General features: G+C 51.4%; 1 protein-coding gene across 1 annotated transcript; it reads left to right on the forward strand.

The window, feature by feature from the left end:
• The first annotated feature begins 556 nt into the window (after positions 1-556).
• On the forward strand, positions 557-46,337 carry SLC7A5 (solute carrier family 7 member 5). Its single transcript, XM_066242404.1, has 10 exons — positions 557-1,182; positions 18,765-18,890; positions 32,207-32,312; positions 32,880-32,924; positions 33,575-33,698; positions 35,064-35,167; positions 36,026-36,122; positions 38,189-38,338; positions 41,754-41,931; positions 43,114-46,337. The coding sequence occupies exons 1-10, from the start codon at positions 633-635 to the stop codon at positions 43,167-43,169; spliced, it is 1,536 nt and encodes a 511-aa protein (XP_066098501.1). The 5' UTR covers positions 557-632; the 3' UTR covers positions 43,170-46,337.
• The last annotated feature ends 11,621 nt before the right edge of the window (positions 46,338-57,958 follow it).

A 57,958-nucleotide genomic window follows, 5' to 3' on the forward strand; every position in this document is an offset into this window, starting at 1 on the left:
CATCTGGGACGCAAGCCACCGGGCCTGGGTGCCATCCAGGCCGGCAACCCTCCTCTGAGTCCCAAAGTCACCCCAAATATCACCCTTTCTGCGTGTGGCCCCAGGCCAGCCCTGCTACTCCGCCTGCTCCCAGGCTAGGGCAAAAGTGGGACGCCCCAGCCACCGAGTTACGTTCGGGCCCACACCAATAGCGGAATCCCCGCGTGCACATTCGGAGCTGCGGAAAGAATAGGGTTGGCACGATGCGGGTCCTCAAGAGGAGGGGGCAGGACCGAGCGCTCCACCCTCTTACACTAAGTGGGGCGGTGACTGTTCACCAGGCTGGGCGGGAAATTGATCAACCTATTGCACCTGCGCGGAACTGAAAGGCGGGGCCTGGTTGCGGGCTGGGCGGTGCCACCGGAGTGGTGCGGTGCCAGCAGCTCGGGGCGGTGCGAGCAGGCGAGCTGAGCCCCGCCGATTTGAAGCAGGTAAAAAGAGGCGGTGCCGGTTTTGGAGACTGGGCGGAGTGGGCGGGGCCTGGACGCGGGGCGGGGTCAGGCGTAGAAAAACAGGCGGAGCGGTGGGAGCCGGTCCTCTGTAGTCGGCAGCACGAACCTCGTGTCTTCCCGGACCGGCGTGGAGACAGCAGCATGGCGGGCGCCGGCGCGAGGCAGCGCGCTTCAGCTGCCCCTGCGGCGGCCGAGGAGGAAGAGCTGGAGGCACGAGAACGGATGCTGGCGGCTAAGCGCGCAGATGGTGCGGACAGCGCAGAGGGCGCAGGGGGCGAGGGTGTGACCCTGCAGCGCAACATCACGCTGCTCAACGGCGTGGCCATCATCGTAGGCACCATCATCGGCTCGGGCATCTTCGTGACACCCACCGGTGTGCTGAAGGAGGCAGGATCGCCCGGGCTGTCGCTGGTGGTGTGGGCCGTGTGTGGTGTGTTCTCTATCGTGGGCGCTCTCTGTTACGCCGAACTGGGCACCACCATTTCCAAATCTGGCGGTGACTATGCTTACATGCTCGAGGTCTACGGCTCGCTGCCCGCCTTCCTCAAGCTCTGGATCGAGCTGCTCATCATCCGGCCCTCCTCTCAGTACATCGTGGCGCTCGTCTTCGCCACCTACCTGCTCAAGCCGCTCTTCCCTACCTGCCCGGTGCCCGGGGAGGCCGCCAAGCTTGTAGCCTGCCTCTGCGTGTGTGAGTACCGGCGTGGGACCCGGCCTGGGTGGGTGGAGTATCCCTGGGCCATCCCTGAGGTTCTAGGCTAAGGTCGCTAGTCCCACACCCCACGTGTGTCTCATTCATTCCTTTACACACCACCTTGGAAATTCCGCAGTGACAGACAGCAATCGCAGTCTCTTGTGGGAGTTCCGTTAATCCAACTGTCCATTCAGTTCCTCTGGAGCTGAGCAATATCATTTCTCTGGCAAGGCACCTACGGCGTAGTAAAAGGACGAATTTCCTGTTTGAGCTCCCTAGTGCTGTTTATGGAGACAAATTGTAGTTAAAAGACATTCATTCATTTTCCTCTGTAAACCAGTTTATCAGCAGAGGCTGACTCATACAAAAAACGTAGTAATGAAATTCTCTGTAGGCAGTAGTGTCGAATTTCCTGAAGATTGCCTTAAGTGGTTAAAAAAAAAAAATGTTTAACTGTAGATTAAATTTGTGTGGATTAGGGTGGATTGGGGCCCCAAATTGTGACAACCATGGCCATAGTCCTAACGTTGGTGATCTCATTCCCAGTGTGTTGGTGGATGTATATTATGTAAAATTTCCTGGGGACCAGAGACCAAAGACTGACAGCATTACATTTAAAGTGTTTTAAGGAGGCACATCTTGGGCAGTGGCAAGATGACATGGCTCTATCTGCACCACATGGAAGACACTGCAGAATTATATAGGACAGGGCAGGGTGGGTAGAGGTACAGGGGTGTTTCCCGCCCCAGATAAGAGAAACACCTTCCATACTTGCCTAGAGTAGGACAAGGGGGCCTATTTCAGGAACCAGCACATCTGGAGCATAGGGAAGGGGTCAGACAATCTCAGAGGGTATTTATGGGAAGTAATCTTTGTTCTGGCCCAGATATTGTTGGATCTAGCATGAAGATCTGACGGGACAGTCTCTCCTCACTGCAGTGTTGGTATGTTTGTTGTAAAGAACCATACCTCACTTCCGCGGGTTTACGTAGTGACACCAAGTCCAAATGAATTTTTGAGGAGTTTTATTAAAAGGAGGAGGTTTATTAATATGCTGGCCGCATATGACTAACACAGGGCACACCTGACCCAAGTCGTGCAACCCCAAATGTATCTCTGAGGCTGGTTATATACCCTTTGACCACATACAGGTTGGGGGGGCATGACATCATGATACAGTTATAAACAAGCTTATAACATTTGTCTAGGGGATTTACAAAAAACGTTAAAACTTTCAAGGTAAATCTTTTAGTGTCTATCGCTCCTCCTTTGCCTAGAGCAGGGGTAGTCAACCTGGTCCCTACTGCCCCCTAGTGGGCGTCCAAGCTTTCATGGTGGGCGGTAGCGGAGCAACCAAAGTATAAATAAAGAGATAGGTTTAACTATAGTAAGTTGTTTTAGAAAGATTTATTCTGCCAAACTTAGGGAAAATCCGACATAAAGTATTTGGTAAGTAATTATTATTATATGCTTTAACTTGCTGTAACTCTGCTTTATAACTTTTATAAAGTTACTTCCCTACTTTATAAATCACCATTACTGTGGAACCAGTGGGCGGTTAGAAAATTCTACTACTAACAGAGATACAAAAGTGGGTGGTAGGTGTAAAAAGGTTGACTACCCCTGGCCTAGAGGTACCTGTTAATCTCAGGATTTTAGGAAGGGAGGGAGAGCTAAAAATCAGTGTAGGGTGGTATGTAAATTTTGTCTCTTATTGAAAGGGAAAGGAAATTCTTCAGATAACCTTAATCCTTTCAGAGAACTAGAACTAAATGACCCAGTTGTCCTTGTAAGTTAGGAGATTTCTATATCCTTTTAGCTCCATTTTCCAAAGAAAGGACGGGACAGAAAGCCTGACTTTTCCTCTTTAAAATGGCGTTGCCAATACTAAGTTTTACAGTTCTTTGGCACCTTACCACTTGTTGATGGACATGGTCCTGGTATGTTGGTAGGCAGGTCTTGGTATGTACTTCACGTAAGAGTGAACTGAAAAAATTGCTTTGCAAAACAGTTTTCCTGTGTGATTTCAGAAAAAAACCATTTGTATCAAATATCATGTTTGTTTGTTTTTTCCTTTTTCTATTAGTAGTTTTTCTGCCTACCTCTTGGCCAACCCCTAGGGAGGCTTGTAAGGTGGAACTGTCCTGCTTTCAGAAGTGCCACCTAATTTGAGGATTTGCCTGAACCTCAATGAAACATATGAGTAGAGATAGCGGGATACATTCAGGTTTTGGGTCCTAGCAGTTAACTTGAGTGCCTTCTGCCTGGTCATACCTGTTGGTCTTGCTGGACTTGTGGGGTGCATGGACTGAGTTTCCTGCATGAGTCTCACTGTGCAGTGGGGCCGGTATTTTAGAGCTCAGCACAGCTCTTTTGGGCTGCTGAGAACTCACGCTTTCCTGAGACCCTGAACATCAATGAGCTCTGGGTGAAGGGACAATACTTGCTTGCCTTGCCTTTGGATGATGGGTTCTCAGTGATATGGATCTCAGCTTTAAAAACTTTGGTCCAAATCTAGGAATAGTCATAGCAATAGTCAATATACATGAGGAAAAAAAGCCTCTGGCTTCTGGTGGGATTCGAGGGGAGGTTTTTATGGGATGAGGCATTGGGCTAGCTATGACTTTGTTGGGTTGTTTTGTTATTAGGAATTGTCCAATTTGCATCATTTTTAGAGACAATATAATGTTTGGGCCCAGTATGTATTGAAATAGATAATATCTTTAAAGGGCCACCTCTCCATTCTTTCAAAATGGATCCCTTACTTGTTTAAACTTTTATATTTACATAGGTAAATCCTCAAATAGATTTTAGAGGCCACAAAGGATACGCTCTGGCCGGTGCTCTGAATCACTTCTGTTCTGGCATTGTGAGCCTAGTGGGGCGGGTCATGCCAATAGCACCCCTCTCAGCAGGGTAAGGGTGACCTTTTCCATGTGTTGATCGGCTTTCATAGCTCTTTCTTTGAACCACCAGTGTGAATGTGTGATACACATACACGTATGTGTGGCTTTTTCTGACGGAAAGAGGATTTTCAGTAATACAGAGTGTGCTATCTGCAAGAGTAAGTGCTAATAGAGCCTTACTTGGTCTAGAGAGGGACATGGGCTTGTCCAAGGCTCACAGAACTCAGCTACTGGACTGACATGGCTGTTCTCATCTAGTACAGTAAAGGGTTATGGCTGTCCAAGGAGGGGGCTTCTGAGAAGGCAGTGAAAGTTCCCACAGAAAAGCCACAGGAAGTTCCTGAGTATTCTTTAATTATTGCACAACAGTTGGATGCTAGAATTTTTCCTTCAGAAGAAGAAGGGTGCTCTGCACCACTTTCTTCCTGGAGCCCATCCATGCAGGCGTGGGCCCCATGGTGTGCTGATGCTTCAGGAACGGGCCCTGGGGCCACTCTTTCCAGAGTGTCGTGGATTCTGGAGCACAGTTCCCATTTTGCTGGTTGGCCTTTTCAGTACCCTGGGCACATCCGACAAGTTTCTTTCTGCTTATTAAAAATTGTACTGTGAGCCTGACCGGGCGGTGGCACAGTGGATAGAGTGTCAAACTGGTATGCGGAAGGACCGAGGTTCGTGACCCCAAGGTCACCAGCTTGAGCGCGGGTTCATCTGGTTTGAGCAAAAAGCTCACCAGCTTGGACCCAAGGTCGCTGGCTCGAGCAAGGGGTTACTCGGTCTGCTGAAGGCCTGCGGTCAAGGCACATATGAGAAAGCAGTCAATGAACAACTAAGGTGTTGCAACAAAAAATTGATGATTGATGCTTCTCATCTCTCTTCGTTCCTGTCTGTCTGTCCCTATCTATCCCTCTCTCTGTCTCTGTAAAAAAAAAAAAGTGCTGTGAAATGGGTTGCCTTTGGTGCTCAGAATGATTCTGCGGACATTAATGGGAGGCGGGGGGAGATCCATTTTCTTGTAGGTCTGACATAGAAATGATAAGATGGGTCCTTTCATAGAATGGCTCTGGTATTTTCACCTTCTTAATGAGTCAAAAAGGTGAGAAGCTAGCCTAGTAATTTTCTTGTGGCCATGTTGAATTTGGTATAAGAATAGGCTTACATGGGTTATTTGTTGCTTAATGAAAACTTGTTAGCAGTTGCTGAAATCAGGTGAGTCTGGGTTCTGTGTTTGTGACAGTCACACAGAGTGGCATTGACTTCTTCTTAGCCGGGTTTGCCTTGGAGAGTTTATCCTCCCTTCGTAGGCCACTTTTCCTGTAAAATGTCTAGAGAGGTGCCAGATGGGAGCACAGACGAGGGCAGTGTCTTGTATGTGAGAGCAGCTGTGGGTAAGAAAAACAACTGTAGCCTCCTTCGTTCTTTATCTCAAGGTAGAAGCTCCGAGAAGAAGGAATCTGAATGGGTCTATTTCTTCTGCTAAGTTGTAGAAAAGACTTGGAGCCTGAGTCGTGGTCACTCCTACGCAGGACACGTTGGTGTCAGGGAAGTGGCTGCAGCAGACCGCTGGTTTCCTGCCTTTGTCTTTCCCTCTCCTAGTTGGTTGGAGGGTAGGACCATGCCTGCGGGGACAGCCCCTGCACTCGACTTGCTAGTTCAGGGGTCCCCAAACTGCGGCCCCCTGAGGCTATTTATCCGGCCCCCACTGCACTTCCGGAAGGGGCACCTCTTTCACTGGTGGTCAGTGAGAGGAGCATAGTTCCCATTGAAATACTGGTCAGTTTGTTGATTTAAATTTACTTGTTCTTTATTTTAAATATTGTATTCCCGTTTTGTTTTTTTACTTTAAAATAAGATATGTGCAGTGTGCATAGGGATTTGTTCATAGTTTTTTTTTATAGTCCGGCCCTCCAACGGTCTGAGGGACATGAACTGGCCCCCTGTGTAAAAAGTTTGGGGACCCCTGTGCTAGTTACTTGCAGCACTCAGGTTGGTCTGCGGGTTGCTGAGAATGAGACTCTGAGTCACTGGATCCCCTTCCTGCGTGGGGGGCCCTTCATGAGATCTAAAGAGCACGTTCTTCCTTCTTGTGGAGACAGATGAGGTGGCCAGTGTTCCCCTACACTGAGTTAGGCCCCTACTGTGACCCTTACTTGGACAGATATGCATGGGGTGGGGCTGGGGGTTCCTTAGCTGCTGTTCCTCTGGGGACCCATACCTGACCTATTTCCTACCTGGTGTCAAGTACCAAGCCTATGTTATGCACATGGACAGACCTGTGTTCTGTTTCAAAAAATTCACTGGGACCTCCAAAGCTCAATTTATACATACATGATGTGGGAATTTTTCACAGCCCTGCCTGGGTGTTTGTGAGGACTATCCCATGATGTATTTAATAAGAGTACATGGGGACCCAGTCACATAATGGCTGTGACTTATTCTCCACGTTGCCTTCTCAAGGATGTTCACCTTTAACATCTTGAACTGCCCTAGAACTTGTTCTTTTCTGGTTTAGAGAAAAGAAGAAAGGGAGAGAGTGGAGGGAAGGAGGGGGAAAGCCAGAGGTGCATGCCAGCATTTTTCACTGGGATCTGAGCTGATGAGATGCTCACTGCACACGCATCCCCCTGGCCTCAGTGGTTGGTGGTAGTGGTGGTGGCAGGGGGAGGTGATCTGTCGGCTTCTCCCAAGGTAGGGGTGAAGGACATAGATGAGGTGTGGGTTTGGTGTCAGGGGTGAGCCATGGCCAGCTGACTTGCAAGGAAGTTGGTCGTTTGGGATAAAGACCAGAGGCGGGAAGGGAGACCATAACAGTACTTTCCCACCCCCCACCCCCAGTCTTCCAGCCACCTGCTTGTTTCTGTCAGTGCCAGATGGAGACCCTGATTCTGTTGGTATGGGACCTCACGCAACGTGTCCACCACTGTGTCTCCAGGACTCCACCTGGGCCTGTCACAGTGAGGCCTGGTTCAGGGTGTCTGGTCACCTGCCATCCACCAGGGCTGAGCCACTTGATGCATGAGACAAAGGCTTCTGGGTATTTCCAAGGAGCTGGCGACCCCAGAATCTCAAGCTGTGAGCTCAGTGCAGATCACAGCCAGTAATTAGCACTGAAATCTGACTTGCCTGCCTGACATGAAAGTGGTCTGGCCGCTAGAGTGGATCAGGCCAAGTCAGGGACCAGGGCTGAGTCCTGTGTGGTCCCTCACAGAAGCATTTGACCCCAGAGATGTGGGAAATGCCGGCGAGCATTTCTAACCCTTTTTCCCTGGGTCACAGTCCCCTCTGATAATCCCATGGAATGTGTGGGCTCTGCCCAGAAATGTGCATCGGGCATGTTTACTCCAAGCTGTGGTCATAGGGTGTTCAGGCTTGAAGCCACCCCTACTCCCAAGAGAGGCCCCGATCAAGGCAGAAACAGATCCGACTAGCTAGTGCTCTTGGATTCCCCTGTTCCCATATGCTCTGCACCTCAGTCTGTGAAATGTGCTGTCATTCCCATTTTATAGCCAAGGAAACTCAGGCAGGGGTGGGCTGGGAATGCAGGCTGTACAACTGACCTGCCTGTTGAACTGCCTGTTGCCATCAGCCATGTGGAGACACATGACCAAGTGTATGGCAGGGTCTTCTGGAATGGTGTTGGATTCCATGTCCAGTGTTTCAGTTGGCAGGCTCAAGAACACATTGTTCTGAAGTTTGTCCATGTCCCGGATTCCTGGGAAGCGCTTTTCCCTCTGTCTGTGGGGCAGAATACACACATTTTATTATACTCATTTTATCTTTTTATCAAAAATCACTTCACAAGTGAGTTTCAAGGTCAGGGTGGGCCGGTAGTGCGTTCCAGCTGCCCAGAGGCCCTGGACCCTGTCCTGTGGTCACACTGGCCTCTAGTTCCCCTTGCCTCCTTCCATGACTCACAGCAGGTTCTGGGGACTAGGGAGGGCTATGTGATTCTACACACCCAGTCGGTGTCGCCTTCCCAAGCCCAGGTCTGGACTGTGGCCAAGGGGGTTACCCAGAGTGCACCTGTTCCCACCCCTGGGCTTTACCCCATCCTGTCTCCACCAACACGGCTGCTGCCCAGTCCGGCAGCTTTTTGGCTCTGTTGGTTGGGGTCCGTTCTACATCATGGCAGGAGGACCCCACATAGTTCTTTCCTTGATCCCGGCAGGACGCGAGTTCTTGCTCTAGACAGTGGGCTATTCCAGGCAGGGCATTTCATGGGGTCAGCCCACCCCTCCCCCACTGAGTTCTGCCCACTGTGAAGAATTAGCGCTGACTTCTCATTCAGGCTTTGGGAGCATGATACGTGCAACCTGATCCAGGCTCTGAGTCACTCTGTCCTTGGTTGCTGGCTGACATCAGTCGCTGCTGAGACATGATCATCTGTAAGTTGCTCAAAGAGTAGCCAATACAGAACCAAGGCCAGCCCCTGCAGACATGAGCCCACTGTGACCCTGTGGCCAGCCCAGAACTTTGTCCCTGTCTGTGTGAGTTGCTCAAGACCAGCAGAGGATTCATCCCTCAGCACTCACATGGGCTGTGAGGCTGTGTCCTCACCTGGTTCCCTGCTTGGGGATTCTGTCAGCGGGGTCTACTGGAAAGCCAGGGCCGCTGCAGAAGGCCTGAGTGGGACCCTGGCTCTGTCCCTCAAGTTCTTTGAGTCCTTGGGCTGTAGGACACAGGCCAGGTGCTTGGCTTCTCTGGACCTATGTTTCAGACCCCAGAACAGGGCAGGGATGGGTGGGTGAGTTGTGCCTGCAGAGGAGAGGGTGTGTGATTTGATGTCCATCCCAGCAAAGGCCAGGTGTCAGAGGGATTGTGCAGGAATTAAACACGACAGGGCAAGTGTGCCTGGCGAGGGGCACAGTGGACGCCTGTGCAGACCAGGAGCTGTGGCTCCTCCAGGTGCAGAGAGGAGACTGTAGGTACTCAGTGCAGCAGCAAGAGAAGGTGGGGCCTAGCTAGAGCCACTTCTAGTGGGTCTGGATGCCCTACGCCTTTGCACCTGTATGTTATGGGTCTGAGGGCGTTCTTTGAGACCCCCTCAGCACTGAGGGTAAGGGCTGGAGGTGGGTGTGGGGTGAAGGCGACTAGGAGCAATGGTTTGTAGAGAATGTTTTCCCCCAGGCTGGCCTGTTCCAGGGTTCTGGGGGAGGAAAGCAGCTGAACCAGATTGGTTAACAGCACTTTGTCCCTATGAATCTGTAAGGACGGGCAGTTCAGCTCATCACTACCAAGGCACAGAGGGAAAGTGAGGGTCTCTCTGGACTGGTCACATGTAAACAGGGGCATCGTGAGTGTCCTACAGGGAGGACATGAGGGAGGGGCTCTCACCATCACTGTCTTCCAGGACGGCAGGGCTCAGTGACGTCCAGCACTGTCGGGTCCATGTGAAGACTGGGCTTTTGGGCTGGGGACTGTGGAGCAGAACGGGGACTGGGCTCTGTCCTGGATTAGCCTTACCCAGTAGGAGGGAGACACGAGTGAACACATGTTCTATAGCTTGTTCAGGCCTTGTGCCTAAAGGGGGTGTGCAGGCAGGGTAGCTGGTGTGGGGGTGGGGGGTCTGGCCAGCGGCACAGGGGGCTTGGGGCAGGCACTCGTGGGCACTGCTCTCTGCAAGTCCCACATGAGAAACCCTCAGCCCAGAGAGCAGCAGACACCTGGCCAAGGCAGCCTGGTTCAGAGATGTCAGTCTTCCACCTCCCTTTCCCTTCTCCCCTTCCCTCTGAGAGGGTGCCAGCAGTCTCGCATCTCAGGCACGCTCAGGTTGGATGGGGTCCTCCAGGGTTTGTCCCCATCAGTGGGTCCCATCACTGGCCGGATCTTGGAATCACCTGGTTAGGACTGTTGCCCAGGTCTCCTCTGAGACTCAGCAAAGGGAAGCACAGTGCAGGTCAGGGAGCTGTGGTGGAGCTTCTCATAAACAGCCAGGGTTGAAGACCCTGGTTGAGTGGCCACAACATTCAAGTGGGACTTAGACCTGGGCATACTCACCCTTCTCTCCTGGTGACTGCTGTATGACTTTCAGCATGTTGGACAGACTCTCTGAGCTCTCTTGACCCCAACTGTCAATGAGGGTTGAATACTACATGTGTCTTCTCATCCCTCAGCTACAGCAACTGCAGAAGGTTTTCTCACCTTTTTCTTTTTTTATTAGCATAACTGCTGGAGGAACAGAGGTTTTGGGGAGGGGGTAGGAATATCTGGCCATAGACATACGCATGTGTCTGCATTTAGCCAGTGATGGTGACTTCTAACCGTGCACACACAGCTTCATCTGTTCTCAGCAGATCTTCACACTCAGCAGTAACCAATCAGATTAATACTAATCCTTACCAGGGTGCCAGACGGCATGTTTGCATAACTCACTCACAAAGCAGTATTCCTATTTACTATATGAGGAAATAGGCTCATACATGCTAAGTAACGTGCCCAAGGTCACGCAGCATGTCAGAACTCTCTCATTTTTCAGAGCTCGAGGCAAGTCTCCCTCCTGTCAGTCCTGGCTGTTCCTGGGTTTAGGGGACCCTTTGAGAACTTCCCTGTTCTCCAGACTCTTGCTTCCAAAGAGCCCGTAAAGAGAGAAGTTGCTATTTGTGGGGTTTCCTGCTTACTCCAGGTCTCAGGGTGTCGGCAAATTTCTGAATTGACAAATGTGTCTCTTTCTGGCATGTTTTGAAATAAATGTGTCAGCCTTGTTCCAGATGGTCGCTGACACCTCCACCCTGGGCTGGGGTGAACTCTGTGTGGTCAGGCTTAATAACCCAGCCCTGGTTAAAAATGGAAAAAAATATGGAAACATGTTCTTCGGTGAGTCACAGAGAATTTGAAAATGTGATGCTGGCCTATTAGTAATATCTTTTTACAGTAATCAGTGAATGGAGACAGGAGAGAGCTGGATATTAACTTCTCCTGTGGGTGGCAGCCTCTTGAATTGTAATACTTCCCTTTGCTCCTAGAGAGACTAGGGACCCCCAGAACAACTCACTGGTTCTGGGAATTGCTTATTTTTCCCTCAATTGCCAGCAGTAGGGATGAAGTCTGGAGCCACGGTCAACCTGAGCTGTTGTTCAGCATTCTAGTGCATCCTGGTGGTGAGGTCGGCCTTCTCACCGGTTTGGGTTGCTGGGCCAGGCACACTCACTTTCTTGGGGCCCATTAAAGGTGATTTATGCATTGGGAAGTCACCCCCTGGTTCTCCAAATTGGGTCCCCAGAGCAGCAGCCTCAGCATCCTTGAGTTAGAGAGGCAGATTCTTAGACCTTCAGGGTATTGACACACCCTGAAGTGTGAGACCCCTTCTGTCATTAGAAGGGAGGACGCCTTAAGGCAAGAAATGAAGACAGGCTGGGAGGGAGTGGGATGAGGTTAGCATGAAGCCCAGAGGACATCTAGACTTCAGTGGTCCCAGGAAGAAGGTGCTGATTAACAAGGCACATGTCCATTGAACACCCGCCAAACCCTGGTCCCCATGTGTGCCAGGTAGATTTGGATGAGTAAGGCAAAGGCGGGACAAGAACCCACAGAGTGGCTGGACGCCCCTTCAGTGGTCAGCTGTGTTGGTGGCAGCTTTCCCCGCCACATGGGTCATACTATCCCATGCATGGTCACTGACTGTCATCCTAGGAACCAACCCACCAACAGCCAGGGCTCAGGGTCCAGATGCCCAGTGAGTGCCGAGATGTCTGGCAGGTGGGGTTCCGGCTCCAAGTCAGCAGGCTGGCTGTCTTCCTGAGCTCATGTCTCGGACCATCCTCACTTAGCAGTGGTCAGTGGGCACTACTTTGGCCTGGTGCCAGCTACTTTTCTGGGTGAGCCCAGGAGACCAGGCTGGCCAAGTTTCCTGGGACCAGCTCAGCCTGCTGGCACTTGCTTTTCATCTCAGGACCTGTGGCAGAGTTCTGGGTCAAACGACGTTCATTTGCCTGACATCTCAGCCCCTTCTGGCCAGTTACCAATAGCCAGACCCCACCTGTGTGAGGCAGCATGGCTCATAGGTCTCAGACTGCCTTTGCCCCCTATATTGCCCCTTTTTATTAAGGCCCCTAAAACTGTGTAGAAAGCACCACCCAGATGGGGAAGCAGAGAGAATGGGAGGGGGGTCGCTAAGACACACTATGATCAGGGCCAGGGAGGGTCCCAGAGATGCTACCCAATGAAGTCCTGAGAAATAGCAGGTCATGGGAGAAGCTGCACTGTATTATCCAGCTTATGTCCAGTGCTGTCCTCAGCCCTTGGGGACTGCAGATGACTAATCTGCACCAAGTCACCAAGTCAGGCCAGCGCTGGCATTGGACCTCACAGCTGGGCTCTAACTGTAACCAGGTGTCCCCTGAGGCTAGAGGGTTAGAGCAAGAGGCCCAGTCGAGGCGTCATTCTTCCTTCACTGGGCAGCACTTCCATCTGGGCCTTGAGCTGTAACCAACATAAGGATGGGGATACAAGTGGAGCCACCACAGCAGGAGGAGGGCAGAAGCCCCTTAGCAGATGGATGGTGACTTTGTAGCGCAGCTCTGGGATTCTGGTTCCTTTGCCGAGGTTGAGCCGGACGCCTCTGCCAGCCAGTTAGGTGGGTTATGCTACAGCAGAATGAGGAAGGGGACAAACTTGAAGAAGGACAGGCTTCTAGCGTGGCCTATGGAATGAGCCATCTGCATACAGCCCAGAGCTGCCTCCTCTCCAGGGGACTCTGGGCTCTATCTCCTTCGCCCAGCTGTCACCATTTGCGAGCACAGCCATGTTTTATCTGGGTAGGGGTGGTGGCTCAGGGTGCCCTCCTGATAGCCACCCACTTTTATCATCCTGCTGGGCCTGTGCCCTGGGTGTCCCATTCTCTCCCTAACTGTAGCACAAGTACCTTCTCTTACTCTCCTGTACTGGAGGGGCTGAGTTGCAGTCATGACAACAGCAGTGAACCCTCCTTACATCTCTGCACACTTAGAACCTCGTGTTGTCAGATCAGCCCCCATCCTGCAGGTGTGGAAACTAAGGCTCAGAGGAGTTGGACATCTTGTCCAGGTGGTGGAGCTTAAATCAGGGTAGCTGGGCTGCAAACCCAGCTCACCAACTCTTCCCAGGACCTCTTGGGTTAAGGCTGAAAGACACCGAGTCCTGGTGAATTTGCCTATTTACTTAAGATTATATTTCATTTTGAAAATTTTTAAAGAGAAACACTATGAGAACAGTAAAGCACTTGTTTACTCATCAGCCAAAGACAATAAAAATTTAAACTTCATCATATGTTTTGGTTCTTTTTATCTTTTATCTTTTTTCTTTTTATTAAGTGAGAGGAAGGAAGGCAAAGAGACAGACTCCCACATGCACCCTGACCTGCATCCACCCAGCAAGCCCCCTATGGGGTGATGCTCTGCCCATCTGGGGCCCTTGCGCAATTGCTCCTGAGGTGAGGCCATGAAGCCATCCTCAGTGCCTGGGGACAACTCATTCAAACCAATTGAGCCATGGCTGCAGGAAGGGAAAACAGAGAGAGAGAGAGAGAGAAGGGGGAGGGGTGGAGAAGCAGGTGGTCGCTTTTCCTGTGTGCCCTGACCAAAAATCAAACTCAGGACATCCACACACTGGGCTGACACTCTACCATTGAGCCAACCAGCCAGAGCCTGGTTCTTTTTTAAAGAAACAAATACTGTGTGTCCGTAAAGTCATGGTGCACTTTTGTCCAGTCACAGGAAAGCAACAAAAGATGATAGAAATGTGAAATCTGCAACAAATAAAAGGAAAACCCTCCCAGTTTCTGTAGGATGATGTGGCAGCATGTCCGCATGCACAGATGATGACGTAACACCGTGTATACAGCGGAGCAGCCCACAGCCATGCCAGTCGAGATGTGGACAGTTCAGAGCAAAGTTCAGTGTGTTCTGTGGCTCGATAAATTCGAATCCGTGACCAAAATGCGACGTGAATATCTGCGCGTTTATAATGAAGCGCCACCACATAGGAATAACATTACTCGGTGGGATAAGCAGTTGAAGGAAACCGGCAGTTTGGTGGAGAAACCCGGTTCTGGTAGGCCATCAGTCAGTGACGAGTCTGTAGAGGCTATACGGGATAGCTACCTAAGGAGCCCTAAAAAATCTGTGCGTGAGCCCACATCGAACTGCACTGAATAGGTATGAACCTGGGAGAGTTTTCCTTTTATTTGATGCAGATTTCACATTTCTGTTGTCTTTTGTTGCTTTCCTGTGACCAGTCAAAAGTGCACCATGACTTTACGGACACACTGAATTATAAAGTCGTCTTTCTTCTGTGATCAGGTCCCTTCCCCTTCCAGACTGGGGTAGCACATCCCCAGAGGGCCAGAAGAGCCCAGGACACTGTCCACAATCTGGACTTTTTTAATGTCTTGAGATAGTACTGCATTCGGGGAGATCGCCGTGGTGCACAGTGGCTCTCTGACAACTGTTGGGTTGGATCTTGGACTGGGCAGGGTGTGTGCCCTTTGTTAATGTTGGAGGGGTAATGGGGTGTCAGAAGGGGCCTCTCTCGCATCCTAGTGACAAGTAAGACCCCCTCTGTCTCAGTGACCACCACATCAGGGCAGCCCACAGGCTGGGGGCTCTGGGCACAAGCTGCCACCCCTTCCAGGAGCCTCAGAGTCCTCATCTATGAAATGGAGAGGTTCCCCTGCTCACCATGGGGTAGAGAGACCCCAGATGGGGTGAGTTGAGCAGAGGTGACAGCCAGAGCTGCTGCACTTGATGCTGTCAGTGATGCTCTGGTCTGAAGCCAGGGCCGAGTGCCCACTCTGAGGACGCAACCAGCCTTCAGCGCTGCTAGTGGCCTTGGAAAAGCTGCCTCCTGGTGTGAGGGCTTGGCCACACCTTCCCTGCCTGCTGCCCTGCCTCCCTCAGGGCATGAATGGAGGAGTGATGCAATCCCCGGGCCTCTTGCTGCATCCGGAAGGCTGTGTGTGCCTTGGGAGGAGGGGCCTGAGGCGATTGCTTCATGATTGTCGCTCAACCGTAAGGAAATGGGAGGCAGTCTGAGAGAAGCCTCTGGCCAGCTCTGTCACTGTGAAGAGGCTCTCTGGCACCCAGTGGCAGGAAGGACCGATTAGATCCTGGGCTTGCCCTTTAAGGCCCCTCCATCCTGAATTCCAGCCACTGAGCAGGTTGGACCAGAGAGCACTAGACTGGCAGCCTAGGAAAAGAGAATTCCACTCTTACCCTCCTCTCCCCACCCTGCACTCTCAGTCCCGTGGGGAGTGTCAGAGGGCCCCAGACACCCTGGTCTCAGTGCTAGGTGTGCCCCTACCACCTTGCACATGGGTTTCTCTGAGCTTCTGTTTCCTCTTCTGTGCTGGGAATGGCAGTGCTGACGTGCTTAATACAGGACAGCTGTCTTCCCCATTGGTTGAGGGCTGGGACCGAGGTGCTGTTTGCCTCCATTGGCCTTCTCCTCTGAGCCTTTCAGCTCCTGCAAGAGTTGCTTCAGTACTGTGACACAGATACTTTGTCTGAGCCCCACATTCTCACGACCTTATTTAAACACCCAGCACCCCAAGACAGCTCATCTTAACTATGAGCCTCTGCAGGTGCAGAAACCACAGCCTAGGAGCTGGCAGTTTCACCAGGGTCCCTGTGAGTAAAGGCCATACTGAGTCCATATGTCACAGCCTTTGGCTATCATACCCACTACAGGGGAACTTCTGAGTATTTCGGTTTAGAAATAGCAGCCTTTAAAGCAAATAGTTTCAAATTATTTTTCATCCTGAACTTTCTCAGTGTATAACATATATGGAGTCTCTGTCAAACCATTGCATCAGCCAGAGTTTAGAGCAGGGAAGAAAAAGTGAGGGGGAGGGTGCTATTAAAGCAGGCAGAGCGATGAGGCCTTAATCCTATCCAGAGCACACTGGGAAGATTTCCTGTTTTCCTTCTGCCTGAACTGGTCGGTCTCATCCAGTTAATTAATGTGGTCTTATCTCTTTGGGGCCTGATCCTCAAATAGTAAAGTAACATGTAATTACTCTAGCTGGGGACAGATGCCACCTGAGGACCCCCAGCCCCGGGTTAGTTCTGTCTGGAAAAGAGGAAGGATCAACAAAAGGCCTTTCTAGACTTTCTTACCTTACCGAAGTCTTCTCAGGAAGTGATGGCTATGCAGGGAAAGGTGAAGAGAGGCCCTTCCCATAGGACCTGGCCATGCAGGTTAATGTTTAATGACCAGTCCTCCAAGAGAGAAAGGCTCCCAAATGTGCCCCTGCCAGACCCGGTGTAAGTGCTGCCTGGGCAGCTGGTTTCCAGCAACTTCGTGCAGGGCGCTAGGATGAGCACATGGCTACTCAGCAGCATAGTGACCTGAGTGAGTGGATGAATTAGAAATGGTGAAGTAGGCCCTGGCTGGGTTGGTAGAGCGTTGTCCCAACATGCCAAGGTTGCGGGTTTGATCCCTGGTCAGGACACATACAAGAATCAACCAGTGAACACATAATAGCAAACAGATGTTTGCTATTCTGGAACAGCAAATAGATGTTTCTTTCTCTACCTCTTTCTAAAATCAATTTATTTTAATTAAAAAAATATTGAAATGAGGGAAGAAATCAGTATTGAGTGTTCATTGCATTTGTTTTAGTATAATTTTATTTCATTGTAAGTTTACATGGAGGCTGTGTTAATAGCCAGCTCTCAAGATCCCTAAACATTGATGGCTCATGGACATGTATGAATCTTTTTTTTTTTTTTTTTGCGAGATAGACATACAGACAGGGAAAAGAGAGAGGTGAGAAGCATCAACTCATAGTTGTGTCACTTTAATTGTTCATTGATTGTTTCTCATATGTGCCTTTGGGGGGGGGGTTCCAGCCAAGCCAGTGACCTTTGGGGTCAAGCCAGCGAGCATGGGGTCATTTCAATGATCCCGTGCCCAAGGTGAAGACCTTGGGTTTTGAACCTGGGACCTCAGGGTCCCAGGTTCTGACGCTCTATCCACTGTGCCACTGCTGGTCAGGCTGAGGTGTGTATCTTACATTGTTGACCGCTCACGAGTTAACTCGTGTTTGCACTTGCATTGGCTATTTCAATTTTTGGAACTCAGGGTAATATAGGATTATTGTATTTGTGACTCTTCGCCCTGAGGGTCGAAGTTCGAAAAACAACACACCGTTCTCTGTTCTCCTGCGGACTCCTTTTCTTCCCACTCCTCCAGGCTGAGACCGCAACATCAAAGGTACGGCAAACAAAAACAATCACAGAGTCGAGCCCTCTCAACTTGGACTGTCTTCTAACCGCTCCCAGTTTGAACACACATATCAAGGATATTGTAAAATCTTTCTTCATCGTGTTCAGTTTATTATAAAAAAATAGTGACTTTTCTTGATATTTAGGTTTTTATCGCAATTATATAATAGTATTACAGAAGTTTCAACCATGACAGATCATGAAGGTGAAAAACTTTTCAGTGAATTATATGCAGACGTTTTATCTGATTGTCCAAGTGATTTTGAAATATATTGTAGGGATATAGAAATTGATAGTTTATCGGAAGACAGTAATGAGTCGGATATTAGACCACCAAAACAACAAAAAAGAAATGTAATAAGATCTGATAGTGAAAGTGATTTTGAAGAAGAGTGAATTGAAAATGGTATTACACCAACTTTGGAGGATTATTCAAAATTGCAGGTGTAACTGCTGAACTTAGTGATCCAAGAGCCTCAGGGAAGTAGCAGATATGTACAAAGTTTCATTTAAATTCATTATGTATAAATAAAGTATACTGAAGTGTATTTAAATTGTTTCGCTTTCATACTCAACTATGAAAAAATAGCCGTGACATGAGATAACTCTGCGTAAATTTGCCGGTCAGCAATGTGTTAACCTCTCCACCCCTCTCTTACTCAGCACAGGACCGGGGTCTTACAGGCACCCAGGCAGCATCTGCTTCTGTCCAGGTGCATTCATGGAGCCTGGCTTAGCTGCCAGCCTGTCTCCTTCTCTGTTCCCTCCCCGGTCAGGAAAACCACCTGTAACTGGTATGATTTTCAGTTTCAAGGCATGCTGTTACAACAGCAGCTCGTGTGTGGTTTCCTGTGCCAGCTGGGATCCCCTGGGCATGGCTGCTTGTTGACTCTGGGGCTGTGGCATGCGCCCTTAGCCCCCATTTCAGGTGTCAGAATTGCCCTCGTGGTCCCACCATTTGGCTTGTCACATAGACTTGTGCTAACAGGATACCTCACTCACCTGTTAACTCTGGGATTCTGGAAGATTCTCAAGAAAGGTTTTCCCACCTTCAAGAAATTTGGTAGACTGTGCGTGAACCTGATAAATTATGCTAAATGTTGAGTGGGTGCAGAAAGGGGAATGCAGTCCCCTTCCAAATGGCAGGTTTGCTATCTAGCCTGTACTCTTAAGATAGCGCTCAACTCAGACTCAGGTGTGTGGATGGTGGGGGGGGAGGTAACTGTTTTGATTGTCAGTCCCTTAGGAAGTTGAAATTTATTCATTAAAAAAAATCTTTTGGGACAGCCCAGGAGTATCTGGGATCACAGCTTAAGAGCCTGTGGTTCTCAACCTTTGGGCCTGAAGAACTGTCAAGTTTATTAAAAACAAGTCCTGGAAGATGAGACCCCACCAAAGGGGCTGGGTTCCTTCTCATCCTGCCCCTGTCTCATGCTGCTCTGTCCAGTGGGACTCACTCACTGTCCTATCTCCACAGTGCTTCTCACGGCCGTGAACTGTTACAGCGTCAAGGCTGCCACCCGCGTCCAGGATGCCTTTGCTGCCGCCAAACTCCTGGCACTGGCCTTGATCATTTTGCTGGGCTTCATCCAGATTGGGAAGGGTAAGTGCGTCCTCTGGGCCTTCACAGCTGTCTAGGGAAGGCCTGCTGTGCCAGGGTTGAGGGGTCCCCACCTCTGAATGTCCCAGTCAGCTCCCAGGTATACCAGGTTCTCCAATACATCGCTTTACTTACACTCTATACCCTTATCCTTAATAGGGGTCCCCTGCTCTGAACTCCCCTAGCCCTCGGGTCTGACACACTAGCATGAAGGGTACCATTTGAAGGGCCCTGTGAACCAGGTCACCCCATCCCGGGCAAAGCCCTGACATTGAGTTAGAGAAACTGAACATCACCCAACAAGTCAAATCAGTTCCCCTCCCAGGGTGGCAGGGAGAAATAGGTTCACCCTGTCCTTTGAATCCCCCTCTCCTACCCACAGTCAGAGGCGGGGAGGGATAAGATAGTGACTTAGAGGTTCTTAGAGAGAGCTTAGCACTGTGCCTGGCACATCGTGAGTATGGCAGAGAGGTGCTGTTGCTAGTTTTGTCTCTTCAAGTATATCTTGCACACAGGAAGCTATACAGATTGTAGGTGCCCCACAGATAAATTATAGCTGCCCCCCAGGGGAGGACATTGAACAGTCCAGTCCAGGCACCAGAAGGGTCCTCGAGGCCATGGATGCCCCTTCCCACCAGTGTCTAGCATGCTGACCTCTCTTCTGTGATCAGCACTTTGTTCTGTCATGTGTGGGTCGCTCACACCGTGACATTACTGGCGGTTCATCCTCTCTCTATTGGGCCTTGTTCCTTGTGAAGGTGCTGATTTGTTTATCATTGTATGGACAAGATGGGGTGGTCCCCCATTTCTGGCCGCTATGGAAATGCTGTTAGGAACATTCTTGTAGGTGTGTCTTGGTGAACAGAAGTCCTGGTTGCTCCTGGAGTTGGGAGTACAGCAGGCCCAGGGTGAGCATCAGCTTAGATTCTGTAGGTGAGTGATCCTGCAATGCTGGTCCAAGACAGGTTCTGAGAACCCCTTCAGAGGAGGTCACCATGAGGACACACACATAACAAGAACCCTCAGCCCTCTATTTGGGAAGGGCAGGTGGGACCTGGGGCCTCACTACATCTGAGTGCTGTTAGAAAGCAGGGGCCACATGGAAGTCCCAGGTTCAATTCTCGGCCAAGGCACATAGGAGAAGCACCCATCTGCTTCTCTACCCTTTCCCCTCTCCTCTCTCTCTGTCTTTTTCTTTCCCTCCTGCAGTCAAGGCTCCATTGGAGCAAAGTTGGCCCAGGCACTGAGGATAGCTCCATGGCCTCTGCCTCAGGCACTAAAATGGTTCTGGTTGCAACAGAGCATTGCCCCCTAGTGGGCATGCTGGATGGGTCCCGAACAGGCACATGCAGGAGTCTGTCTCTGCCACCCTGCTTCTCACTTCAAAAAAATACACAAAAAAGAAAGAAAAAGAAAAGAAAGCAGGGGCCCCAGAGACCAGCCTTAGTGTCCTCTATCTCACTAGGGGTTCTGCTGGCCTGGTGCACCTGGCCCCAGCAGCAGCTCAGAGCTCTGTCACAGGGAGAACCAGAATTTATGACACTTCCAAAATCTTGTGCAGGCACAGGGGCTCCATGTCCCTCTCATGTCGGCTCCCCTCCAGTGTGAAGCCCTGAGCAGGCAGTGGCTGTTGTCTTGTTATAGCCCATCCTCTCTCACACTTTGGAGCTGGCTAGCTGTGAATTGTGTGGCCCCAAACCTGTGTCCTCAAGGTTTCTGCCTGTGATGCCCAAAAATCTATCCCTGCGGTTCTGAACTGCCCTGCTTCCTTCCCCCACTACTGGCCACGTGGGGTACCACACTGTCTAGGAATCTGACGTCCATAGACCATGGGACGGTGCAGGGGGCATGCTCATGATCTGGAGAATTGGGTGCACATGGGGCTGCAGGGGGCGCCACGTTGCCTGCCCTCACTGGTCCTGTCTTGGGGTAGAGGGAAGCCCACAGCTCTGCTGTCCACTGACCTAGTAAAGTCGAAACTCGAATCCAGATTATTCAGGCAGACCATTTTTATTAAATATATTAATATGGGCCTGACCTATGGTGGCGCAGTGGATAAAGCGTCGACCTGAAACGACCTGGAATGCTGAGGTCGCCGGTTCGAAACCTTGGACTTGCCTGGTCAAGGCACCTATGAGAGTTGATGCTTCCTGTTCCTCCCCGCTTCTCTCTCTCTCTCTCTCCTCTCTAAAATGAATAAATTTTAAAAATACATTAATATATGTGAAGCTTTTAGCATGGCAGCTGGTATGTAGTAACAATTGGCTCCCTTAGCTGCCATTGTTGGCATAATTGAAAGGAAAGTTCCACCTCACTTGCAGTCGCTCTCCATGGAGGGTAGCCTAGGTCACTGCCTCAGGAGCTGGACCCCTTGGGAGCATGCATCTGACCAGTGATGTCCAGCTTCCCGGGAAGTCCTTGAAACACGACGTGTGGGTGAGCCCACAAGGCAGGGCTGGGTGAGCCTTTAATCCTGCTGCTGCTCTGGGCACTGCCCCTGTCCTTGGGAGCCTTCCTGGGACTTCAGCTTTCAGCACTTTCCTGAAGACAACCCCTTAGTTTACTTTTTATTTCTTGGATCTCAAGGACCCTGGTTGGGGCTGAGTAACTCCCTGGCCTCGTGGATGCAGTTAGGACTGATGGGTGAAAGAAAAAAAATCCACCCTGCCCGCACCACTTGGTCCAGGCAGGAGATGGGCCATTTGATAGACGCCTTGCTTGCGAAGGCATTTACTTGGCTGGCATGATTAGATACAGACAGATGAGGAATGTAGGGGGGAACCTGATTTTTGTAAAAACAAATTTCAGAAGGGATAGCAAAGAGCTTTTGTTCAGCCTGAATACATAATGTGTTTATAATTCTGTTGCTGTCGAAAACATCCACCTCCAACCCCCACCCCCCACCCGAAGCAGTTCCTTTCTGAACTCTGGATACAGTGCAGCGTCTGCAAAATTCTTGTCTCCTGTTTTTCTTTAGGAGATTTACTTTGTTTCCAGATGAATGGCTTTCTTTCTAGAGGACACGTTGAAAATATTAACCCCTTTCTCCCACAACATTTGTCTGACTCTATTTCCCCCTGGGGCAGCCTGCCTGATCCCCATGGAAGAAGGGCTGGCCCTTCTAGCAGGGGCTCAGCTCCATGTGCTCAGACTGGCCGCTGGCCATCCTGCGTCGGAGAATGCGACCTATTCTCTGGCAGACTGGACTAGGCACTGTGTCTGCCCTTCACTCCAATCAGCATTAGAACAGTCTTCCTCCTTGGCCCACCTGGCACCCAGGTGGGCCTGGGGCTGCAGAAGGGGCTCAGGTGTGGGGCCCAGCAGACCCAGGTTCAAGCCCAGGTAGCTATCTATGAGACCCATGAGCAGCCCTGCCCTCGTTCTTCACTAGAAGTTTCTGAGGCTCCAAGTACAGTTCTGTTTAGAGACCCAGTGAGGACACGGCCCTGCCATCCAAAACTCACTCTGTGGTTCACGGACATCAAACACACAGGAACCGGAAAATCGCAGAGGGGTTAATGGGGCTCCGGCCCAGATCAGGAAGGCCCTTCTGAGGGCAGGAGGATGTGGCTGGATGAAGGCACAGTGTGTGACAAAGGAACTGCTCTGCAGGGCTCCGGGGCTGAGATCTGGGTGTGATAGGAGCTCAGGCTCCCCTATGGCTGGAGGTGGGGGCGCTACCGTTCTGGATATATGGGGCCTGGCATCATCTAGGTGTCTGGATTCACTCCCAGCCTTTTCAGAAGGGGAAACTGAGCTCAGGTGGGCATTTCAGATCCAGATGGCTGGGGTAGCCCTCGCAGGAAGTATGGGAGGCAGCAGCTTGGCGTGGGGAGGCCCCAGAGAGAAGCAGGTGGACGTGGTGGCAGAGGCACTCTGTGGCGCAGGACGTACCTGCCAGCTGCCCCCACCTGCTTAGGTCCTTCTTCTGTCTGTTAGCCTCTTACCTACAACCCCTTGCAAGGGCCACAGCCCCAAGGTCGGGTCATTCCCAAAGCTGGGCAGCGTTTTCAAGGCTGGAGGGTAAGAGTAGATCGCAGAAGGCTCATCCCTCACACCCGTGTCCCTTCGGGGGACACACAATGGGACCCTTGTGGTCTTGCTCAGGCTACGGCATCCGGTGGGAGAACAACTCGTGTCTCCTTGAGCAGTTACACAGCAGATTGCATAGTTTTGCAGATAAAAGTTTCCACAAAAGCTCTTTCTTCTCCCACATTGCATCTGAGCAGAATGCCCTCCCCTGGGAGGTCACGGGAAGAGATGTGTCCCTTACACAGGGCCTGTCTCCCAGCATCAATGGCAGCTTACACGAGCTCTCCCAGCCACTAGAATGTTGACCCCAAGTGTCGGGAGACTTGGTGTGGTTAGCACCAGGAACAGAGTTGATTACCTCCTGTGTCCATGATTACCTCCTGTGTCCAGTAGTGTCCCAAAGTTACTACAGGGGTTGGGGGATCAAGAAAGCATATGAGCCTAACCTGTGGTGGCGCAGTGGATAAAGTGTCGACCTGGTAATGCTGAGGTCGCCGGCTCGAAACCCTGGGCTTGCCTGGTCAAGGCACATATGGGAGTTGATGCTTCCTGCTCCTCCCCCCTGACTCTCTCTTCTCTCTCTCTCTGTCTCTCTCTCTTCCTCTCTCTCTCCTAAAATGAATAAATAAAATTAAAAAAAAAAAAAAAAAAAAAGAAAGCATATGAGCCTGACCAGGTGGTGGCACAGTGGATAGAGCGTCAGACTGGGATGCGGAAGACCCAGGTTCGAGACCCTGAGGTCGCCAGCTTGAGTGAGGGCTCATCTAGTTGAGTCCAACATCGCTGGCTCAAGCAAGGGGTTACTTGGTCTGCTGAAGGCCCGCGGTCAAGGCACATAAAAAAAAACAACAACAACAACAAAAAAGAAAGCATATGAGATGCCCCGGCTAGAGGGAGCAACCTTGCAGTGGAGAAGGCAAGGGCAGGCCTGTGAATGATGACTTGCTACTGGTCTTGGAGTCATTTTACAGTTTGCATTTGGTTCTTAGGTTATTAGGTCAGGGCTCAGAGAAGCAGTGGTCGATCCAGTCCCACATAGCAATGTCAGCAACCCTGCACAGCTTGTGACGATGGGCACCATGTGCGGGGAGGTGAGCTTCCTTGAGAGGCCCCTCTCTGTCCTACCCAAGACGCAGGGTCAAGCTTCACAGGGGAGGTGGTGGAAATGGCCCGCGCAAACAGTCCAGGTGGCCTGGAATGGCCAGACGGAAGCAGGGAGGAGACTCGTGCTGGGAGGGTCCGGGTCTTGTGGACCTCTCCCCTTGGGCAAGCCCCTTTGTTCACTGGAGCCTCATCTTCTAGTCTGTGAAATGGCAGCACTAGCAACAGCAGAGCCATTGGGGTCTCTTACTCTTGTGAAATGTTGCCAGGCATCTCGGCAGCAAATGATATGGGCTGTCCTCCCATGCAGGGAGGGGATCGACATCACTCTGGGACTGCAGGGCACTATAACAGAGGGTGGGACAAAGGGCTGGATTCCATTCCCCACCATTCACCTGTGCCCCAGGAGACAGAAATGGAGCCTCAGGGCCCCGCTCTCACCCTGGACCAGTTTGCCCCTCTGAAATGCCCACAGTGGCCAGCACACGGCAGACATGGGTGTCCCCTGGCCGCTGTGGAAGAACTTGCAGCAATGAAGCTATGATCTAGGAAGGGATTGGTTGCTTTTCCTGTGGGTATTCTCTGATGGTTTTTAATTGAGTCCTCCATCGGGCCTACATGGCTCCATGCTAATTCAACATTCAGAGTCACAACAGATTTGTGGTCACATACTTTTGTGTGTCGCCCTCCGGCATGAAATCAAAGGCCTGGAAGTGGGGCTCTTTCCCACACCCCCCTCGGCTCACCCTGCCCTGGGTGGTCAGCTACACAGACAGAGTGCTCGGGGCCAGAGCTGTGGCTAGAACGGAAGTGCAGCCACAAAGCCCTGTGCTGGCACGGTTAGTTCTCAGGGGTCCCCTGAAGCCTGTGGATTTGGAAGAAGATCCTTTTTAACAGGGATCTGAGGCGTAAAGCTCATTGTGAGGCCAAGGGACTGGCTCCATCAGGAGTTTAAGACTACAGCCTGACCAGGCGGTGGCGCAGTGAATAGAGGTTCAGCCTGGGATGTGGAGGACCCGGGTTTGAGACCCCGAGGTCGCCAGTGAGCGTGGGCTCATCTGGTTTGAGCAAAGCTCACCAGCTTGGACCCAAGGTCTCTGGCTCCAGCAAGGGGTTACTCGGTCTGCTGAAGGCCTGCGGTCAGGGCACATATGAGAAAGCAATCAATGAACAACTAAGGTGTTGCAACGTGCAATAAAAAACTAATGATTGATGCTTCTCATCTCTCCCCGTTCCTGTCTGTCCCTGTCTATCCCGCTCTCTGACTCACTCTCTGTCTCTGTAAAAAAAAAAAAAAAAGAAAGAAAATAGGAGCCCTGATGAGCCAGCCATGTGGTGTGGCCCCTTTGAAGGTGCTGGGTCTCTGCTTTCTCTCCAAGTCCTGTAAGGGCACTCAGAGCTAATTAAACAGGTGGGACTAAGGATCCCAAGGCTCCCTGGTGAGATCAGCCCACTTTACAGAGCATGATCTTGAGGCTAAACACCTGCTTGCTTGGCTTATATCATTGTAAAGCAGGATCCAAGGCCACGACTGTTCCACCAAGTCCCTACCCTGTCCGTGAGGCACAGAGTTGATACCAGGGAGGTTTGGTCTGAATGGAACAAGGCCTGGTTGGTCTCTATCTGCAGAGAGTGCTTGGGGCTGTCTTAGCAAATGGCTTAGCAAATGGCTTAAAACAATAGACATTTATCCTTGCACAGTTCTGGAGGCCAGAAGTCTGAGATAGGGCCAGGCTGATCTCAGGGCCCTGAGATCTGTAGAGAGGCTCTTCTTTGTCTCCTCCAGCTTCCGGTAGTTCCTTGGCTTGTGGCCTCATCACGCAGCTCTGCCTTCATCCTCACATGCCCTCTCTCTATGTCTCTTCTTTTCTGTGTCTTTTCATGACACTCTCCTGGGAATTGGGGCCCACTCTGATCCATGATTTCATCTTGAAATTCTTACCTTAATTACATTTGCAAACAGCCTTTTCCAGATCAGGTAATATTCTCAGGTTCCAAGTGGACATGAATTTTGGAAACCCTGTTCAGCATACTCCACGGTGTAAGTGACCATCACGTGGAATCCAGAGGGTAAAAGTCGGACCACAGACTGAAGGTTCCCGCGGTGGATGCTCCCCAGTTAAGGGAATGACTTCCTCATAGTCAGCGTCCTGAGTCCCTATCCTGGGAGAGGGGTGCCCAAGGGCTGGCTGAGGCTCTGGAATTTTCTCTAGCTGCCGCCTACAGACAAGCATCCCAAGATTAGGAATGTTGACAGGTCACGTGTTGGTTTCCCAGGCCTAGGGCCCAGGCAAAGCCCTGCTGAGCATTTGACCAGGCCTTCCCCAATACACGGTAGGCCAGGTGAGGTCTCAAAGGGATGCAGGGACTGTGGGGAGCTCTTTGTCCTCTGATTCAGGAGCCAGGGGAGCTGGTATATTCCCTAGGTAGGAGGAAGGACTGATTCTGGTCCTGCCCCCACATGCACATGGCTGTGGGCAGCCTCCCAGACTTCTTCTGTCGGCAAGGAAGTTTCTCTAAGGGTGGGAGGTTCCCCCCACACTGGGTCGATGATCATTCCCATGTCTGCATAACACAGTAATTTGGCTGATTTTCCCTGAAATCAGCTCCCTAGGGCCTTTTGAATGCTCCCACCGCAATTACTCTGGTTCTCTAGGAGATCCAAGCAGGCAGGAGGCAGGCATTGCCTGGTTCCCAAGGCAGTCTGTGACATTAAACTTGCCAAAGGGCGGGCCCAGTATCTGGCTGTATTGTGTGTTAGCTTTCTCATTCCGGGCGGCCTTCCCGGGAGGTACTGTTAATGGCTGCATTTTAGGACAAGGAAGACAGACTGAAGATGCAAAAGCTTCTTGGGTGGGGAATGCAAGTTAGAAGTGGCTTTGAGTTGCAGAAAAGCCCCAGAGAATGGGTGGTGGCACAGGGAACTCTGTAGTGTGACAGGAGCCATCAGCGTCATACTGTGGGGACTTGGGGTTCCCATGCCCCTGGCCCTGGTCCCTATGGGAGGCCCTGTACTGTTCCTGTCCCTGCCTTCCCGGTAGATAGAAGGAAGGGGGGGGGGGGGGGCATGAGACTAGAGCAGTCATTCATCTGTGTCTGCCTGGGCCTGGAGCTCTATGTTGAAACCAGAATCATGGCCCTATTTGAGGTTCATGGGTGAGAGGACTGGGAACAGTCTCCACCACTGTGGAAAGTTGTGGCATGTCACCAGGCATCTACTCTCCACTGTCTAGAGTGAGGTCTCAGCCCAGCACTGTTGCCTTCTGGGATCATCTGCTGTGGGGCCACCCTATGCATTGCAGGATGTCAAGAGGCACACCTAGCCTCCCACTAGAGGAACCCCACCCCAGCATGACAATCCTTAGTGTCTCCAGACATTGCTGTATGTGCCCTGGTTGCTGGCGTGGGGGGTGTGGAGTCTAGAGTCTGGCCTCTTCCTGGGAAGGTACCCTGTCTCCCATCTGTCTTCCTCGGGGGTCACCGGGCTCGGAGCAGCTGCTAATGCACATCTTTAAATGGACGTGTGACTGCCTCACTTGTTTCTTGCTGCCCTGGAGACAGGCAGGCGTCCTCCAGCCCAGAGGCAAGAGCAGGCTCTGCCACTGAACCATCCCCCTGAGCTCCTTCAGGCTGTGCCAGCCCTGTGGGGGCCGGGCAGAGTGCCGTGCAGAGCCAGCAGACCTGCACCCTCTCCGTGGCGCCCACTGAGGGGCAGCATGCTCAGCCAGCATTTGACCAGCTCCACTCAGCCAGCCCAGTGGAGCTGTGGGTCTCTGGTTTGAGCCAGAATTCAGCACAGATAGGCTAAGCAAACCCAGGAGCTCTGCCATAGATGTACATCTGTGCAGTTCACTCTCAGAGCACTCCTTCTGTCCCTGGTCCTCAGAGCACACACCGCCTGTGTGAGATAGAAAACGGTGAGGTGACAAGCAGGGCGACAGCTCAGGGGCACTTGCAGCAGGTTGATTGGGGTCCAAAGCACCGAGTCCTTGACTGAGCTCTGGCAGCAGCCCCAGCCCAACCTCATCGCCCTCCCTCACCGTGCCATGCCAGGGGAGAAGTGGAAGGTCTGCTGACCATGCTCAAGGTTGTGGGAACTGGAGGTGCTGTCCCTCTGTGTACCTGGAAGTCTGCTTTCCTCCAAGGGACCTTGGAAATGACGCCATGCACAACCAAGGAATGTCCCGTTAGGTTGCCCCAGCCACACCTGTCCTTAATAGAAGCGTCATGGGCTGGTTGGGAGGGGCCTGACTAAGGCCCCAGGTACAGCCCAGTGAGATGCTTCAATCTTGTTGGTCAGAGCAGCTGGCAGTATTTATTTACGTGGCATTTCAAAGGCTGCAAAATCAAGCTGTAAATCCTAGGAAATATCATTCCACAGCAGTAATCCTCGTCCCCAGCTTGACTGGCTCAGGGAAATGACTGCGTTTACCTGTCCAAACTCTGAGTTGGCAATCCCTTGGTGAAAACACTGAAGCCGTGCAGGCCTTGGGGCAGAAGCACTCGTTCCTTACCTGAGAGCCCCAGGGCTGTAACTCAAGCCTTGAGTTTTATCCTGAGCAAGTTTAACAGCTGTTCCCCTGTGTAGCAGTGTCTCTAACCCACGCACGTGCACATGCACACACACACACATACACATATACTCACAGTGTTATTAATTCAGGATCAGGCTTGAGGTGGGAGCTAATTTTCACCATGGCACCAAAATCTGTATCCCAGCATGTGGGATAAGAAATCCAATCAGAAAAATAAATAGGAGGTATAAAGGTATATCTTAATAGGAAAGTGGGGCGGATGATGAGAAAATTGTAAGTTCAGACAAGCCGGCATTACTTGTAGGGAACCTAATCATGAAAAACCTTGACTGTTCCAGAAGTAATTATGAGAGCGGGACCCAGCAGCAGTGCCCTGTTGAGGAAGGGGTGGGGAGTAGCAGTGTGTTCTTTTGAAGATCTAGGCTAGCAGGAGCAGTCCTGGACAGCCCCTCTAAACGCTAGGCACACCTGTAGCATCCTGGGTGGTGTGGGCTCTGACTCATGCATGCAGTACCCAGAGGTGAGACCTGTCAGCTGGCCCAGCATTCACAGGGACTGTCCTCATGGTCCCAAGACCAGCTGCCTGCCAGCAGATCCCCACACCCGTGGGCTGGTGGACTGATCCCCAGTTTCCCTGACTGTAGGACAGATGCCCTGTCTTCCTTCCCACAGAAGTATGTGAGCAAGGCCCTTGGACAGGCAGGGCTCTGCAGATGCAAAGGAATGCACATTCCAGTATATTCCATTGAAGAGCAGCTGGGAGGAAGCACAGAAGAGCCTCTCCTAAGGTCCTTTTGAAGAGGGCACTGCCTTGAGCTGGCCCCCAGCACTGCAGCCACCCACCCGACCTGCTGACCACCCTGTGACCAGGCAGTCCTGGGAATGGGCCTCCAAGACAGATCATGTGCAGGGAGTTCGAGGGGTGAGGTGCCAGCTACCGTGGAGCCTGTTCTGGTCACAAGACTGGCCTCGTGGGCAGGGTGAGGGGAGCTTGTGGGTCCCATGTTCGTGCCCCAGCTCAGGCAGGAGATCGGAGACCTGAGCATACCTGCAGGGTTGGAACAAATAAGCTCCGGGGTGAAGTCACTGTCCGGGCGAAGATGGACCCACAGACGGGGGTTTCTCCCCCCTCCGCTGCAGTGTTTGCAACAGGAAATCCAGTGCTGCCTTGAAGTGCCGGCTTCAGTTAGGTAAAGGGACAGGTTTTTTTTTTTTTTTTTTTTTTTTTAATTTTTTTTTATTCATTTTAGAGAGGAGAGGGAGAGACAGAGAGAGGAGAGATAGAGAGAGAGAAGGGGGGTGGAGCAGGAAGCATCAACTCCCATATGTGCCTTGACCAGGCAAGCCCAGGGTTTCGAACCGGCGACCTCAGCATTTCCAGGTCGATGCTTTATCCACTGCGCCACCACAGGTCAGGCAAAGGGACAGGTTTTATGGGAACCTTCCTCTCAGAGGCCCCTTGACAAACCTCACGTACTGCCTGGCCTGTGGAGGCACAGTGGCTAGATCGTCAACCTGGAATGCTGAGGTCATGGGTTCGAAACTTTGAGCTTGCGTGGTCAAGGCACATACAAGAAGCAATCAGTGAACAACTAAAGTAAAACAGTTATGAATTGATACTTCTCACTCCCCCAACCGTCTCTGTAAAATCAATTTTTAAAAACCCAAAACTTAAAAAAAAAACTTCACATGCTGTCACCCTGTCTTGTTTCCAAAGTAACCGAGGCTGTCACCTTGTGGAAAGTGTAGGCTCTCTTGAACACCTTGGGCGCCCATGGGGTTCCCTACTCCCCTGTCCTCCCAGGAACCTGCTGACCTGTTGGCCAGCCGTGACAATGACCCAGTAGCAGCCCTGGGCCATGTCCTAGCTTGGCCCAGTGAGACCAGGTAAGCACAGACTCTAACATGTAAAGCCACAGGGCTTAGTTAGAAACAGTGTCCGAACTAACAGATAGTCCACACCTGACCAAGAGTTCAGCTTGCTCCTACTGCTGTCAGGTAGGCAGGAGGTGATCCGTGCCTTTGCTGTTATTTGAAGCCCTCCTGTGAGGTGCATGTCAGCTGTGCTCTCCCCCAGAGCCAGGAACTGAAAACCCCTGGTCCAGGCAAACCTCATCAGTGGAGAGCGGGAAGCCAGCCCACCTGACTCCCGGCATTGTCTTTTGGCACCAGCTGATGCGTTGGCCCCTCTTCACAGAGTGAATCTTTCCAGGCCTAAATGTTCCTGGACCATTTTACAGGTGATGTACCTGATCCTCAGAAAGAGCCAGAATCTGTCCTAGTGGCCAGGGACCTCTCTGAGGTACCTACATTGTCTGCTGTACTGGGTTGAATGGTGACCCCCAAAACCCATGTCCACTGGAACCTGTGAATGTGCCCTTATTTAGAAAAAGGGTCTCAGATATAATCAAAATAAGGATTGGGATGAGATCATCCTGAATTAGAGTAGGTCCTAAATCCAACGAGCATCTTTAAAAGAAACAGAAGAGGAGACATAGGGAGAAGGCTATGTGAGGATGGAGGCAGAGACTGGAGTGATACAACCACAGGTCAAGGATACCTGGAGCCACTAGGGGCTGGAGGAGGCAGGAGTGATCCTCCCCAAAGCTGCCAGAGTGAGTATGAATTTCAGAATTCTGACCCCCAGGCTGGAAGAGAAGAAGCCTCTGTTGTCTGAGCCCCCGGACTTGTGGTCACGTGTTGGGGCAGCCCTGGGACACTCACATATGAACCTCGCTGGGCCATGACACAGATCAGATAGATTCTTCTGTCCACAAACTTCAACACAATGAGAATGCAGTACCACGGAATATGGGGTCCCATCCATTGCAAGTAGAAATGGTCAGTGGAGAAATGGGCTAAGTCATCAGGGCTCATGTCCAAGAGCCCAGTGCGCTGTTCATCTGAATTAAGGATCAAGGCTAAAGCCCTCCCCCCACCCTCAACACCTGTCTAGAAGGTGCTCACACAGCACCATCCTAGGGAAGAGAGTTTCCTGGCGTCATGACACTGTCAGCCGCGCTGTCCTTTGTTCAGCTCAGTCCCTGCCATGTTCCAGGGTCTTAAGTCATTTTCAGGTCATGTTGTACTCACAGCAACCATGAAGAGGGGCATTCAAGAGTTCATCGCACACACAAGCCTTGTTTTGGTTTAGCAACTCTCAATTCTCTGGGCACAAAGGACTAGAGTGATACTCAAACCTGGGCGCCCTGGACCTGTGGCTCACCTCACAGGGTCTGCGGGGGCCATGCTCTGAGGTGACTGAGCTGATCAGCCCCTCCCTCCTGAACTGCTCCCCTCGGGGACGCAGACAGTCTCTGCATCTGCCTAAGCTGCTGGCACTCGGAATGGCCAAGGGTCCGCAGAGCGGCTATGCCCCCTCTCGTAGACTGGGGTCTGCTTCAAGGCCACATTCTCCCAGGTCATGACAGGATTGTGCCCACCTTGCCTGTGCTCCTGGCCCCCAGGGCAAGTCACAAATGTGTGTGTTGGTGGCTGAGCAGGTGCATTTAATTTGTCACAGTGGAAAGCTTTCACTCTGCTATTTTTGTATGTCACTGTATTTTTCTCTGGGTATTTTCTGGAACTTGTGACATGACCTCTGCAGCACTCTAACTCCGCATTCTTTTCTGTCTCTTTGGCCTTTGCCAGGCGATGTCTCCAATCTGGATCCCAAGTTATCATTTGATGGCACCAGTCTGGACGTGGGGAACATTGTGTTGGCGTTGTACAGTGGCCTCTTTGCCTATGGGGGATGGTACGTTCCAGAACGTCTGGGTCTCTGGGCCTTGGGACATACCCAGGGCAGGCCCTGAGGTGTCCAGAAATCCGAATCTCTCGATCACCCACGGGCGGTTTTAGAGAGGGGCGGGAAACCCTCTCAGAGCTGCTCAAGCCCCACGCAGCCCGGGTGCTGCTCTCCACTGTGTCTGGGCTCCTGAGACGCAGCCCTGTAGATAAGCCTTTCCCGAGGGCTGTGGAGCTTTGAGTTCTAAAGGCTGGGCTTGGCCTCTGCCTGCCAGCACCTTCCCCCCTCCACACACACACATTTCCTGTGCTGTTGGTCCCTAACTGTGGCCCTGCTCTCAGGCCGGGTTATACTGGGCCACAAGAATGGCTTGCGGGTGGGTAGTGAAGGTGCTGGAAGGCAGATCAGAGCAAGGACAGGGTCCACTGACAGGGGGTGGGCCTGCTAGAATCACGGGAACAGACCCACGCCCTTGCTCCCAGCTGCTCAACCTAGAGGGGCCCCCCATGGAATCTGGGGTTTTTTCCTCAGTGACTGGGAGGAATGTATAATTAAACTCTGTTCTCTAAATTCTAGGAATTACTTGAATTTTGTCACGGAGGAGATGATCAACCCCTATAGGTACATGTGTGACATTTCTTTTTATTTGTTTGTTTATTTTTAAAATGTATTGATTTTAGAGAGAGGGAAAGACAGGGAGATTGATCTGTTTCCCTGACGGGGGATTGAACCGGCAGCCTCTCTCTCTGTATCAGGATGATCCTCCGACCAACTGAGCCATCTGGCCAGGGCAACAGAGCCATTTCTTTTTGTTATTTCAATATGAGAGGAGGAAGAAACCGGTTCTGCCTAAGAACCCGCCCCTGGGCCCAGCAAGTCTCAGTTGAAAGCGGTACATGGCCTTTCGGGAGGGAGGGCCTTACGGTTAGGATCATGCTGGGGTGAGGGCACGCTGTCTTTTTTACTTCAAACTGGTCACACAGTGGCTATGTGATCTTGAACAAGATTCCTCCTCAGAATAAGCAGAAATGCCCATTTGATAGATGGGTAGCTGAGGCCGCCAGGATATAAGGACTATCCCAGGTTCACATAGCTGCCCAACCTCAGTCACCAGCTGGTGACTCGTGCTAGTGACCAGTGCTAGTAACATGCTGTCTGCTCACCACTCTCCCTACACTGTAAGGCTCAGGACCAGGCCCCTGTGTGTTAGCCATCTGGGCTGGTTCCATCAGGGGCTGCACTTTGATGATGTGCCCTTTCATTCCTTCCAGAAACCTGCCCCTCGCCATCATCATCTCCCTCCCCATTGTCACCCTGGTATACGTGCTGACAAACCTTGCCTACTTCACCACGCTGTCCACCGAGCAGATGCTGACATCAGAGGCTGTGGCCGTGGTAAGATACCACCTGCCAGTGTCTGCCCACATTGCTGAGAGACCAAGGCCGGCCCTGTTGCCTCAGCCTGTGATATAGAGCAGGCCAGGACCCTCTTCAAACCACGCTTCTGAGCAGAGGGTTGAGCTGTAGTCTGCCAAGCCCACCAGAAAATGTAAGGTGCTGGTCCTCGACCCTGACTGCTTGTGAGAATCACAGGGGGCTTTAAAAGTACTGATGCCCAGGCCACACTCTGGGCCAGTGTTAAATCAACATGTCTGCAGTGGTCCCTCAGTGTCAGTCTTTTTGTATTTTTCTGAAGTTGGGAACGGGGAGGCAGTCAGACAGACTCCCGCATGTGCCCGACCGGGACCCACCTGGCATGCCCACCAGGGGGCGATGCTCTGCTGTATCCAGAGCCATTCTAGCGCCTGAGGCAGAGGCCACAGGGCCATCCTCAGCGCAGGGCCAACTTTGCTCCAATGGAGCCTTGGCTGCGGGAGGGGAAGAGAGAGACAGGAAGGAGAGGGGGCGGGGTGGAGAAGCAGATGGGCGCTTCTCCTGTGTGCCCTGGCCGGGAATTGAACCTGGGACTCCTGCACACCAGGCCGACGCTCTACCACTGAGCCAACCAGCCAGGGCACGTCAGTCATTTTTAAAGTCATTATGGTGACTTGGAAGGTCCAGTGCCGTAGGTGAGGTCTACCACCCGGAGCAGAGATGAAAGGCTGAGGGGCCTTCTCCCACCCACTGCCCACACAACACATATCCTGAGCCACCCCTGGTGGGCATCCTGGACACTGAGTTCAGAGGAGGGAGAGCAGCGTCCCCAGGCCTCACGATGGCAGTGGCTGAGCACCTTGTCAGCCTCCCAAACTAAGCAGAGAGGCGTTCTGAGTAGACCAGCGGGTATCCTATAGGCTCATTTCCCATAGTGTCCTCACCACCAACTTCAGCAGCTGAGGGTTGACCACCACTCATTCCATCGTCTGAACAAATATTCACTGAGCCCTGCTCTGGGTCGGGCAGTGGGGATCCAGCCAGAGACGAAGCAGTGTTCCCTTGTGGAGCAGTCATGTGGATGGGGAGGACCAGGCACCTGGTCACCCTGTGTAATACCCGGGTGAGGAGTGCCCAAGGAAGGGGCCAGCATGTGGAGGTGAAGAGTAAGTGCTGTTGTAAAGACTGTCCCTGGGACAGCTGCCCATAATCCAGACCCGGAGGAGTCACTCATGTGCAGAATTCTCATAAGGAGTGTTTGAGAGGGCGTGCTGACAAGTAGGTGGAGCTGGGCTGGCAGGACGGCCCACCGTCCGAGTGGTGAAGATGGGGCTGCCTGCTGGGTGTCGTGGGACGTGGACTCACTCATGCTTGACCTGTGTCTAGGACTTCGGGAACTATCACCTGGGTGTCATGTCCTGGATCATCCCCGTTTTTGTGGGCCTGTCCTGCTTCGGTTCTGTCAACGGGTCCCTCTTCACGTCCTCCAGGTGAGCCCTCCCAGGACCACCCTCCCACACTCGGGCTCTGTGGGAACTGGGGCAGGCCCATCAGGGAGGCTGATCCGGGGGCCAGTGCTGCTTGCTGCTTTTTTTCTTTTTTTAATAAGAGAAAGTTTATTAAGAAGTCAGAGGTAGAAGAAGTGAATAGCAGAAGAAATGGGTTCAGGGAATAAGTTACAGAGGCAAAAGATGGGGCCCTTGGAGCTTAGGGAGAAGGGTAAAGAAAACGCACTTGAGGGGAGGGAGGCAGGAGAGGCAGGCTCGAGAGGGAGGGTGCTGCACGCTTTTTTTTTTTTAAGATTTTGTTTATTGATTTCAGAGGAGAAAGAGTGAGAAGGGAGGGAGCAGGAAGCATCAACTCCTAGTAGTTGCTTCTCGTATGTGCCTTGACCGAGCAAGACCAGGGTTTCAAACCGGCAACCAGAGCATTCCAAATCAATGCCTTATCCTTTGCACCACCACAGGCCCGGCTGCGTGCTGCTTTTTAATGTGAGCTTTAGAAGTCATGGAGGTTTTTTTGTTACATTGAGTAATATATAGCTGTCAAAACATTCAAGTATTACAAAAATAAAGGCAGCGTGGACACCCTCCTACTCAGAGGTGACACAACTGCTGCATCCTTCTAGACTCTTCCATGGGTTCATTGTGCACCCTTCCCCGGTCGGGGGTCTGGGGGACTGGCGGTGAGCAAGGGCCCGAGTTTTCCCCATTGCCAGCTGCGTCTGTCAGGGACACCAAGAGGCCCCCATCAGGGAGCGTGCAACCCTTGGGCACAAGCACTCTCTGCTCCCCGCCCTGCCTGGATTGATTGAGGATGAGGCTGACCACCCGTTTTTCTGTCCACAGGCTATTCTTTGTGGGGTCCAGGGAGGGCCACCTGCCCTCTGTACTCTCCATGATCCACCCACAGCTCCTGACGCCCATGCCCTCCCTCTTGTTCACGGTAAGCCAGCAGCCCCCTTCGACGCCCTTCTTCTCCAGGAAGATTGGGAGCAGATTGAAGTGCGAGACTGGGTTGTCCCTCAGAGGTCGTCTTGGGGGCTCCCCAGCAGAAGCAGGGGTGGGGGGTGAGGCTGCAGGGTCCATCCGCACAACGCCCTCCCAGCTTTCCCTGCCATCACCTGCACAGCAGACCAGGACTGAGCCCAAGAGGCAGACATGTAAACAGAGCTTCCTTGTATTGTGCCCTTCTCTGCGTGCCCCACCAAACAACAAAGGACATCGGATTCGGTTTTTGTTGTTTTTGGGTTTTCAGTTTTAACTCCAAAAATAATACACGGTAGTTATTTTTTAAAAACTTCAAACAGTCCAGCACGCGTGAAGCAGAAGCCCAGTTCCCCAAGGGAGCCAGTTTATAGGCAGCTCCGTGTGCTCCGTGCCTCTCCGCAGCCCTGTGGTATGATAGCAGATGTGCATTTTTCTTAAGGTTGTCTTATATCTTTCCGTGCCCAGTACACACAATTTTATTAGTTCTCTATTGCTATGTAACAAATAACCCAAAACTTAGTGGCCTAGACAGAAAGCATTCTTGGTCAGGAACTCGGGGCCACTTAGCCTGGTGGCCCTGGTTCAAGGTCCCTCATGAGATGATAGCAAGATGGTGGTCGAGGCTGCTGTCCCATCGGAAGGCTTGGCCAGGGCTGGAGGAGCCAGGATGGCCCCTCCCACGGCTGCAGGAAGGAGGCCTCGGTTCCTCAGGACATGTGCTTGTCCCCAGGGCTGCGTGAGTGTCCCCATGACAAAGCAGCTGGCTGCCCCCAGTATGAGAGGCCCAGGAAGAATAGCCAGGAGAAACCACCATGTTTTTTATGACCTCGCCTCAGGAGTTACACTTATCATTCCTGTCTCATTCTGTTTGTTCGGAGTGAGTCAGAAAATATAACCCCACTCAAGGAGAGAGGGCAAGTCTCTATCTCTTGAAGGAGGAAGTACCAGATGCTACTGGGACATGATTAAAACCATGCAGAACTCGAGCTCAGTTTTGAAACCTGTGTGGTGTCCAGTGACCTGGGTGTCTGTGTCTGGTTTAAATGAGCCCCGTGATGGGTACTAAGGTTAGCACCCTGCCATTGCTCTTGTGAATATTGCTGCAGTGTAAATGAGCCCCGTGATGGGTACTTAGGTTAGCACCCTGCCATTGCTCTTGTGAATATTGCTGCAGTGTAAATGAGCCCCGTGATGGTACTTGGGTTAGCACCCTGCCATTGCTCTTGTGAATATTGCTGCAGTGTAAATGAGCCCCGTGATGGGTACTTAGGTTAGCACCCTGCCATTGCTCTTGTGAATATTGCTGCAGTGTAAATGAGCCCCGTGATGGGTACTTAGGTTAGCACCCTGCCATTGCTCTTGTGAATATTGCTGCAGTGTAAATGAACCCCGTGATGGGTACTTGGGTTAACACCCTGCCATTGCTCTTGTGAATATTGCTGCAGTGTAAATGAACCCCGTGATGGGTACTTGGGTTAACACCCTGCCATTGCTCTTGTGAATATTGCTGCAGTGTAAATGAACCCCGTGATGGGTACTTGGGTTAGCACCCTGCCATTGCTCTTGTGAATATTGCTGCAGTGTAAATGAGCCCCGTGATGGGTACTTGGGTTAGCACCCTGCCATTGCTCTTGTGAATATTGCTGCAGTGTAAATGAGCCCCGTGATGGGTACTTGGGTTAACACCCTGCTATTGCTCTTGTGAATATTGCTGCAGTGTAAATGAGCCCCGTGATGGGTACTTGGGTTAGCACCCTGCCATTGCTCTTGTGAATATTGCTGCAGTGAGTGTTGGGTTTCGGCATTTGTTTCCTTCTCACTCTCAGAGGGGCCTTTATTTTCTGAGATCTTGAGTGTTACTCAAACTAGGTCTTCCATTAAAGCAAGAGTGCTCAAGTGTTGTCACTCCTGCCCCCCAGACATCCCGACGTCGGGGTGGCCTGTGTCGTCTGGGGCTGTCCTGTCCCCAGCTCCGGCACAGGCCCTGCGAAGGTTCACACTGTGCCACCTCTCTGCTTACAGTGCATCATGACCCTGCTGTATGCCTTCTCCAACGACATCTTCTCTGTCATCAACTTCTTCAGCTTCTTCAACTGGCTCTGTGTGGCCCTGGCCATCATCGGGATGCTGTGGCTCCGCTACAAGAAGCCTAAGCTAGAGCGGCCCATCAAGGTGAGGGCCCAGCATCCTGGGCAGCCCAGGCCCGGCACGTGCTTAGGGCTGGTTGGGGCATCAGTGGATCGTGCACTGGAGAAACGAGGTCTAAGTGTCACTGGGGGTCCTGGGTGGACAGCCAACTTTGCATAGCTTCTTAGCTCTGCCCCTCTGGCACGTGCCTGGGCAGGCCTCCGTCCCTTTTCAAGTTGCCATCTGCCCTCTGAACAGGGGGTCAGGATGCCTCCTGTAGAGGGTTCTGGTGAGAATCCACCAAGACAAAATGTGATTGTGCTTCTAAACTCAGCAAACATAGAGGCTGATTAGCTCTGTTGGTGACTGTTTATTGGGAATCTCTTGAGTGCCTGCCAAGAAGGTGATGCCATGTGCTGGGGTTCATCAAATGACAAAATAGACACCCCTGGCCTGGCCCTGGCCGGTTTGCTCAGTGGTAGAGTATCAGCTTGGCGTGTGGATGTCCTGGGTTTGATTACCTGCCAGAGCACACAGAAGTACCCATCTGCTTCTCCACCCCTCCCCCTCTCGCTCTTCTCCCCCCCCCCCTCTTTACCTCCTGCAGCCATTGCCCAATTGGAGTGAGTTGGCCCTGGGCACTAAGAATGGCTCCATGGCCTCTACCTCAGGCACTAAGGAGAGCTCAGTTGCTGAGCAAGGGAGCAACGGCCCCAGATGCATCACCCTCTAAAGGGCTTGCTGGGTGGATCCTGATTGGGGCACATACGGGAGTCTTCTCACAGAATAAAAAGAAAAATATATATAGGCACCGCTAAATCCTGCCCTCCTAGAGCTTATATCCTAACAAGAGGGAGAAGCAATAAATAAGAAACCTGCAGCCTGACCAGGCGGTGGCGCAGTGGATAGAGCATCGGACTGGGATGCGGAGGACCCAGGTTCGAGATCCCGAGGTCGCCAGCTTGAGTGTGGGCTCATCTGGTTTGAGCAGAAAGCTCACCAGCTTGGACCCAAGATCGCTGGCTCCAGCAAGGGTTACTCGGTCTGCTGAAGGCCTGTGGTCAGGGCACATATGAGAAAGCAATCAATGAACAAATAAGGTGTCACAAAGAAAAACTGATACTTCTCATCTCTCTCTGTTTTTGTCTCTCCTGTCCCTATCTATCCCTCTCTCTGACTCTCTCTCTCTGTCCCTGTAAAAAAGAAAAAAGAAACCTGTAGTGCCCGGGGCGCAGGAGATGAGCACTGCGGTGGCAGGCAGGGCGAGGGGCCTCACTGGCCTGGGGGCAGCTGACCAGGACAGCTGGATGGTTCTAAAGAGATGCATGTGGGCAGAGACATGGGGGTCATGTGTGTTCACAGGGTGCTGCCTGGGGTGGGAGGGGGTGATCATAGAGGGTGGGTGGGAAGTAACCTCTGAACCTGTAGGGTGTGGTCACAGCCAAGACTGGCCCTGCCTCACTGAGTAGAGTTCTAGCATTAGACTGCCCGCTGCAACTGCCCAGCCTCAGCTGCCCAGGAGAACTGTGCCGGCTGAGCCTGGCCTGAGGTGAATGCACCCCTCCTCATTAATTTAGTATTGGGAACCAGTTGCCTAAGGGTGAACTTGTTTCTCAAAAAAGGAGGGCTGGTGAAGACCACGCTCTGCTGAAGAAGTCTAGTGAGCACGTCAGCTGTGATTCATTTAGGGGGAGTAGAGGAACTCGTGACAGCCACTAGCTGGTGGCTCTTGTCCTATATCCAGTCCCCAGTGGCACTTGGCCCTCACATCTGACATTTGTCCCTGGGCCACATCCCCCTCTTCTCTACCCAGCATCCCACAAAGGCCAGAGGTCCTGTCCCCTGCCTTGAAGTTCTCCTGGGGTAGCAGGGCAACCTTAGTGCCCTGGACCACCTTGCTCCCTACTTGGGGTGGACTCTGTCCCCATGTTATCCTGGGCACGTGGTGGGCTCTCTCTCCATCTCACCTGGATCTTTGGTGGGTTCTGTACTGTCAGCTGTGCCTGTGGTGGACTCTGTCCCCATGTTATCCTGGGCACCTGGTGGGCTCTCTCTCCATCTCACCTGGATCTGTGGTGGGTTCTGTACTGTCAGCTGTGCCTGTGATAGACTCTGTCCCCATGTTATCCTGGGCACCTGGTGGGCTCTCTTCCATCTCACCTGGATCTGTGGTGGGTTCTGTACTGTCAGCTGTGCCTGTGGTGGACTCTGTCCCCATGTTATCCTGGGCACCTGGTGGGCTCTCTCTCCATCTCACCTGGATCTGTGGTGGGTTCTGTACTGTCAGCCTGTGCCTGTGGTGGACTCTGTCCCCATGTTATCCTGGGCACCTGGTGGGCTCTCTCTCCATCTCACCTGGATCTGTGGTGGGTTCTGTACTGTCAGCCTGTGCCTGTGGTGGACTCTGTCCCCATGTTATCCTGGGCACCTGGTGGGCTCTCTCTCCATCTCACCTGGATCTGTGGTGGGTTCTGTACTGTCAGCTGTGCCTGTGGTGGACTCTGTCCCCATGTTATCCTGGGCACCTGGTGGGCTCTCTCTCCATCTCACCTGGATCTGTGGTGGGTTCTGTACTGTCAGCCTGTGCCTGTGGTGGACTCTTGTGCCCTTGTTATCCTGGGCACCTGGTGGGCTTTGTTTCACTGTTAACCTGGGCTGGGGAAGGGCATGCAGCGTGCAGTGACTAGGTGGGACCCTCGCTCACCCTTCATCTCCCGTGTCCTCTTGCCAGTGTGTGGACGGATGCAGAAGCAGGACAGGTTCTTATAGCCAGTCTGGACTGGGCTGGGGACACCTCTGTGGCTGGTCTGCCTTGAACCCTGTGGCTCGGCCTGTCCGCCTGTAGCTGTCCAGACTACAGCCTGCCCACAAAGACTCTCTGAGAAGGCAGGTGCCCCTCACTTATTATTGGGTGGCAGTAGTCTTCCTAGAAGTGCCCCCACCTTAAGTGACTGTTGGTAGGTACGGGGCCAGGGTTCCTGCCCTGTGATGTGAGAACCAGCAAAGTCGACCTTCCAGACCTTGGGAAACCTCAAGGGAACCACCTGGCTGTTTGTATTTAGTATTAGCCCTGTCTGTGCTTTAGGTAATGACTGCCTAGCACCTTGTGCTGAGTAAATGGAGAATAGGGAAGGTTTCAGTTTTCCAGAGACCCCAGCCCCTTGGGGGGCCAACTCAGAGAAGACTGGTATAGGTCATATCCTAGTAAACGCTGGGAGAGGGAGACAGGCGTGAGTGAGGGCCCTGGGAGGTCAGCCATTCTTGGACCAGGCGGGAGGAATGGCTTGGAGGCTGTGCTCTGCGAGGTCCCACGAAGGCGAAGGTGGCTCCACGAAGAGCAGGAGGGCGATGGGGACACTGCGCTGTCAGTGGGGTGGACAGGACTTGTGATGACAACATGGGAGATGTGGGAAGGGAGCTGTAGACGCCGACTGCCCAACACTCCGCCCTCTTTCCCCAGGTGAACCTGGCACTCCCCGTGTTCTTCATCCTGGCCTGCCTGTTCCTGATCGCCGTCTCCTTCTGGAAGACCCCTAAAGAGTGTGGCATTGGCTTTGCCATAATCCTCAGCGGCCTGCCCGTCTACTTCCTTGGGGTCTGGTGGAAAAACAAGCCCAGGTGTCTCCTCAAGGCCATTTGTGAGTATGTCCCCAGTGCAGCCTGGCATCCAGGGCCTTTCCATCCCAGCCTAGTGTCCACCAGCACCCCATCCCAGGGCAGTTGGTCTGCTGTCTCCTCTAATCCCGCAGCCAGGAGTAGGGGGAGGGGTTCGCGGCGCTGACCAAGGGCTCAGGCACTTGGTATGTCTAGTGGTGACGTCTGGACAACGTATTTCAGGGATAAGACACTCAGCTTGGCACCAGCTAATCTCAGAACAAGGGATTCCAGAAAACCAGGCTGCTTTTGCCAAGTAACAAAATCCCAGTGCCTGTTGCCAGCTTAAACACAGAGGTTGACCTAGAAAGGCAGAGAAGGAGAAAACAGGATCTCTGCGCTGTGGTCACAGGGCCAGTTGACAAGCCAAGTTAGGAGCCTGTACTGAGGCCAGCTCCTGGAAAAGTCATTGGCGTTTGCATGTCCTGATGGCTTGTAAGATTCCCAGGATGGCTGTCTCTGAATTCTGATTGGTACCTGCCTGGTGACTAAGACACCTTCAGTCATTTCAGCAAACCTTTGCTCCAGCCCAGACTAGGCTCCTTATTAATCATCTTGCAGAACACACCCAGGCCCTAACGCAGGACCCTCTGTCCTGAAATCACCCCTCACAGATTGTCCATCTGGGTCCCTTGCATACATCTGCCTGCTCCACACCCTCTGCAGGACTGCAGGCATGTGGCTGTCATCCAGTGATAGGCGACCTTGTTTCTGGTCTGCCAGATGGGGACCCAGGTGTGGAAAAATGGAAATGGCCCATCAAACAGTCCCCCAGCATCGGGACTTCTTATTCCATTATTGCTCCCGTGATCCCAGGGTTCTGGAATAGGGAGAGGGGCAGGGCAAGTGCTCAGCCTGTTGCCAGATTCCTTGGCCACACACCCCCCACCCCACCCCAGATGACTTATAAAATCACTGGGAAAGGCACAGCATTCTTCTGCTGCTAACCTGGAGTATAGGCTAGTACCCACCAGATGGGAGGCCCTTGGGCCCAGTGTATACACTGGGAGGTTTCACATGAAGTCCCGGCTTCTCTTGCAACCTAGAAAATCATGGTGTCAAGAGGCTAGGTAAGCTGCAATTCATGGCACGTGCTGGTGCCCTCTGGTCCCCCAGGCATGTGATCGTGTGACCCCAAGTAACCCTGTTCTCCCTATCCCCTGTAGCTTCCACAACGATCCTTTGCCAGAAGCTCATGCAAGTCGTCCCCCAGGAGACATAAGGGAGAAGAGCCGGGAAGCTGGTAGATGGAAAACACACAAAGATCATTTTACACCAGCTCACCCACCTAAAAAAGCAACGCGGTCCGTCATCCAGGCAGCTCAGCTGAGCTCCCCACACCATCCATCCACCAGGTCGGTGCCGGGGCCACTGTGAAAACTGGTACGAATTTAGTCCCAGAAGACGAACTTGTATCAATACCTCCTCAAGAGTGCGAGGCACGAAAGTTGAACTGAGAAGAGGTTGGGCCTTCTGATCGACTGTGGACTTTCTGCCATGTCAGGTCCTTGTCCCACCCACCTTTGTTTATTTGTATTTTTTTTTTAACTTAAATTTTGGGTCAAGGTGACACCACCAAGATGATTATTTTTTAAAGAAATGGAGGAGGGCAGGCAGAGGGAATCTTTTGTCCCTTGACACTGTCAGCAACATGATGTGCCTTGGGGACCAGGTCCTGTCATTGGGTGGGGACCCCCCAGCGCCAGCTTGAGGCACAGTTTCCCAGGAGGAGGGATTCTGACACCAAACAGTCCAGCTGCCAGAGCGCTGCCGAGACCTGGCCTCGCTGTGTGGACAGCAGACTTGCAATAACAGGCGTGTGCTTAACTTCTTTTTTTTTTTTTTTTTTTTTTGTAAGTAGAAATAAGGAAATTGGGAAAACTAACCCTGGGCTTATGTTTCGGCCTTAACAACCCGAGATAAATCCACCCCTCCCCTCCCTGACCCCTAGAAGGAAGAGATAATCACAGTGAAATGGCCAACTTCAGAGGTTCATTGGAGAACAGAGGACATGGGCTGATTCTGACTCGGCCCCAGCTCCACAGGAAGCTGGTTCCTGTGCCTGGTGTTCGTGCTGCTGGAGCTCCTGGTAGAGGTCATGGGCATCTAGATGATCCCAGAGCTCTCGCCGGGCCGTGCAGAACAGGACCAGTTCCTGGGCTAGACACTGGTCATTCAGGATACCATAGGGCTCCTGGCTTTGTGCTTCCAGCCCTGTTCGGCAGCCAGAGCAGAGGCACAAAAGCAAGAGGATTTGGGCCTCTCCGGTGCGCAGGCAGAGGGCAGCACATCCGGCCTGGCCTGCAGGTAATGCTGCCTCTCTAAGTATTCTACATCCAGTTTGGAAGCCAACTCTAGTTCGCTCAGACAGAACTCCAGGCTCAAAATCTAGAAACATGCCACAAGGAAGGCAGACACTGAGACCCCTGACAGGCTTCTCATCCAGGTCCCCTACGGCAGCCCCGGCCAGAGTCCACAAAATTGGCCTTGATGGCTGAATGGCAACCCCAGCAGGCTACCTGGGGCTGGCTTCCAGCTCCTGGCCGGGCACCATCATCCCCTCCCACCACCGACATGGCCTATCCCAGACTCAATTCTAATCAGCAGAAGATGGAGCCAAGCCTTCCTCACTCCTCCCACTCTGTTCTGGAGGCCGCCCTGCCTCTCCAGGGGTCTGACTCCCAACACGGCATGCCTACCCACCTCTCCAGAGAGGCTGTGCTGTAACAGCCTTTTGTCCCTGTGGCTCTTGTGGGCTTTTCCCCGATGGAGGCAACTGAGGCCCAGCTAGTGCTTCTAGACACCAGCTGGATTTTCTGAGCTGTCACTATGTCCAAAAAGCCATTCTGGGGAGCAATATCAGCTACGATCGGGTTATCCTCGAGGCCCCATCTTAGGCGCTAGGAACTCTGCGCTGGCCTCTCACCACTTCCCTTCCCCCAGGGAGAGGTTGAGCTGAGCCCTCCAGCATCAGGCCTCATTGCTCAGCCAACTGAGCTTCCAATGGCCCGTCCGGCCTGTTGCCACTCACCTGTGCTCCAGGACCCCCACACGGGCCAATGAACTCAGAGGAACCTAACAAGTAACTCGGGACCTGGGCTGGGCCTTGAGGCTAAAAAAGAGTTGCCCAGATCCCTGGTCTTCCCCCTACCTCCACCCCCTAGAGAGAGGAAGGCAGAGCTGGTCAGGGGACCTGTGCCGTCCTATGACTTCTGATGCATGAGGACAGATCCCCACAGAAGCCTCCTCATATGCACTTCATCTTCTTGGGGCCGTATTCCACTTACCTGGGGTGCTCAACAACTGAAGGCAGAATATCCTCAAGGAAGTCAGATCTGATTGCAGACTTTCTCAATTTCCTCATCACCAGATGGGGGCAGTAGCCAGTGTACTGCCTGCCTGTTGGGTTTGTGCACATCCAAGAGCCTGGACCTCGGAGTGACTCCAGCTCCACGTACAGGTGGCCTGGGGTGCACTGTCCACCAGCATTTTCACAGGGATCCAGCAGCGTCTAAGCACACAGTTGACTTCCTCCCTCAGTCTAGCTCTGTCTAGACTACGGTGGCCTCCCCACAGTGCTCTGCTACAGCAGCCTGCAGACAGGCGGGGGAACCCAGTGTGTGTCATGGGGAATTGGGACAGTGTCACCCTACAAGGGCAGACTGGGTCTCCAGGGCTCCCTGCCCACATTGAGGCCCGGCTGGAGGGAAGCTGAGAAGTCAGAGGCAGCGCTGAAGTGTGGCTCCCCAGCACCTGGGCTGGGGCCCCTGTTGAGTGTGGATTGGGGGGCCCAGTCTGTGATTCTTGGGGTATGTCTCCCAACTCAACCCAGCCCAGGGACCCCCTCTGAAGTCAGGGCCTGTCCAGGGCTGCATCCTGAGGTGTGGAGTCTGGCCTGCCTGCCTGCAGACACCACACAGCCCTGCCGTGCTCGCATCTGGGGAGGCAGAGACTTCACTCTTTCTGACCACTCTACTGACAAGTGCTCACATTTGTGGGATTAATTTTTTTTTTTTTTTAACCAAACCCTGGTGTAACCAGCAAGCATTTGTTCAGGTATTGTGCTGTTGTATTTGTCCTAAAGTCTCACTTAACGTAAAGGATGCTGTCAGTGCCATGTTTATTTATTTGCAGGATCATTTCAGCCTGGCTTCTCCGGCATGTTTTTGCTATCTTTGTGCCCCTGTTGGTGTTCCCAGCCACATCAGCGCTGTCACTGTGACATTGTTGTCAGCCCAGCCCAAATACCTCCACCATGTAATATGTGTGGCTTCAGTGTCTCTTTCTCTTGTGTTTATGGCTAACCTGTTACACTTAGCTGGTTAGGGGTGGGGAGTTCTGTTTTTATGCAAGGGTATATTTGTTTTTAAAGAAAAATTATCAGAATTAAGTACTGTTGTGGCCTTGTTGTTCTTTCATTCAGCGCCAAATTTTGGGAGCAGGCCTTGTCCTGGGGGGCTCCACTGGAGAGGGTTAATAGTGCACCTTTTGGCCCACTTCATTCATCCATTCACTCACTGACAGCCTCTTAGAGGCCATAGTGGCTATAGCCCTTGATCACATACACAATTGGTAGTGAAGGCTGGGAGAGAGGCAAGGGGGCTGAGCAAGAAAGGGCATTAAAGTTGACACCAAGGCAGAGAGCGGAGAATGTTCCAGGCCCCAAGGTAGGAAGAGCTTGGCCACCAGCCTGCAGGTGACCGGTTGTGCCAAGTCCAGTACCAGGAGGCCAGGGAAGAGACATGCCTGCTTGGGCGTGGGAGGAAAGGCAAGGACATTTCCTCATTTGCACGACATCCTGGAGAGTGTCTGGGCTCAGGGTAGACTGGGCTGGGAGCACAGTCCTAGCACACCAGCTAGCTCTTCCATGGACAGCTCTCAATTCAAGCAAATTCCGTCCCCACCATTGATGTTTGGGTCCTCAAGGATAGGCATGACGGGTGTGCTAGGATGGGGAGGGTGGCACAGGGAGAGTGAGTGTGCTGACCACGGTAACTGTCCAATGAGCCCAGGCTAGGGACCCCGACGCACGAAGGTTGAAACTGGGGGACTTGGGGCAGGAAATGCCACTTAGAGCCATTCACAGTGCAAAGAAGCCCTCTGAGCACCAGGTCCCAGTGCTGCTACCACTTTAACAACACTACAGTCCACATGTCCCAATCACCGAGTACACCCTACACTCTGGATCCCCGAGCCATACGCCCCCAGATAAACACATGGAGAAATTCTCCCTTTCCCTGAAGGCTGGGTGGGGGTGTGGAGCTAACTGGTGAGAGATGGGATTACACAGTCCTAGTCGGCGGGGGGCTACCTGTGCACGGCTGATTGAAGCTTCCCTGCCTCAGCTGCACCTACGCCCCACCCCATGGGTCAGGTGCCCACGATGGTTCACAGTCCTGCCCAGGCTACCCAAGCTCTGTATGACTCATAAATCACAACGCACAGAGAAGTATATTAAAATCCTTCCGTTGGCATGGATGCTGTTGAAAAGCATGATGAAAGAGGCATGAAAGATTGGGAACCATGTTGTGGCTTTTCTGCAGCCCTGGCCTGCCCTTCCCCCAACTCACAACGAGCTGTTCTTCCACTGCTCTCAAGGAAAAGGGTCTGGATGTGAAAGGACAGACAGTTCTCCGACCAACCCTAACAAACTCCCCCATGCGTGGTCAGAGGAGAGCTGTTTGGTCCAGCTCTTCCTTTGATGGGGGGTGGGGGCATAGAGAGAGAAGGAGTGGGTGAGAGAGAGGTTAAGACAAAGGGGAGAGGGAGAGATTGGAGGGGGAATACAAAAATGTCCACAGGGTGGGTGTGCCAGGGGGACATTCAAGCAACAGCGGACAGTTACTCAACCACCGCACACGGAGAGGGAGGAAGGTGCACAGAGGGGAAGGGAGGCAAGGCTGTGATGCTGGCTGCATTGGCCAAGCCTACCAAATTTGCCACGTCCGTGCATGGAATTGGTGAAGCAGGTTAGGGAGGTCAAGCCATCTGCAGTGAGGCAGGGACTTTTGACATTGCAAAGCCACACTTGCCTGTGGAATCAGCCAGCGCCACCACAAGAATAGGATTGGGCAGGCTGTGGGAATGGGGGTGACATCTTGGCCAAAGGGAAGAGCTCAGAAGCCTATGGATGTCCCCAGATGCCAGGAAGGAATCAGTGCTCCCATCCGGAGAGCTCCTCTGGTCATGCCCCACTGCCTGCACACAGGACCCCTTCCGTGCGTCCTACACATAGGACACTTCAGCCACTAAAGAGTTCATAAGTCCTTGTAGATCTCTGAACAACCTGCAGAGATGGAGACAGTGGGAGGGTCCCTAAACCGAAGTCCAGGTCATCAGTGCTCCAGTCCCAGGTAGAAGCAGCAGACCCTCATATATGTGGGTTGCCTGAGGCTGGCAGTATCTCTGGAGCCCTAGTACCTTCAATCTCCTGCCAGAAACTTCTAATTCCCTCGTGTGCTCGTGCACACCAAACAGGTTGTGTGCTGCCCTTTTCACTTCTTAGGGGTCTAGTTTCAGCAAGACTTTCTTTTCCAGCCAAGGGGTGACTTAATTCTGCAAGTAGGAACTCAACTGTGTCATTAAAGTTAAAACACTTAAATCACATAAAATGCCTTTGGTGAACAGGCTGTTCATAAAACTAGTTTCAACCAGTTTCACTGGAGAACAAATCTTCTGGGTCAAAGAAGGACACAGAAAGTTCCAGAAGTTTCCTCTTCCTCATGGGGGCTCTTCCCTTCCAAGTGGGGCTCTAGGGCCCAAAGTCCAAGCGTGGGTCTGGCCTGCCCACCTCATGGTCCCAACCTTTCCAAGCTCTGACAGTTGGTGGCCGTGCCATGGTCCATGGAGCCCTGAACTTCCCTGAGGCTTCCATCACCTGGACAGCTCTCGCCTGACTCCAGCACAGCACAGGCGTAGCCGACTTGGGGCCGGGCCCTGTCTCCCTGCACTGTTACAGGGGGCAGCTCTTCATCTCAAGAGTGTTTACGGCACCCGTGCTGTTGCACAACCCACAGAGCTGACTTCTCTAGTTAGTGAATGTTTCCTTAGGGCCACCCTCTGTCCTTCTGCATGTCCCTGGACATGACAGCTGTCCCGCCCCACTCCTCTAGTTGCAGTGATGTTTCTCCAGCCTCCTGATGTCCTCATGGGACAGCCGGGCCAGTACTCAAAGAGCCACGGGGAAGAGGCCCTGAGTTCCCACTTGTTCCATTAAAGCTGCTCTTATTTTATTTTGGGGCTTGGCTTAATCCCTCGAGCTGGTCTGTGAATTCCACAGGGAGGTAATTGTCAAATATAAACCAAATCTAGACCCAGTAAGGAGAGACTTTACTGGGAAGGCTATTGCTGAGGGAATGGGCCATCGCCATGGGGAGAACACTGCCCTGCTGTGAGATGTGCGGCATCTTGCAGGTTCCTGGAGGGGTCTCTCTGGGGGGAGGGGGTGCTGGAAGGGGCCAGAAGGGTGTGGGGGGAGGGCTGCCAGGAAAGTCTTGCATAGAGAATGTCTTCCCAGGGCAGCTTGTTCCAGGAGGGGCTGTTTGCTAGCTCAGGCTACAGGAGCCAAATTCAAGGGTCTGGGAAAGGAGAGAAGTTGAACCAGAGTTTGGCTTGTCAACATAAGAAATTTTCAGCCCTGGCCGGTTGGCTCAGTAGTAGAGTGTTGGCCTGACATGTGGAAGTCCCAGGTTTGATTCCTGGTCAGGGCACATAGGAGAAGCGACCATCTGCTTCTCCATCTTGCGCCCTTCTCTATCTCTCTCTCTCTTTCTCTCCCACAGCTATGGTTCTAATGGTTTGAGCAAGTAGGCCCCAGGTGCTGAGGATGGCTCCATGGCCTCACCTCAGGCACTAAAAAATTGTTCGGTTGTGGAACAACAGAGCAGCAGCCCCAGATGGGCAGAGCATCACCTCCTAATGGGCATGCCAGGTGAATCCCGGTGAGGGTGCATGTGGGAATCTGTCTCTCTGCCTCCCTGATTCTCATTTAATATATAAAAGGAAAAGAAGAAAGAAAGAAAGAAAGAAAGAAAGAAAGAAAGAAAGAAAGAAAGAAAGAAAGAAACAAAGAAAGAAACAAAGAAAGAAACAAAGAAAGAAACAAAGAAAGAAAGAAAGAAAGAAAGAAAGAAATTTTTTTTTCAAATCTATAAGTTTTTTTTATGAGTTTATTTGATCCAAACTGTAGACAACTGGCAGGAATCCAAGTCTCAATGGATTGGGAAAGTGCTCTGGAAAATGGCGGTTTCACCACTTATTTTATACATTAGAACCAATGGGCAAGAGGTAAAGGGTTACTTGAAATTGATTGGTGACAGATTAGAGGTGGGAGAAAGCAAAGCAGGGGGAGGAGGGATCTCTGGGATTGGATAAAAAGTAAAAATGGATAATGTATACTGAAACTTCTTTTACATAAGCAAGTATAAGATAGTTGTCTGACCAGGCAGTGGTGCAGTGGATGGAACATCAGATAGAGCATTGGACTGGGATGCAGAGGTCCCAGGTTCGAAACCCCAAGGTCACCAGCTTGAGCGCAGGCTCATCTGGTTTGAGCAAGGCTCACCAGCTTGAGCCCAAGGTCACTGGCTTAAGCAAGGGGTCACTTGGTCTGCTGTAGCCCCCACCCCCCACCCAGTCAAGGCACATATGAGAAAGCAATCTATGAACAACTAAGGTGTAGCAAGGAACAATTGATGCTTCTCATCTCTCTCCCTTCCTGTCTTGTCCCTATCTGTCTATCTCTATCTCTCTGTCTCTGTCACAAAAGGGAAAAAAAAGATAGTTAATAGTTAATTAACATAATAGCAACGATAATGAGGAGGTCTGTTGAGTCCTGCTCTGTTGAGATGCCTGCCCTGAGGCAGGCAGAGGCAGGAAGGAAAAGATTACCCACACAACAGACAGGCTCTATTAAGGTAAGCGTTGACCTTTGTTAGAGAAAAACACCTCCCTAGGACAGGACTACCCACCAGGAACGGCTTTTAGTTTGAACGTTTTAATTTCAGACCATCCTGTGTGGTTACTTTAGGTCCTGCGTTTGCAAGGCCACCATGCAGGCTTTCCCTGAGCTTGTGCATGTGGCTCCTTTTTTGTCCACAGGTTAATGAACATTTTGTTCCTATGAATTTGCGAGGATGGGCAGTTCAGCTCATCACTGCCAGGGCACAGAGGGAAAGTGAGGGTCTGTCTGGACTGGTCACAGGTAAACCATGGGGGCACCGTGACTGTCCTCTAGTGGTACAGGGAGGCGTTCTCCGCAGTGAGCTCAATCCAGAACATGAGGGAAGGGCTCTCACCGGCAGTTTTCCAGGACCGCACGGCTCAGTGACGTCCAATGCTGTCTCATGAATATGGGTTGCTTATTTATTCTGCTGTCCCTGGGCACACTGCTCCCACTCCTGCTCCCTGCAGCCTCTCCCACTGCCTCCCCTCCGCCCCCTGACTAGCACCCTCCAGCAGGGCTGTCAACGTGGAGAGCCCAGCCTACTTTCCTCTGTTCATTTAAGAGCTCCTGCTGGCCTCAGACCCAGCGGGTAGGTGAACTGAGCAGGGACCCAGACTACCTGAGGCAGGAGAAGTATTTTCACCCTTTACCCTTTTGTTCCTTTTGAATTTGGAATCAGGTGTATGACTCACCCATTCACAAAAACAATACTTTTTAAATTAGCTTTTAGAAATCAGCAGGTTGCTGGCGCTGGTCTGTAATTTGATCTAGGCAGATGGAAATTCATTGTGCTGTGCACGTAAGATTTACGTACTTTTCTACATGGGTCTTTGAAAGTGTGCGTGAGGTGTTTTTCCACCTGGCCTTTGCCCTGGTCTTGTTGTACTTTCCCAAGGTGCCCTGCAAACCCCAGGACCTTGCCCATCTAAAGATGCAGGTGCCCCGTCCTCTCCAGTCTTTGATGTCTGTCTGACTTTGCACGGGACCCCTGATGCATCAGAAGCCACACTGAGGCCCAGGAGACCCAGGTATGGGGAAGGCAGACAGCAATGAAGGACTCTCCGGTACGGGCGAACTCCTAGGCTGGTAGAAAACTCAGGGCAGCATGGGGCTGTGGATGAAAAAAATAAAGATGGGGCCATGAACTGACAAGCTCAGGTGAGCCTATACAATGGCCTTGCAGGCTTAGGGACCTAAAAAGTAAACTCACAGGATGGTCTAAATTAAACCTTTCTAACTAAAAGCAGTTCATGCTGGGTAGTCATGTCTTAGGGAGGTGTTCTTTCTCTAAACAAAGGCTAATGCTTACTTTAACTCAAGACTGTTGTCTATTGCATCTAAGATAATGTACCTGCTGATAACATGCCTTTGGAATTAGGGGTCATCTTTTTCCATCAGGCCAGACAACCCACCAGAGCAGGAGCAAACAGACCCCCTCATTGTTATTGTTATTTGAACCATTAACTCTTCACTGTCCTGTTCCTGCCTATGTTAACGGTTCAACAACATGCACATTTTCACGTTTTATCCAATCCCAGAGATCCCTCCTCCCCTTTGCCTGCTCCCACCTCCCTAATCTATCACGTCCATTTCCTGTAATCCCTTTACGTCAGGGGTCCCCAAACTACGGCCCGTGGGCCGCATGCGCCCCCCTGAGGCCATTTATCCGGCCCCCACCGCACTTCCGGAAGGGGCACCTCTTTCTCAGACTGGAGACTTTGTTTCCCAGCAATTGTCGACAGTTTGGGTCTAGTAAACTCATAAAACTTCTTATAGGTTTGGAATTTGGTTTACGTTGACACGGGGCATTCACCTGCCCTCTGCGAGTTGGAGCCTTGAGTACAAGCTGCAAGAGGCTTTGGGGCCCAATGCTTATGAGAAACCAGGAAGCCCAAGTAAATTAATTCACTGAAGTTCAGATTCATTGATTCTGTGCCTCTATTCTCATCTCGACTGTAAAGCCAGTAGGCACAGCCACCATCATAGCAGCCTGACCCATGCAGGTTCACATTGGATTCGGACAGTCGGTAAAGAAACAATGGAGCCAAGAACTGGTGGGTCATTAGCTTTAATCCTAGCTTGCACCCGGCGGGCAAGTAAAAACACACACTGGGCTCCAAAACCCACTCATTCAGTGCTCATAAAGCTACTGACTTATCCAAGTTTCCTACAATCAAAGGTTTCTAGCTCACCAGCCTTATTCACCTCTGTTTCCCATCTCCTTCCTTCTCCCTGCACAAACTCTACACATACTGGCTTCTCACTCAACACTCCACCATCTTGGCTGCTTTTCCTGGCCTCCTCCACGTGGCCTTTCTCTGCTCACCTCTCTAATGCTAATCTCAGGAACCGAGAGAGCAAGCTGCTGGTCTGCCCCACCTTATAGTGCAGAAATCAAAACCTTTAATCCAATATACAAAATAGGGAAGTCTCTGATACAAAGTCACTTATCTGAGGGATGATGGGATTGCACCACCCCACATCAAAAAGGGTGGGAAAGGCTTAGTCCTAAAACCAAGCCCCAGGCTATAAGGATCCTGCCTGCCCACAGCCCAGCCCCAACACACATTAATAACACCTGGGCAACGGGCTTCCACGTGGGCAGCACCATCTTTAACAAAATGAGCATAATATATTTTATCTGCCCAGCATTGAAGAAGCCTCCCTGGGAGGGAGGGTCAAAAATGTCTTGGGGCATTACTAATGTTAACCAAGAAGAGAGTGTTCTGGAGTTCTCTCTGGAATGGCCTTCAGGGCTCCACACCTCAGCCCCACCTCACTGACCCAGATGATTGCTTTGGGCTCCAAATGAGTGAATCTGACCCTGACTGGGCTGCTCCTAGAGACTTACTGAGATATCATGGGATTGCCAGATGACTAAAATGGATCTTCAGGTGACAGTGAGTTAGAATCTTAAACTGGTATCAAATCGCTACCTCAGGATCATCAGGGCCCAGGCCTTTGCTGTACAGATGGAGAAAACGAGGCCCAGAGAGAGGGACAGGAAGAACCTCAGTTTGGGGCAAGACTATGTGAGCAATAGATGAGATACGAAAGTGCAAAGCCTGAACTCCTGTTAGAATCTCGCCTTATCAGAAAGAATGACCTCATTGTTTTCATTAATTACATATTTTTAACAGATCCTATATACTAAGGTGACCAATCATCCTCCCTCGAAAAGTGTCCTCCTACATTGTTGGGCAGATAAAATATATTATGCTCACTTTGTTAAAAATGGCGCTGCCCACATGGAAGCCGTCGCCCAGGTGATATTAATGTGTGTTGGGGGCTGGCTGTGGGCAGGCAGGATCCTTGTAGCCTGGGGCTTGGTTTTGGGATTAAGCCTTTTCCACCCCTTTTGATGTGGGATGGTACAATCCTATCATGCCTCAGAAAGTGACTGTATTAGAGACTTCCCCATTTTGTATATTAGATTAAAGGTTTGGATTTCTACACTATAAAATGGAGGCAGAACAGGAGCTTGCTCTCTTAGTTCCTGAGATTAGCATTAGAGGGGAGAGAGCAGAGAGGAGAGCAGAGAAAGGCCACATGCAGGAGGCCAGGAGAAGCAGCCAAGATGGCAGAGTGTTAAGTGAGAAGCCAGTTTGTGCAGTTTGTGCAGGGAGAAGGAAAGAGATGGGAAACAGTATTGGGCAGATAAAATATATTATGCTCACTTTGTTAAAGATGGTGCTGCCCACATGGAAGTTGTCGCCCAGGTGATATTAATGTGTGTTGGGGGCAGGCTATGGGCAGGCTGGGTCGTTGTAGCCTGGGGCTTGGTTTTAAGACTAAGCTTTCCCCACAACCTTGACTGATTGCATGATCTGGGTGGTGCACTCCATTGAGGAATCCAGTTCTGCCTCAGATAAGTGACTTTGTGTTAGAGACTTCCCTATTTTGTATATTGGATTAAAGGTTTTGATTTCTACACTATAAAATGGGGGCAGAACAGGAGCTTGCTCTCTTGGTTCCTGAGATTAGCATTAGAAAGCAGAGAAAGGCCACGTGGAGGAGGCCAGGAGAAGCAGCCAAGATGGTGGAGTGCTGAGTGAGATGCCAGTTTGCGTCGAGTTTGTATCTGGGATAAGGAAGGAGATGGGGAACTGAGGAGAATAAGGCTGGTGAGCTAGAAACCTTTGATTCTAGGAAACTCGGATAAGTCAGTAGCTTTGTGAGTACTGAATGTGAGTGGGTTTTGGAGCCCAGTGTGTGTTTTTACTTGTGTTTTTACACCGGGTGCAAGCTAGGATTAAAGATGATGGCCCATCAGTTTTTGGCTCCGTTGTTTCTTTACCGACTGTCCGAATCCAATGCAAACCTGCATGGATCAGGTGGCTGTGATGGTAGCCCTGGCTACTGGCTTTACATACATGTCCTCCTTTTTTTTTAATGTTTTTTTTAAATTTATTCATTTTAGAGAGGAGAGGGAGAGACAGGGAGAGAGAGAGAAGGGGGGAGGAGCTGGAACTGGAACCATCAACTATCTGTAAATGTCCGTATTCGATCGATGCAGAGTCGATCCATTGTGTGTGATGTGACATATTTGTATCTAAATGAGTATTTTTTTCTTACAATTATTATTAAAAATTAATAGGCATGTAAGCATAATTATAATGTAAAATATTACAAATGTTTTTATTATGCATTTATCGTATTATAGTGTATTATTGTTGCAATGAATAAAATGTTTTTTTTTATTTTTTCTTCAATTTATTTTTGTCCTTTTCATTGTAAAAAAGTTGGTCACCTTATGTATACAAATGATACAGAATTCCAAAAGTTCACAAGATACATATTGAAAACAAGTTCTGCTCCCCTCCTGTTCCCAGCTCTCTCCCCAGGGTTCCTGGGTCCTTGTGGCCTGTTAAGAAGCATACAGAGCACACAGGACAATAATGAAATGACCATAATGAACTTAAGCACTGGCTTTAGACAAGTACATTCTAGGGGACAGACAGAAAGAACAAGATGCCCCATTGCAAGGCCAGTGGCTGCCGCCCTCGTGGCCATGCAGATTCTCATTGGACTCGGACAGATAGTAAAGAAACACAAGAGCCCAAAAATGGTGGACCATTCTGTTTATTAAAGTCTCGTACCAGCAGATGAGCAAACAGGCCAAAAAGACCTCTTCCCTCTCATTCAGAGCTACCAAAGCCATGACGCATTCTCCAGTTTCACAACCCGGAAAATCTTCTCCGGTTTCTCTTGGAATTAAAGGCCCCCACCAGCCTCAGCAGAGCTCCCAAAGCTCCTCAGCTCTGGTTCCACCTCTATACTCCTTCTTCTCTTCCTGCAAAACCCAGGCTGGGGAAAAAATTTCTTCTCCAGCAAACATTAGTAATACAATGGCCCTTCCCAAGCAGGAAGGTAATCAGCAATTTGCAATCTGTTGCCCTGAGGGCAAGCTCCACAGCCGCCTTTCACAGACTACATACACATGGCGCTGCCCAGGCCAATGCAAAATATAAGCAAGCAAAACTAAACACATTTTACAAATTTATTTGCCCAACACCCATCAAAACGGGCCTTGCCTGCCCATATGGCCACTGACCACTCTCACTAAGTCCTCTTAGACTGGCCCTTGGCTGAAGGGGGCTGCTGGCCCAGAGCTAAGCCCCTCTCTGTAGAGTGCTGGCATCCAAAGATGGCTGGGTCTGTGAGGGCTCCTTTGTTGAGCAAATGAGTTTGTAAAATGTATTTTCTGGGTTTTCTCACTTTTATTGTTAAAAATGGTGCTGCCCATGTGAATGGCAGTTGCCCAGGTGATAGGGTTAATTACCTCCATGTTTGGGAAGGGGCTTAGTTATGCTAATATGTGCTGGAGGAGGGCTTTTGCACCGAAAAGTTTTAAAAGGAGGAGCTAGGAGGCCATTTTGGAAGGAGGCTGTAAAGCCAGAAGCCAGGGCTACTACTATCAAAGCAGCCCGGCCCATGCAGGTTCGCATTGGATTCAGACAGTCAGCAAAGAAACAATGGAGCCAAAAACTGGTGGGCCACCATCTTTAATCCTAGCTTGCACCCGGCGTAAAAACACAAGTAAAAAAAAAAACAAAAAAAAACCACAAGTAAAAACACACACTGGGCTCCAAAACCCACTCACATTCAGTGCTCACAAAGCTACTGACTTATCCGAGTTTCCTAGAATCAAAGGTTTCTAGCTCACCAGACTTATTCACCTCTGTTCCCCATCTCCTTCCTTCTCCCTGCACAAACTTTGCACTAACTGGCTTCTCACTCAACACACCGCCATCTTGGCTGCTTCTCCTGGCCTCCTCCACGTGGCCTTTCTCTGCTCTCTGCTGTGATCTCTCTGCTCTCTCATGCTAATGATAAACTCAGGAACCAAGAGAGCAAGCTCCCGCTCTGCCCCTATTTTATAGTGTAGATATCCAAACCTTTAATTCAATATACAAAATAGGGAAGTCTCTAATACAAAGTCACTTATCTGGGGCATGATGGGATTATACCACCCTACATCAAAAAGGGTAGGAAAGGCTTAATCCCAAAACCAAGCCCCAGGCTACAAGGATTCTGCCTGCCCACAGAGACACACATTAATATCACCTGGGCAACGGCCTCCACATGAGCAGTGCCATCTTTAACAAAGTGAGCATAATACATTTTATCCACGCAACAGAGGCCATGTTGTTGCAGAGGAGAGGCAGCCAAGATGGCAGAGTGCTGAAGGAGAAGCTAGTTTGTGCAGAGAGAAGGAGATGGGGAACCGAGGTGAATAAGGCTGGTGGGGCCTTTGATTCTAGGAAAACATGGATATGTCAGTAGCTTTGTGAGTACTGATTGAGTGGGTTTTTGGAGTCCAGTGTGTTTTTTACTCTTTGGCCGGTACAAGTCTAGAATAAAAGGTAATGGCCCACCAGTTCTTGACTCCCCAGTTTCATTACCGTATCCAAATCAAATGCGAACCTGCATGGGCCAGGCAGCTGTGATGGTGGCCATGGCTACAGGCTTTACACCCTTTGTCCTAATTTAGGACAGTTCTTGGAGCCATCTGGCCCCAGAGCTTCTATGGGGTCATGAAAGCCAGTTGCCACGGCCACCATCAC

Source organism: Saccopteryx bilineata, chromosome 9 (assembly GCF_036850765.1).
Source record: "Saccopteryx bilineata isolate mSacBil1 chromosome 9, mSacBil1_pri_phased_curated, whole genome shotgun sequence".
Classification (NCBI taxonomy): domain Eukaryota; kingdom Metazoa; phylum Chordata; class Mammalia; order Chiroptera; family Emballonuridae; genus Saccopteryx; species Saccopteryx bilineata.

Bases quoted from the DNA above. Each gene is read 5' to 3' on its own strand.
- SLC7A5 (XM_066242404.1), top strand. From the start codon at position 633: ATGGCGGGCGCCGGCGCGAGGCAGCGCGCTTCAGCTGCCCCTGCGGCG. The intron at 1,183-18,764 runs GTGAGTACCGGC...CTATCTCCACAG, and splicing joins TGTAGCCTGCCTCTGCGTGT to TGCTTCTCACGGCCGTGAAC. The intron at 38,339-41,753 runs GTGAGGGCCCAG...CTCTTTCCCCAG, and splicing joins AGCTAGAGCGGCCCATCAAG to GTGAACCTGGCACTCCCCGT.